Source organism: Capra hircus, chromosome 5, assembly GCF_001704415.2.
Source record: "Capra hircus breed San Clemente chromosome 5, ASM170441v1, whole genome shotgun sequence".
NCBI lineage: Eukaryota > Metazoa > Chordata > Mammalia > Artiodactyla > Bovidae > Capra > Capra hircus.
Window position 1 is genome coordinate 72,229,679 of NC_030812.1, and position 70,286 is coordinate 72,299,964.

The 70,286-nt window shown below is 53.0% G+C and overlaps 1 protein-coding gene across 2 annotated transcripts; it reads left to right on the plus strand.

Moving 5' to 3' along the window:
• TOM1 (target of myb1 membrane trafficking protein) lies at nucleotides 726-41,149 on the plus strand. 2 transcript variants are annotated; one of them, XM_018048234.1, is made up of 16 exons: nucleotides 726-965; nucleotides 18,946-19,030; nucleotides 21,613-21,691; nucleotides 22,834-22,983; nucleotides 23,265-23,399; nucleotides 23,510-23,656; nucleotides 26,761-26,877; nucleotides 29,099-29,232; nucleotides 30,989-31,022; nucleotides 31,417-31,510; nucleotides 32,163-32,283; nucleotides 34,782-34,857; nucleotides 37,857-37,910; nucleotides 39,125-39,184; nucleotides 40,119-40,158; nucleotides 40,238-41,149. In XM_018048234.1, the coding sequence occupies exons 1-16, from the start codon at nucleotides 914-916 to the stop codon at nucleotides 40,390-40,392; spliced, it is 1,533 nt and encodes a 510-aa protein (XP_017903723.1). In that variant the 5' UTR covers nucleotides 726-913; the 3' UTR covers nucleotides 40,393-41,149. The 2 variants fall into 2 exon arrangements, with proteins under 2 accessions (XP_017903723.1, XP_017903724.1); XM_018048235.1 differs by lacking the exon at nucleotides 37,857-37,910.

The window sequence follows — 70,286 nt, forward strand, 5'->3', positions numbered from 1 at the left end:
TAGGACCCACTCATAACATTTGTATGCTTTCTGCCACCTTGAGCTCTAGCCCATCACTAGCTGCAATTCATTGAGTTGTCTCTCGGTGTCAAGGTCTCGAAAAGCCTTGGCCCTTGCCTCCTATTTGAGGTAAGGGAATCTGGGCTGCAAACATGAAGCATTTTGCAGCCAGAAGACCTCAGCCTCAAACAGGAAGCGTCCTCTCTGGGTAGGGAGACAACAAGCCAGAGAGGCTATCAACCCCAGCAGCGGATGTGTAGTCATACTGAGGTCCCGGGGGACGGGACTGAGAGCTAGAGCTTTGGCCTTGGCTTGCTGGGTACCCTTATATATGTATGTTATGTATGTTAGTCGCTCAGTCGTGCCCGACTCTTTGCGACCCCATGGACTGCAGTCCACAAGGTCCCTCTGTCCATGAGATTTTCCAGACAAGGATACTGGGGTGGGTTGCCATTTCCTTCTCCAGGGGATCTTCCCAACCCAAGGATCGAACCCAGGTCTCCTGCACTGCAGGCAAATTCTTTACTGACTGAGCTACAAGGGAAGCCCACCCAAATCTTTTCCCGGGTCTAAGATTGGGTTTTCCAGGTGTTAAGAGCTCAAAGACCACGCCCCTAAATCCTTCAGGAAGCGTGGAGGGCGTGGCTTAGCGAAACCCACGCCCCCCTCGTCGCCCTACGTACTGCGTGACGTCCGCCGACGCCTAGTTAACCGCAGTGAGGTCATCGCCCTCCGCCTCAGGGAGCCGACACTCCACGTCCGAGGCGGGGCCTGCGTCTAGGCTCCAGACTGCCTCTGCCCCGCCCCAGCCGCGCCTCCTCGAGGACGGTCCAGCGCATCACGTGACGGGTCCGCGGCGCTGGCGGTTGCTGTCAGCTGATTCCCCGGCTTGGAGGCAGCGGCAGCAGTGGCGATGGACTTTCTCCTGGGGAACCCGTTCAGCTCTCCGGTGGGACAGCGCATCGGTGAGTCTCCGGGGCCCCGCGCAGGCCCAGCGCAGCACTCCGCATTCGACCCCGGCCCCCCAGGGTACCTCCAGGTCCCGAATCACACACCAGAGGGAGGCAGGGAGGGGAGTGAGGCTGGCGTGTCTCTCTCAGACCCGGCCCCGCCCTGCCTCCCGCCTGCTTTGATTGACAAAAGCCACTGTCCACTAGGAAGCTTCGGATTGTGATGGATGCCCACGGAAGCCAATAAATAAAGAGGGGAGGCGGGCCCGGGCCGCCGCGGCTCAGCCAATGTGCAGCTGCTGGGGTCGCGAATCCAGGCAGAAAGTTTTAGGGGTTAAAGGGACTGCGTGGTTTTTGCAGTGTTTGGGTCCCTCGATGGTTTCTGTCATCGCCTCCCCCGCACGGGTTGCGCCACCTGGGTTCTTGCCATTTCCTTCCTGGCTCGTCTGGAGTTGCGAACACGGATACCTGAGAAGGGCTGGAAGTCCATTCTCAAGGACCAGGAGGCTGGGGCTTTGCGGCCTGGCGGGCAGGCGGCTGGGAGCCCTTCCTCCACCAAGCCGGGGCTAGACGCTAGGGAGCCCACCCCACGAGAAGGCCAGGCCAAATCCTCAGGAACTGCCGGCAATAGCCGCCTCACCAGCCGGCACAGAATGGACCGCGTGGAGTCGCAGACTTGGAGCTGGAAAGGATCTTCGAAACCACCTGATTTCAGCCTCCCTCATTTCTCAGCAGATGGGAGGCCCAAGCCCTCTGGGTGAGACACAGGCTCACTCAAGAGCCCAGGCTCCTGACTCTCTTGGCACCTGTTGAGCGGAGGCTTAGTAATGGTGCGGCGTTGGCTGTCTGTAGAGAGGATCCCTCCCCAGTGATTAGGGGATAATAACGATCCCTGCCTCCTTGGGGTTGTTTAGGTTAAACTCGTTCATAAGTGTGAAGGATTTAGTGCCTTCCACGTGGCAGATGCTCTGTAAAAGAAGGTGGTAATATTTATTGTTACTGAGACACCACCAAGTGCGGGTTCCAAAATCCTGAGAATGGCTAGACAGTTGGTCTCACAGACACTCATTCCTGCCCACCAACTCAGAGAGGACCCACAGGCCATGGCCGGGACACTTCTCCAGAACAGTCTGGTTGTGCTTCCTCGCCTGAATAAATCGAGGGAAGTACTGTGAAAGCCTCTCTCTATCTTTTTGATGAATTTTAGCCTTAAGTCCAGACTGGGAAAACTGGATCTTTTAGACAATACATTCTTTTCATTCTTGGTGTCTTAGAAGTCAAACCTCACTTGAGTCTGTTAACCCAGCTCTGTGTTGAAATCGCCGCCTGCGGCTGTTTGTGGCTCTTTTGAGGTTTTGTAATCAAATGTATTCAAGAGGATGCTGTCAGTAGAGTATTTACACACCAGGAAGCTCCTGGACCTGAGAGGGGCAGCTGCTCTCTCAGGACCCTCACCCGCCTGCTACACAAACGGACACACACACTGATGAGTCATTGTTTGGGAGCTGAAAAGAGAAGGCAGTTCATCTCTTGTCTGTATTTCTCCAACTGCATGCTTTTATCACATGTCAAATTTGAGACTTCCTACACACCCACCCCCCAAAAAAGAAAAAAAAATTCTGGTTCACAGGCAGCCAGATATGCCTCAGTCTTTCTAGAAAAGCTCTTTGGGACTCCAGGCTTGAGGTAGTCAAACAAAAGAGCTTCTCTTCTTACCCTGAAGGGTTACCTGTCTTGGGCAAGAAATATTCAGTCCAAAGAGCATGCTACTAAACTCTTAGTCCCTTAGAGCACAGACCGTGTTTTACTGCAGGAACAGTCCTTATCCTAGGGCTCTTCTAATCCAGGGCTATCATCAGAATCCCCGGAAGACTTGTTAAAGCATCAAAGGCTGGGCCCCACCCCCAGAGTTTGTGACTGTAGACCTGAGGTGGCCACCAGATTGAAAACCTCCATTGTAGCCCATCCCCTTCATTCTACACTGGAGACTGAGGCCAAGAGAGGGAAGGTGGAAAATAGGACTCACCCAAGACCCCAGTGATGTGGTCAGAAAGCTGAGAGGAACCCCTCTGAGTCCGTGAAATCTGAACCAAAGCTGAAGAGGCTCTAAAAGTACTATTAAATGCATAATGTCTGCTATTTGAGTTAATACCCTCAGTATTCCTTTTCTTCACCCCCGGGGTGTGGGGGAGCAACAGCCCTGATCAGCTGTAATTACTAATGACCTAGTATGAGCTGCTTTCATTTCTATAAACTGCAGGATTGAAATAATCTCTTCTCAAGCCTGCCAACTTCATCCCCCGGTTGAGCATAGAGCCCTGTCCAGTTGGCAGCGCTGAGCACAGTAGGTCGTGATGGTCTAAATCAGAGCTCAGTGTCTCTCGACTCAGAAAGTTTCCAGTCACCCATTCACACCCCTTTCTGCTTGCTGCTCCCTCTGCCTGGAATGCCTGCTACCAGTGCCTCCTTAAAGCTCCAGGCATCATCACCTACTCCAGGAGGCCTTCGCTGACCCCTTCAAATCCAGCCGTTGTTTTTGTGCCCTCCCATCACCCTAGCTCCTCAGGCTCACTCCCTGTCTGCCTTTGGGCTCTGCTTCCTGGGTGGAATGGTGGTTGTGGCAGCATCCATTTCTCAGAGTGGTTGTGAGAGTGAAGTGAGATGTTCTCTGGAGAGGGCCTGGCACATTATTAGTTTGCAGAATACATCGTCATCATTTTTATTATTTTCACCGACGTCACACTAATAAAGCACCGTGGCATTCTGTTAGTAGTTGTGCGTGTGTTTCCCCTGCTGGACTAGGCTTTGTGAGAGCAGATGCTGAATCTTACTGATCCAGACCCTAGGTACTTAGCATAATGCTGACACATGACTGGAGGGAAGAAAGGAAAGTAACAGTTTGTGAGCAAACACCAGGTTCCATACTTGTATCACAGTCCTATTGTCAAGCCCAAGTTTGTGTGCTGATGTGAGGTGAGGCCAAACAAACCAAAGCGGGAGTGTGGAGCAGAGAAAAGTGTCAAGGGCCAAGGAAGGAGATTGGGCTATGCATGCTCAAAGACCCAAAACCCCATTGGTTTTCAGGGAGGAGTTTCTAAAGGCAAAATTAGGAGGAGGGTGGAACTCCAGGGTTTGTAAATATCTTCTGATTGGTTGGTGGGAGGTAACAAGGTGGGGCTCCAGGAATCTTAGGCATCAGCCTTCTGGTTCCATCCAGTCTGTGGTCTCCGTGCTTGTGCAGACCTGAAGTCATCATCATCCACCTGGGTGGGGCCCCAGCTCCTATAGTAGAACTCAGAGATGTGTATCAGATTGTCAAGTAAATCCCTCGAGAAGGAACTAGGACTCTTTTTTTATTGCTGCGCTATTGTTTCTTGATTGCTTTTCCCTTGTTTCTGGGTTCCCTCCCTCCCCTAATCATTAACTGAATCTGCCTTTTGGAACTCAGGGAAGATTTAGGAGACAGATGACTTTTCCGCAAAAACAAGAAACGGGACACTGAAAAGCTTTCGTACCCAGAAGGGCCCCGCAGGATACCAGTGGGTTTCAAAGCCCCCTTTTCTTTGATACTCTTCACTCTTGTGGGGAACAGGTGTGGGACAAGAAAGGGAATAAAGTTTTGAATAAAGAAATTAATATGAAGTTGACAGAGGAACTCAGTTTTAAGGGGAGTCTGTTTCAAGCATACAAGGTTCTGCTGTTTTTTCCAATCACCAAAAGTAAGTCTGAAGGAAGGTGTCACTTCCAAGGTTTCCCAGCTTCCTAGAGTCGGGACCCAGACCCAGGTCTCTGCCTGCAGAACTGAGGTCCTCTCTTGCACCCTCACCATCCTGCCTCTGGCTAGTCAACACCTGTTTGGAATTTGGAGCAACCCAGCTCTCCAGCAGCCACAGTTACTGTTTGACCCACAGACCAGCTTTTCCACTTGTGGCGCTTGCTGGGCCCTGAATGTTTCCAGGTCACTCGTGCTCAGTCAGTCAGTCGTGTCCCACTCTTTGTGACCTCGTGGACTGTAGCCCACCAGATTCCTCTGTCCATGAGATTTCCCAGGCAAGAATACTGGAGTGGGGTGCCATTTCCTCCTCCAGATCACTAAAGAATCCACTGTCAACTGAAGAATATGCACAACCTAAAAGCTGAGGCTTTTAGGAGCCCTCACTGAGAACTGCAGCCTGGGAGGCAGTCTCTCAGATAGCTCTGAGGGACTGTTCCAAAGAGGTCAGGGAGAAGCCAGGAGATACAGGAGTTTTTGCTGGGGGAAGGCGGATGGAGGGGGAGTGGGGGGACACACAGTCAGACATCAAAAGATGACTGCTAATCACAAAAAGCAGACACCACAAATTAATGTTTTAGTGCTTTTCTCTGTGTGGGAAGCTGCAAGAGTCTGGGCTTTTTGAAGTCATTCCTTTGGTTTGCATCTTCACTACCTAGGCCCAGTATACTCTTTTTCTCCATCCTGAACTCTGCTCAAGGTGCACTTCAGTGAAGGGAGGGTGCGCTGTAACCAAAGGCTTGATGGCCACAAGTGCGTTTGTTTACTGAAATGGTGGGTGATGCTTTATCTATCAGGAAAGCTTCCAGTGGACAGCAGCCTATGGCTGAAAGGACCCTAGATAGTGAGTACTAGCTGGTGTTGATACAGCCCTCTTCTTCCAAGGATTTTAAAACCCATCTCAGGTATTCTCTGATGACAGCCCTGGCTGGCCGTGTTTTAAAAACCCAGTTTTCCACCTCCAGCTGTCAGCTCACCCAGCACTTTGACTGGAGGCGCAGCTGACCCAGGAGAGCCAGCTGCAAACAGCAGAGACTCTAGACACAAGCAGTGCCTGGGGACCACCCCCTAGTCCTGGGGCAGGAGGAAAGCTCAGAGCCTAAGCCTGAGCCCTGGGGTGGATGGGAGAGGTGAAAGGTCAGGGAGAGCCGCTCTTAGCCCCACAAAGGCCAAGCCAAGGGGCTGCCAGAAGGCATCATAGGTGGGAGACCACAGGCATTAGCAGGAAGAGAGCCCCACAGGCCCTCAGGGCTGCCCTTTGGGGAGCAATAAGTGGAAACCAAACTGGACATTCAGGTGTGTTGTCAAGGGGACACCAGGCTAGGTGGCAGAAGACCTGGGTCCGGCTCATGTTCGCTCCTGACTGTCTCGTTCCTTCTCACCACTTTCTGTTAGGGACCATCACTCTCCCTCATTCACAGAGGACTGAACAACTGAGGGGACGGTGAGGACAGGGTAGGTTAATTCTAGAGAGAAGAAAGAAATGGATGGGTACTGGGGGAGAAGTGATGGAACCGATTCCATCACTCCAAGGAGCCCAGTGCCAGCACGGTTCACAGCAGGACTGGGTGAGCTCCCCACCACTGGAGGTATGGAGGGGAGGGAGGCTGTAAGCAGGATGTTGCGTGGCTGGCAGGATAGACTGGACCAGGATTTGCAAACTTTTTCTATAAAGGGCCAGAGAGTAAATATTTTCAATTTTGTGGGCCGTATGGCTTCTGCTGCAATCCGTTGGCCTCTGCCCTCAGAGCACAAAAGCAGACAGACAATGTCAGTGAAGGGACATGGCTGTGTTCCAATCAAACTTCATTTATGGACACTGAAATGGGAATTTCATGTAATTTTCATGTTATGAAATGATCTTTGGAATTTTTTTTTCAACCATTTGAAACTGTAGAGAGTATTCTTAGCTTGTGGGCCATGCAAATGCAGACTCCTTTTGGCACATGAGTTTATAGTTTGCTGACCTCTTGACCAGAGGCAGAATGATTGAGGGCATTGTGCTTCAAAATGGGGTCCCAAAGCATCCCTGTTAGAGATGCTTGAGAATGCTCCAATTCTGGACCCCCTGAGTCAGAATCTCTACCACTTCCTACTCTTAGCTATGGGGAGCCCTTGCAACTTGGAGCTCCGATTCCTTGATCTGTAAGTGCTGGCACCAGGTTAGAATCCAAAATTTGTGTCTTAAGGATAACAGGGACTAATATCTAGAAAGGACTTTGAGTCAGATGGCCGCACAGGGTGTGTTCCTGAGTCAGACCAGGTGGTCCAAATCCTGGTTTATCCATCATCTGCTTTGTTACCTGAAGCAAGTTACTTAACCTCTCTGTACTCCAATTTCCTGTCTTAAAAATAAAGATAATAATAGCAGGGATCAGTCAGGATTGGGAAGTTCAGCCATGTAGGGAGGTTCTCATATGGCCACGTTGTGAAGCACTTGGCCCAGTGCCCACCAGACAGAAATTGTCCATAATTGTCAGCTGTTGTGATTTTCCCCAGGTGTTACCATCATTGCTGGGGCAGAGTCTAAGGTCGCCGGGGAGCCAGGGTACCCACCTAGGGCCCTGGCCCCAGCACAGCCTCTGTCTGGTCTTGGTGTTACTGGGAATGAGCAGTGGCAGCCACAGTCACAGACAGGTCAGGTTTCAGGCTGTGGGGTGGAGCCAGTTTTCACTTGGGAATTAAAGCCTTTGCCTGACCCTACTGATGGAACTGGTGAATAGGTTTTGTTCCCTCCCTGAGCTCAAAGAAATAAGAGTCAAGTCCCAGATTTCCGCCCTTCTGGTTTCAGAAAAAAACAAAAACCCTCAGTCTTCTAATTAGCCTGGGGCCATCACTCCGTGAAAGGCAGAGGAGTCAGGACAAGTTAACTCTTTACCTCCTTATCACGGAAGTCTCTGCCTAAGCTAGCTCTCTCCAGACTTCTGCCCTTTGGGTCCCACCTTTAGTTTTATTTTCATAGTGTTTTCCTTTTATTCACTTACCTTTTTAAAGCTGGCCTTATCCAGTGTAATACATCCTGAAATCATGACTTTGACAAGCTACTCAACGTTAAATAGGCAACTCTAAAAATGTCTTTTGGAGAAGGCGATGGCATCCCACTCCAGTACTCTTGCCTGGAGAATCCCATGGACGGAGGAGCCTGGTAGGCTCCAGTCCATGGGGTCGCGAAGAGTCGGACACGACTGAGCGACCTCACTTTCACTTTTCACTTTTATGCATTGGAGAAGGAAATGGCAACCCACTCCAGTGTTCTTGCCTGGAGAATCCCAGGGACGGAGGAGCCTGGTGGGCTGCCGTCTATTGGGTCGCACAGAGTCAGACACGACTGAAGCGACTTAGCAGCAGCAGCAGCAAAAATGTCTTTATGTTTGCTCATGAGCCCGCCTGATCCCAGGTTTGCTCGTGATCCCAGATGGCACATTTCAGCCACTCGGACGTAAGTAGTCCGAATAGGCTCAGAACATAGACCCTGCATCAGAAGATTTGGGTTCAAGTACTGGCTCCTCCCCTCCCCAGGCAAGTGACAGAACCTCCAAGGGGATTGTGCCTCCACGGACAAGGAAGACTTGAGAACTGGTAGAGACCCCAGAGTGCCATGAGGAGCCAAGCAGCTCTGCAGGACCCATGGGAGGAATTGGGCTTTACACCTGTGGGGAAGGCAGAGAAGGGAGGGAGGGAATCGGGAGGGAGGAGCCAGCCAGGTCACAGAGATTGAGACCGGGAGAACTGAAGGACAGGCAGAGATGTCCTCTGTTCACCTGGAACTTGAATACACTGATGCAGGATAAACCCTGGGTTGGTTCCCTTCATGTGTCAGTTTTGGCCAGGTCATGGTACCCAGATATTTGTTGTTGTTGTTTAGTCACTAAGTTGTGTCAACTCTTTTGCAACCCCATGGACTGTAGCCCACTAGGGTCCTCTGTTCAGGTGATTCTGCAAGTAAGAATACTGGAGTGGGTTGCCATGCCCTCTTCCAGGGGATCTTCCCGACCCAGGGATCAAACCGGCATCTCCTGCACTGGCTGAGCCACCAGGAAAGCCCACACAGATATTTAGCCAAACATTAATCTAAATGTTTCTGTGAAAGTATTTTTTTAGATGCAATTAACATTTAAGTCCATCTTTGAGAAGAGCAGATTACCCTCTATGATGTGGGTGGGGCTCATCTGACCAGTTGCATAGAAGAAAGACTGGCCTCCCCAGAAGATGGGATGCTGCCAGCAGATGACCTCTGTACTTGAACTGCATCTGTCTCCTGCTAGTCTGTCCTGAAGATTTTGAAAGGTTCGATGCTGTAAAGAGCAAAATTGCATAGGAACCTGGAATGTTAGGTCCATGAATCAAGGCAAATTGGAAGTGGTCAAACAGGAGATGACAAGAGTGAACATCGACATTCTAGGAATCAGCGAACTAAGATGGACTGGAATGGATGAAGCAGAGACATTACTTTGCCAACAAAGGTCCGTCTAGTCAAGGCTATGGTATTTCCAGTAGTCATGTATGGATGTGAGAGTTGGACTATAAAGAAAGCTGAGCACTGAAAAATTGATACTTTTGAACAGTGGTGTTGGAGAAGATTCTTGAGAGTCCCTTGAGGAGATAAGTCCTGGGTGTTCATTGGAGGGACTGACGTTAAAGCTGAAACTCCAGTACTTTGGCCGCCTGATGCGAAGAGCTGACTCATTTGAAAAGACCCTGATGCTGGGAAAGATTGAGGTCAGGAGGAGAAGAGGACAACAGAGGATGAGATGGTTGGATGGCATCACCGACTCGATGGACATGGGTTTGGGTGGACTCCAGGAGTTGGTGATGGACAGGGAGGCCTGGCGTGCTGCGGTTCATGGGGTCGCAAAGAGTCAGACGCAACTGAGCTGATACTGAAGCCTCCACAATAGCACAAGCAATCCCTTAAATCTCTCTATAGACAGATAGGTACATAAATACATACATGCCTACATACGTCAGTAACATCTTTTGCATTTGAATTGGGGGAAGAAAAAAAATGTCATATATGCCTTGGCCAGCCCCTTCAAACCTCTGTTTTCATAGTTTTGCTCCTTCTGACCTGGATGGTTTTTCAAAAGCCCTCTTTCAGCAAACTGGAATTTTCTTCAGTTTAGGTACTATAGTTAGCTGTATCAACTTTAAAATTGTGGGTTGCCAAAAAGTTACGCCTTCTGTGAGGTATTTTCGTGTTCCTCTTGTGGCTTGTGGTTATAAAATGGCAGGGGAGAGGTAGCCAGGGTTTTGGGGAAGGGTGGCTCAGCAACTTAGGAGAATGATAGAACTTTCCACGTTGAATCTGGAAAGGGCTACTCACTGGAGAGTGGGCTTCAGGACAGTTTGCTGGCTGGGGGAAAAAAAGAACGGTTTCTGCATGTATGTGATTTAAAAAGCTATTTTGGGGGGATGCTTGAAATTTTCAAGCAGTGATTTGCGGATTGATATTTCCAGTTGGTAACGTTTGTTTGGGGGCTGGCTCTTGTGCTGGTTGGGACGTGGGGCACATGAAGTGCCTTCTCCCATTTCCTCCTCACATAACCCTGAGGGTTGGTGCTTTAGTTATTCTTTCCCCTTTTCTGCAGGAGGGGAACTCAGCACAGGGAGGTTAAGGAATTCACTCAGGTCACACAGTCAGCCAGTGCTCCCGTCAGGACTTGGACTGGGGTTTGTCTGTGTCCAGATCCCACTCTCCTAACTTTCCCACCTCATTGCTTCCCCGTAGAACTGACAGGGACCCGGCGGGTCTCCTTTGCAGTGGAAGTGTGTGGGTCCAGAATCCGTGTAGCTTGAGTGTGCTCATGCTTCTCCTTGCTGCATTTCTGCCCCCGCCCACCCCCAGCCTCTAGCATATTGGTGTCCTCCTCCTGCTGGACTGCATGTGGCAGAGCAAGGTTAGCCCCTGCCAGCACTGCCTCTGTTACCAGGGGAGGAAACCTTCCCTGGGAGCCGCCAGAAAGTTCCAGTAAGCTCAGAGACCAGCACTGGGCCACAGGGCCTCTTCTGACTGCAAGGGAGATTGGAACACCTAAATAGAGGACACCAGTGGAGAGTGTCTTTCACAGCAGCAGACTCTGTAGGGGTCAGGTCCATACCGCGGAGTGGGTAAACATCTCATGTAGTCCCAGGGTGAGTTAACACGGATACCGCCTCCCATGTGGACAGGTGCGTGAGTTCCCACAGTGCATTTCCAGGAGGACAGCACAGCTGGCCAGTGTCCCAAGGGGATGATGGCTGGAGGTCACATCCAGAGTGGAGTGGTCAGAGGAACTGAGGATGTAGCGCGGAGGTCAGATTAAAGAGGGACGTGGCACTTTTTAGGGCTTCCCAGGTGGCACTAGTGGTAAAGAACCTACCTGTCAAGGCAGGAGACATAAGAGACACAGGCTCGATCCCTGGGTCAGGAAGCTCCCCTGGAGGAGGGCATGGCAGCCCACTCCAGCATCCTTCCCTGGAGGATCCCATGGACAGAGGAGTCTGACGGCCTACAGTCCATGGGGTCACAAAGAGTCTGACACGACTGAGCTGACTGAGCACGCACACAAGGTAGTTTCTAAAAATATTCGTAGGACTGGGACTTCCTGGCAGTCCAGTGGTCAAGACTCCACACTTCCAATGCAGCGGGCAGAGAGAACTAAGATCCTACATGCCACGTGGCATGGGCAAAAGAGTTAAAAAAAAAATTAAAAGTTCATAGGACTGCCAAGTGGAAGGAAGATTAGGATTTCTACACAGCTGCTACTAAAGGGTCTATAAGGGCCAAGGGTGGGAGTAGTTCATTTAAATTCAAGTGCTCTAAGGGCTTATTGTCCTGGTAGATATGGCCTCATCCTTCATTCAGTCATTCATCAAACACGTCCTGCAGGTTTTTCACAGGCCTGGTCATCCGGTCTGGTGTAGAGAATTCCATGACTCACAATCTCCAGCCTGGAGCTCACAGCCTAATGAAGGAGACGGAGAAACAAAGCAGTAGATACTGCAAAGTTACCGTAACACTGAACAGAGCTTGTAGTTTTGTCTGCGCAGAGTCCCGTTGGCCCAGCATGGAGGGCAAGGCCCTCTGGGGATCCAGGCAGGCCCCATAGGAAGCAGGGCCCAGGCAGAAGCCCTGGGCAGTGGGAGGAGGAAGTGGGGAGAAGACCAGTCTCACACCACATCCCGCCACCAAGCTTTGCGGTACCCTGGCTGCAAGTGACAGATAGATACCCAGCCAACACACCCGAGCCGGCCCCACATGCTGGGCTTACCTGGCAAGAAGTCGGAAGGTGGGAGGTTTCAGGGTTGGTCTGACAGCCCACAGATGTCTTTCAACACCCAGACTCTTGGTCCTGGACGTGTCGGCTTTGTCTCCTGAGTGTGTCTGCTTCTCAGCCTGAGCTCCAGGCACCGTGCTCCCATGCTGGCTCCCAGAAGTGAAGGAAGGAATGAGCGAGACAAAACTCTCCCCTCCCCAGTTCAGCCCCGCAGACACCCCATGCTCCCCAGGGATCAGGACTAGGTGGCTTGCCCACTCCTGGACTGGGCACTGCCAATGGGTAGCGGGGTTGTTGTTTTGGGTGGGGACAAGGGAGGAGGTGCTAGGGGGCAGGCTAGGGGTGTCCGTGCCTGATTCCTTCTGTCCTGCTCTGAGGACTGGTCTTCCAGGCTGTTGGCATCACTGCCCTTCTCCTCTGGCTGCCTTGCTCCCTCCAGGACCCTCAGCCCACCTCCAGCTCCTGGATCTTTCCTAGTCTCAGAACAGCCTTTTCTCCCTCTTTTGGGCCCTTCAGACTGATCCTCAAGCCCCTTGTCACTCCTCTTCTCCTCTTCACCCCTGAGGTTTCATCTTGGAGTCTTTCATTCACCTCATGCTCTTCCTCTCCCAGGAACGTCCCTCCTTATCTCCTCCAGCCCAGCAGCTCATGCCCTGTGCTCAGCCCAGAAGGTACCTCCTCACTGGAACCTTCCCGGTTCTTCCCGCAGGTGCTGACCCCTCCCTGCGGCTCCCCAGTGCCCTGGACTGACCTCAGTCATATCACTTGTCCTTTTCCTCTAAACACATCTCTCCAGCTGTTTTCACTGACTGCTGTTGGGCCTCCCCAAGGGCAGGGATTCTGTTCATCTTTGTCCCTCTGGCACCTGGTGCAGGGCTGGATGAACAGGAGCCGCTCAGAGTGTGTCGTGGGAGGGAGAAGAGACGGGCAGGAAGAGGGCACCTGGGAGGCAGTGGGGAGGTGGGCAGAGGGGGCAAAGGGGCGCTGGGCCAGCGATGGAGGCAGACGTGGGTGGGGAGAGGGGCAGGGAGCAGAGGGAGGGGTGAGTACTACTTACAGTGAATTCCAAACAGCATATCATTTCACTCATAAATATTTCTGTGTCTTTTAAGGATATGGAAGAGGAATTGTAGTCAGAAACAAATGAGCCATAGTCACAGTACCATTACACATCTTTAAAAAAATTATGCTGATGTGTTTTTCAAACCCTGGAAACAGTGAAGACTAGAAGGGAGATCTCAAGGGTTCACCATGGCTCCTTTGAGCGATATGAGTAGGTGCCGTGAACACTGGAAAGGTGACAGTTCCTGAAGATCAGGTGGCCTGTGGGCACCCTCACAGGGGAGCTAGTCATAGGAGGAGGATCTGGAGAGAGAGCCCATGGGCGCTCTGGGTCGAGCCGACGCCTCATGTCACTGCTTGCTTGATCATGCTCAGCTATCTCACCTTCTATCCCAGGTCGGTGAGCCCTGCCCCAGGCCTGGTCACGGTCAAGGTGGGACTTGAGCTGTCGGCCTCGCCCTTTAAGACACTTCATTACTGTTTGCAAACCGTATTTCATTGAATCTAGAAAGAAAAATCTACCAACTGAATTCTGACAGGTTGTTATTTGTAAGCCACATCCCAGCAGCAGAGGGGCTCAAGAGTGGACAGGGGAGCTTAGGTCAGTGAAGCACGAGGAATCTTCCCCGGGACACAGTAGGGACGGGTGCTCAGCAGCGGGGTGGCTTGGAGCCTCGGCTGGTCCTTCCACAAACATTGGCTGAACCACTACTCTCTCTCCCACCAGAGGGTGGGCCTGGAGAGACAGAGATGTCTCCAGAGCTCGGCATCCAGCCAAGGCTGGCGGGAGCAGAGCAGAGGGGGAGCACACAGGTCCAGACCCCCCTAGACCGGCTCTGCATCCCCACCCTCCACTTCCGAGTGTGGGTGTGAGCTGTCCCCACACGTGGTGTGGGCTGTAGGGTGGTGACAGGAGAGGAGGGTCCCAGGCTGACGGGCAGGGAAGGCCGGTCATCTGGTTGCTGTTGTCCCCAGTGCCAGTGCCGAGGGGCAGGATGAGCCTGGCGCGGTTCACCTGGCTGGAGGCACACTGTGGGGCTAACACTGGGGTAGGGCCTTACAGGTCTTCCCGTTGGCACATCTGAATCGCACACTCCTGTGCTTGTCTCAGCACCTGCTCTTTTCTGTCCAGGCGTTTTCCCTTCTGTGATGCCACTGTGGCTGCCCACCAGGCTACAGACTTCTTGAAGGCAGGACCTGGCCAGCTCTGCTCACCATTGTCTCCCAGGGCCCGGATGGCACGTGTTCAGTATGTTTGAGAGGCACGCAACCTAGTAGCTAAGAAACTCTTGGGGTTCAGACCTCTGCTTTGCAACACGCACGCTGCATGACCACGGGCAAGCCACTGGCTTCTCTGCTCCTCAGTGTCTCCACCCTCTGCCTTAGGGGCTGTGGTGAGCGCAGTGGGGCTGATGAGAAGTGCAGGGCCCGGGGCTTGGTTGTGCTGAGAAGCCGACAAGTGTTGGTGGTGAGGGGTGGGTTCTCACCATCTCCTGTGACCTGGTGCCTGCCTGGAGGGGAGCCAGGTGTCCCAAGCAGAAGCCCTGCCGCGTGAAAGAACAAGGGCAGCTGAGGGAGGGAGGAAGACCACAGCAGATCGTGGCCAAGCTCGGCCTCAGATGTCCCTCTCAGCCCCTGAAGAGATCTGGTTTTCAACCCTCGGGCAGTGGGCTATCATGGAAAATATTTAGACAGAGAAGAGCACTGGTTGGATTTATGTTGGGAGAGGAGAGTGTGAAGGTGATGTTACAGGGCTGGTGGGAGACAGGCCCGGAACCAGAGCTGCGACCGTGATGGCATAGGTGGGCACCTCTGAGACACGTTGAGCAGCTGGGCCCCTGGGGACCTGGTGACGGAACGTGCAGGGTGGTGGGGAGGCAGCTCTAGGCTGCTGCCCTCGCGCTGACCTGGCAGGAGGCAGTCAGGGGGACGGGCACCCACAATGGTGACCCACAGGTCCCCTGAGTCCCACAGAAATGGCCCCCTACGAAGCAGGGCTTCCCCCATGGCGGAGAGGGTAGGCTCTCCAGAAACTCAGGGTGCCCCCGGGCCAAGCAGGCTGGCTCCAGGGGCCTGCAGCTGGAGACCGCGGTGGCCGCCGTCTGCTGCTCTCATCCCAGGCCATGGTCATGGGGCTCAGCAGTGACCTGCCGCTGCTCTTGAGCTGATGCACTGCACATTGTCAGGCCGAAAAGTCCCGTCGCCTGTAGGGGCGGCCGTCTTCTCCCAGCTTCACAGATGAGGAAACCAAGACTCTGAGGCTCAGACCCTTGCCCGGAGTCTCTGAGTTCAGAGGTGAGGCCAGGCTTGTCTCCTCCAAAGCTGTGCCAGCACTCTGGCTGTACCGGCACCAGCCCCACACAGAGAGGACAGACTGCTGAGCAGACAGACAGATGCCCCAAGATCCCAACCTCCACCTGCCCACCCACATGATAGCCGGTGATTCACAGGGCCCGGCTTCCTCGGGAGCTGGGGGACAAAGGTACGATCGCCCCAGGGCCTCCAGAGGTCACAGCCAACAGCAGAGAGCTTGAGAAGTCAGCTGTCATTCTTTTGGAACTAGTAACCATTGTCAGTGTTTTTATTCCACCTTCTTAAAATAGCCAGCTGAGTTACTTCTGCGGTTAAAACCAAGAACAAAACACACATCCCCAGATTCCTGTGGGTTTAAATTTCTGCCCTTAATAGAGCATACCCCTTGGACCTTTTTGCACCATTTTTTCTTTTTTTTCTTCTATCTTTTTCTTTTTTTTTAATCATCTGGTCAAGCTGCTCAGCTTATGGGATCTTAGCTCCCTAACCAGGAATAGAACCCACTACCCCTGCATTGGCAGCACAGAGTCTTAACCACAGGACCACCCCACCATGGAAGTCTCTGAACATCTTTATTGAGGAAGTCCTAGAACTATCCCAGCCCTGAAGGGAGGGGTCTGGGCACACCTCCCTTCTGCTAGAATTGCTCAAATGTCTCTTGTCTCCCTTCTGCCTCTTCCTCACCTCTTACCTGCTCAGACTGACTGCAGCACCCCCTTTACCCCAAAACCCTTACAAAAAGCTCCATCCTCCAAGTGGCTCCGCCCATGGCTGGCACTCAGGAACTAAAGAGCTTGGCCCTGTGCTCAAGTTGGCGTCAGACTCACGCTCCTGGGGTCCCACTGTACCCACCCTGATTCCTCAGGATGGCTTTCTCTCTCTCATAAATGTCCCATCTGCCCCCTCAACAGTCGCTTGTCTTTCCAAAATGATCATAATCCCTTCTGAGACCCAGGAGGAGGGAAGTGCCGTGGTTTTTAGCAGTCCCTGGGGGAGGTCATAGGGAGGAACCACCGAGGGCTGCTGGTGGAGCCAGGGTCCAGAAGGAGGGGGCAGATGGCCTGAGTGGTCTGGGTGCATCCTTCTGGAAAAGCAGAGTGCCTGACGCCCAATGAGAGATAAGGGCAGAGGCAGCTATAACCACCCTCCCTCACCACCGTGTGACCTCTCCATGCCTCAGCTTCCCCATTAGTTAGACAAGGGCAGTAGTGACACCTTATAGGTGCCAGGGCCCAGTCACCTTCTTTATGTAAACAGCTGGGTGTTACCTAGCAATATAACTTGGGAAGTGAAAATATCACCATTGTGGAAGAGCCTTGTAGGTCCAGCGGGGGGCTAAGGGACCTTTGAAGGATTTGGGAATGGATGGACACAATCACTTTCAAGTTCCGGAAAGTTCACTCTGGGTTAGCATGGAGGATGGGTGAAGGGAGCAAGGCGGGGAGGTGGCCTGGCTGGCAGAGAGCAGGGCGGGGAAGGGAGGGGCTGGGATGGAGAGAGCGTCCAGGGCTGGAACTGGCAGAACTCGGTGGATCATTAGAGGCAGTCAAGACTTGGGTTGATGAGTCCTTCCCGCCGTGGGACTGGGGGTCACTGAGATGTGGCTTCTGAAGGAGGTGCTGTTCTGCATGGTTGATCAGCCACTGCCTCCCAGACCCTCGAAAGTAAGACCTGGCCCTCCCCTGCCTGGGGATCACTTGTCAGCTCTTTCAGTTCTTCATATGTGGTTCAGTAGGCGTAAGTCTCAGGGGTAGGGAGTGTGGCCCAGAGAAGCCACACCCAGGACATACTTGTGGGATGAATAAGTCCCTCTTCCACCCTTTTAAAGGGAGCCCTTTGTCATCCCCTCCCACAGCCCTAACCCAGGAGCCAAGCAGCCTGCCTGCTGCCAGGTCCATACCTGGATGCCCAGCTGCCTGGCCCATGTCCTGAGCTACCCAGGCCTCCATCTAGCCTGCAGGACCCAATGGGGCCCCAGGGTGGAGCTGAAGTCAGTCTAGTTTCCAAACGAAGAGCATGGAAGCCACTGTTTTAGGGATCTGACTATGCCAGCCAGCCCAGGCTCTGCCCCACAGGATAGGACTGCCTGCCGGCTGGAGGAGAACCCTGACCAGTCTCAGAGAGCCTACTCATCTGTCCTGAGAGCTCGGCCTCTTTGAGCGCCACAAGGCAGGGACCATGTCCATCTGTCCACATTGCACCCCCGGCGCCTAGAGCAGGCCTGGCATGTCACCCCATGAGCAGGGTGGTGCGGGAACCTCCCCTGTGCCATCGTGTGTAGTAAGCTCTGGGTGCCTGGTCCACTGGGCCTCCTGGGAGATACCCCGCTGCGCAGTGCCCGGGGGCGCACCGAGGTTACAGGCAGGAGCACGCCTAGCCTGGAGCCGGGCTCTCAAGCTTGAGAACTCAGCCATGACAGGGGATCTTGACTAGTGTCCTAACCACTGATCCAACCAGTGGAAAACACTCATGTGCGTGCTTGACAGACGCGCAGGGGTAACGCGCAAAGCAGACTCTTGCCTGAGACGAGCAGGGTATATGCGCTCTGCTGGAGCTTCTTTTAAAGCTAGGTCTGTGTGGATGGAACCTAGAAGGTGCAGAGGTCAGAGAAAACAGGCAGTGTGAACGCAGGTTGGCGCTTTGCTCTTAATGTTTTTGAACGTCCTAGAATTTTCTCTTCTTGTTCATTGTCCACCCACCACCTCTCACACGAGAGCACATTGAGCAGATCTTACAGCAGAAGACCTCTAAACACGGCCTCTCCCAGCCTGGAGAATCTCGTAGCTGGCTGCCTGGAGACCTCACCCTAAGATCCAGACAGACAGAGTGGTTGCACACCTTTGTGAATATGCTAAATGCCACTGAAATGGTGAATTTTACTCTGTGCGACTTTTGCCTCAATTTTAATAAGAAAAAGACCCATCACCACTTACAAGCACCCGTTTGGCACCAAGTATCCTGTCGATGCTGGTTTGCATTACCAGATTCCCCTGGGCGGTTCTGCAGGGCGGCCCGGGGTCCACCTCTCTGTGGATGAGCTGACTCAAAGGGGAAGGCCGTGGCCAGGCCTTGTGGTAACAGAATCGGAATCTAAAACCCCGTGTTCTTGGCTCTGGAGGTAAAGAACATCACTGGGAGATTTGAGAGGAAACTGAGGAAAAGGAAGCTGAGGGCAGGGGAGGCAGGTAGATTGACTTTCCATTCGATGTCTTTTTGGAACTTTTTATACTTTGAACCTCAGAAGGGATTCCAAGTCCAAAGATGATTAAAACGGCAAGAAAGAACACTTATTTGCAGTATAAAACCAAACCCTGTCTCAATATTGTCATGTCAGAAATAAGCACACTGAGGCCAGGCCTCTGAATCCATCTGCTGCCCACGTGGTAGACTCAGCCAGGGCTTCCCTCCTGGCCTCACATGGCTACTGTAGGAATTAAGAGACGAAATGGGACGATGAAGGTGACACCATGTACATGGTGCTGGCCTACCTCGGTGCCCAGAGAGCAGGCTCTGTCCTCCCCACTCCCGCTCTCTGAGTTTGTCCATCCGGGATCCCTGCACACCTATGTGACCTGTGATTTCTTGTCCTCAGAGAAAGCCACGGATGGCTCCCTGCAGAGTGAGGACTGGGCGCTCAACATGGAGATCTGTGACATCATCAACGAGACCGAGGAAGGGTGAGGACGGCGCGGGGAGAGGGAGGCAGGTGGGGCAGCCACTGCAGCTCATCTTAAACATTTCAGAGCTGTGATCTAGTCTGACCATCTCATCAAGTGGGTGAGAGGCCCAGAGATGCCGGTTGTTCAGCCGGCCAGCTGGCCCCTGGATGCTTCCCACCCAGCAGCCACAGCACAGCCTACTGGCTCTTCCAGGGACATCACCTGGGCGGCATCTTCACAGGACAAAGCCAGCTGGAGGCTGCTAGAATCCGGAGGTGGCCCCGAGCCCCTTTTGCATGCCGTGGGAGGGACTGTGCATCAGGGATGCCTAGCTTCCCCGTGAGCAGGGACAGACTTTCATTTCCTTAAGATCTAAAAGCAGCACAGAGGGTCGGGATCACAGGGAGGCCAGTGAACATGCAGCGGAACTGAGAGAGGCTAGGCAGAGTTAGTGTTTCTGGAGCACAGGGCACGGCCTCCTGCTCGGGGTCAGGGCATCCCACTGAAACGTGGTGTGGCGGAGGCGCCGTGGTCCCAGCTCCTGGGCTCTGACTAGCATTGCTCACTGGCGTGTGACCTTGGGCAAATCACTGTACCTCCCCAGGTCTTTGTCCTCAGAGACAAAGCTCTTTTCTGTCCAAGGCCCTGAGGGGAGCAGAGAAGGGTACAAGGTCACTGTCCTTCTCATGAAAAACCAGGGATGAGGTGGGAGGGGTGTGATGATCACCGCCAGCCGGAGGAGCTACCAGAGGAGGCCTCTGTCTGGAAAATGAGGTTCAGCAGTTGGAGCAGGCTCTCAGCACTCCCCCCATTTCTCCCTGCGGTGGTCCAGTTGCCCGGCAAGGGCTCCCTCACCATGTGGAGGGAGCAGACAGGCAGCACCAACCTCAGAGCCAAGGAGGCTGTAGGCGTCTGCGGCACACGGTCAGGGCCAGTCAGGAGCGCTCAGTGGCTGCCAGAGCCTTCCAGTTCCCTGGCCGTGTGCCCTGGGCTTGCCAAGCTGCTGGGTGGGGACACAACCTCCTGTGTCTGGACTCCTGAGTGTGGCGGAGTGGTTGGGCAGGTGGTGGGGCCACTGAGAGGACTGAGGCAGAAAACCTCACAGAGCCTGGTTGTGAATGTCGAGGCTGGAGGTCACTGCGTGTCCTTAGAGAAGCAAGTCCCCATCTCGCTGTAGACGTCGGCAGAACTGGGGTCATACTTGTTCAGGTGCTGTTGATGTGAGTACCTCCTGAGTTCCAGGCTCTGCGCAAGGCCCAGGACATCCAGCAGTGAATGGGGCAGACATGACCCTTGATCTCACTGAACTTGTCATCTAAGCCTTTGTCTCTTGTTTGCTGCCGCCTTGGGTGCGGCCTCTTGTCGTCCACTTTGTGCCCTGGCAGAGAACTAGACCCGCAGGCCCGTAGACTAGAACTAGATTCATAGACCCGTAGCCACAGGACATGGGCCAGAAGTGCCGGTTCCCAGTTTGGCGCCCCTTCTCTGGTCACTCGGTAAGAAGTGGAGACTCGTCCCTTCAGAGCGCTGACGTGGCCACAGGTGAGCAGCCAAGCCAGGAACAGAAGCCAGCTTCTCCCAGGTTGGAGCCCTGAGGGCTGCTGAGGAGCTGCCCCAGGGCATTGGGTTGAAAACCGCCCTCACACCCCAGGGGCAGGGTCCCTCCCCGGCCAGGGCCCTGTGGTCCTTCACCCCTCGTGTCACCTATGTCCCTGCCGCCCTCCACGCAGGTCTGTTCCCAGGAAGCCTTGGCTGCCTCCTTCACTCCTGTCAGGGAGCCCCCGTCGGGGCTCCCGACTCTCCTACATTGCCTTTGATGGATTTGGCACTGACAGCCCAGCACATCCAGCCGACAGTAGGACAGCCCCTCCCCGCTCTCCCCAGCCTAGAAGTATTGCTTAAGCTCCTGCAATGCACCGGGCTCTGGGAAGGCAAAGTGTCAGAGGAGAAAGCCGCCCCCGGCCTCTAGGGGGTGTCCTCTCTAGCTGGGCAGCCCCCGGGGGTGAATGCAGCCAGGAGATGAGGACTGGGAAAGGGTCATGAATCAGCAGGATTTCAGCTGGGCTTTTACTCGGTAGGTGTGCAGGTTGTGGGCCACAGAGGCTTTTAGGCCGGAGCAGTCCAAGCAGTGTGGATATCCCCTGCACAGGGCTGAGGGACAAGGATGCGGGGTGAGGCGTGCGGATGGCCGTGGGGTTACAGGTGGAGTGGGGAGAGCAGCTGCCGCGCTCCCCTCCCTACCGTGCTCCCCTCCCCACCGTGACCACAGGCCTCGCCAACCCCTCCCTCACCTGCCACCACACGCATGGCCTCCTTTCATTTCCTCCCCACCTGGGCCGGGTCCAGACTCCTGCCTCTACTACCTGAACCACTTTCCCCGCTCCTTCCAGCTGAAACCATCTCAGGACCTTCACGCTCATCTGTGGGCCTTGGAGAAGGTGGAGGATTCCCTGGCTCCCACACCCACCCACCCCACTCCCCCTGGGTGGGTGAGAGCCATTCCCGTCTCCCAGCACCTCCTGATCTCAGGCACACAGCCTCCCTGTTGGATAAGGAGGTTCTGATCCTCTGCCCATCCTTCCTCTTGTCCTTCTGCCCAGTCCCAAAGATGCCTTCCGAGCCGTGAAGAAGAGAATCGTGGGGAACAAGAACTTCCACGAGGTGATGTTAGCTCTCACGGTGAGTGCCCCGTCCCTCCATCCATGGGGGACCACAGTCCACCAGGGGCCTGGCAGGACTCCCAGCCACCCTGGGGCCCGTCTTCCAGGTGGTAGCAGTTCAGTCACTAAGTTGTGCCCAACTCTTGTGACCCCATGCACTGTAGCCTGCCAGGCCCCTCTGTCCGTGGGATTCTCCAGGCAAGAATACTGGAGTGGGTTGCCATTTCCTTCTCCAGGGGATCTTCCTGACCCAGGAATTGAACCCAAGTTTCCTGCACTGCAGGTAGATTCTTTACCGGCCAAGCTACGGGGCTGTGAGCAAAGCACTGGCCTGTCTATACAGCTGGCCAACATGGAGTGACAAGAGAGGCTATTTGGAAAAGTTCTTTCCATCCTACTGGTGTGGGGAACAGATACATGGAGGCCCACAGCCCTCCAGGGCATGTCATGGGACACCTGGGCTGAGGACCTGCCTGGTGACACGGAAGCTCAGTGCACACAGGCCTCTAGGGGGCAGTACCCAAGTTGAGTTCCAATTGACACTTGGACTAATTGGCCTTGAGAAATGAACATGATGCAAATCTCAGAGGCCAAGGCCAGTCCTTGTCCACAGCAGGGCAGGACAGACATGAGCTGGCAGCCTGGTGGTCAGGATGGGTTTGGCTGGGGAGTGGGGTTGGGAGGACTCTGGCTCTGCCTCCCCCAGGCAGTACTTCTATTTGGATTAGTCCACTAAACTGAAAGCAAAGGCAGCTCCTGCCAGGAAGTGGGGACAGGGATAGGGGAGGAAGTTGAACACCTTTTTCCCAGGCCACAGGGTGACCATTTCAGTGAAAGTTCTCTGCTTTCTACCTGAAGAGCCACCTCCCTCTAGATTGTGCTCAGCTCAGAGGCAGCCTCAGGACAGGATTCTGTGGGCACCAAGGCCACTCAGCCAGGGACCTCCAGCCAGTATTCAGCCCTCTGCCCACCCCAGGCTCACCCCAAGCCACCCAGCCCCTGAATCCAGCCTCGAACCTGCTCCTCCATGTCTGGGTCTCAATTGAGAAAGCCGCGCCCTCTGTGGGGTCTCTATGCTGGGACGTGGGTTGGGGGTGAGGGTGGGGTCCTGGGTGCCCCCCGTCCTCTGCCAGGTGCTCACGGGCAGCACACGGCACCCAGGTCTTGGAAACCTGTGTCAAGAACTGTGGGCACCGCTTCCACGTGCTGGTGGCCAGCCAGGACTTTGTGGAGGGGGTACTAGTGAGGACCATCCTGCCCAAAAACAACCCACCCACCATCGTGCACGACAAGGTGCTCACCCTCATCCAGGTGAGTGCGGGCAGCCCGGGGCAGGTGGGGAAGAAGGCGCCCCCGTCAGTGCTGCTTTTTGTCTGTCCACTCCGGTTTCTCTCATTGGGACCATTTTGCTCATCTGCGGATGGGACTTCTGAATGAGGGAGCCTGGTTGGCAGAGGCCTGGCTGTCCAGGTGATGCTGCCAAAGGACCAGCGAGTCCAGGAGGGAACTTCTGCTCCCTGGGGGTGGCAGGCAGGCTTGCAGAGGAGCCACTGAGGAGTGGTTATCAGCCCTGTCCCTTTGTCCCCTCTCAGTCCTGGGCTGACGCGTTCCGCAGCTCGCCCGACTTGACAGGTGTGGTGGCCGTCTATGAGGACCTGCGGAGGAAGGGCCTGGAGTTCCCCATGACTGACCTGGACATGCTGTCGCCTATCCACACGCCCCAGAGGGTGAGGGGCAGTTGCAGGGGTGGCGGGGGTCACTCCAGAGGGGGTTCTGTGGCTGTTTCCTGGGGGGTCCTGACCTTCCAGCCTTGCTGATTCAGCCTGTTGCCTTCTAGACCGTGTTCAACTCAGAGACACAGTCAGGACAGAATTCCGTGAGCACGGATACCAGCCACCGAGGGGACTCCAACCAACACACCACACCCCTGCCCACCTCGGCCCTACTCCCCAGTGACACGCCCATAACGCCAACCCCTGAGCAGGTAATCAAACCTGGGTCACAGCCATGCAGGTCAGGCTATAGGCCCGGCACCTCCCCGCACATTAGGGAGGGGGCCCTGTCAGTGTGGAAGTACTCCAGCCAGTCCTCAGGCAGCCCCACAGGGGCTCACTATTTGGGAGATGAGGCTCAGAGAGGTCAGTTAACTTGCCCAGAGCCACACAGCCCAGTGAAGACAGGGCCAGGATTCAAGCTCAAGTCTGTGACTCCGGGCAGGCTGTGTCCTGCACCTGGGCCCTTCTCCAGACTGTCTCCTCTGGGGAGGCTTCTGGGCAAGGCCAGGAAGAGGAACGACTCAGCAGACGGCCCCTCATCCACAGCAGCTCCACTCCCTGCAAGGGTTTGCTCAGGCGCTCACGTAAGATTTCATTTGAATAGAGGTTCTTGCTAAAATAATGGTTCTCAAACATCTGCACAGAAAAAATGTTAAACCCTTGTCTCACACCATGATACTTCCCATCAAGCCCTAAGAAGAGGATTGGGGTTGTATGTAGTGTAAGATCCTGGAGGCCAGTCCTGGGCAGGGTTTTCTGGCGCCCCATGAGTAACTTTGCAGGACTTCTTCAGACCATGCCACTTGTCCCTCCTGACCCTGAGGCCAGCACCATTGCTTCTGTCTTACGAGGGACATCCACAGCCATGCCCAGCGTCTCTGGGTGTTTGGTCCGTTTACTTGTGGATGGGAGTCGTTCATGGCCTGTGCACCGGGGGTATCACTTCTGAGGTGTTTTACAAATGTCTACGTATTGTTTAGCCTCAGAAACAAATAAGCTTACCAACAGCCTTCACAGTCAAACCTATTTAATTCTGTACTTCTAGCAAGTTATGAAGTCAATCCCCAGAGTTACAAATATTACTAGAAAAGTTTTCCTAATAAATAATAGGCCCAATAATAAAAAGTGCATAAATATTGTAAAATCACCCTGTGATCCAAAACTGATCTCGGTTCAGTTCAGTCGCTCAGTTGTGTCCAGCTCTTTGCAACCCCACCCATGGACTGCAGCATGCCAGGCCTCTATCCATCACCAACTCCTGGAGCTTACTCAAACTCATGTCCATTGAGTCGGTGGTGTCATCCAACCATCTCATCCTGTCATCCCCTTCTCCTCCCGCTTTCAGTCTTTCCCAGCATCAGGGTCTTTTCAGATGAGTCAGTTCTTTGAATCAGGTGGCCAGAGTATTGGAGTTTCAGCTTCAGCATCAGTCCTTCCAGTGAATATTCAGGACTGATTTCCTTTAGGATGGACTGATTGGATCTCCTTGCTGTCCAAGGGACTCTCAGGAGTCTTCTCCAACACCACAGTTCAAAAGTGTCAATTCTTCGGTGCTCAGCTTTATTTATAGTCCAACTCTCACATCCACATATGACTTCTGGAAACACCATAGCCTTGACTAGATGGACCTTTGTTGACAAAGTAATGTCTCTGCTTTTTAATATGCTGTCTAGGTTAGTCATAACTTTCCTTCCAGGGAGTAAGCGTCTTTTAATTTCATGGCTGCAGTCACCATTTGCAGTGATTTTGGAGCCCCCCAAAATAAAGTCAGCCACTGTTTCCACCGTTTCCCTATCTATTTCCCATGAAGTGATGGGACCGGATGCCATGATCTTAGTTTTCTGAATGTTAAGCTTTAAGCCAACTTTTTCACTCTGCTCTTTCACTTTCATGAAGAGGCTTTTTAGCTCCTCTTCACTTTCTGCCATAAGGGTGATGTCATCTGCATATCAGAGATTATTGATATTTCTCCTGGCAATTTTGATTCCAGCTTGTGCTTCCTCCAGCCCAGCGTTTCTCATGATGTACTCTGCATATAAGTTAAATAAGCAGGGTGACAAAACTGATCTAACTTGGTTATAATTTTAACCAGTTTGCCTGAAGTCTGGCCTCTGTGTAGATTAAGACTGATTTTGTCCAGTGGAAGAAGGTTCTTGCTAAACAAGACTGAGTAGCCTGAGTAGTCTAATTTCAGAGGGCCCTTCTGTCTTTTGGGACACGTTGATGTAACTCCCAGACTGCTTGTAATTAGGTCCCATCTGACCCAGACATGCGGGGTTTGTGATCAGTCATTTTTCCACTCGCTTCTACCAAGAGCCTTCATTAAACAGGCCAAATGTACCAAACATTTCACAGGTCTGGAAGGTGCTGGCAGACCGCAGTAGACTGTGTCTGCAGGCCCACTTCTTCATCTGTAAGGGGTGGGGGGTAGTGATATCTGTCTCATGAGACTGTGGTCAGGGTTAACTAGCAACATACGATAAGCGCTTGTCACTTAGAGGTGATCGGAATGGCAACTGCCTTCACAGGCACTGTGAATTTATATGATAACACTTGTATTCTGAAATCAACTGGGTCACCCAATTTAGAATACATCCAGATTTCCCAAAATGTGGGCCACTAAATCTTAGACTCATGAGATAGCCCGTGATCAAAGGGTTCATCAACCAGGTCATGTCTGGCAACGTCCACAAGGGTCCCTTCCTGGACGTTCACGGTGTCCACATTGTCCATGAGGACACAAGACACCCCACAGAGCCCACGGTGTGAGATGCTACACCAGGGCACTTCCATCACCTCACCTGGGTGCTAAGACTCTGCGACTTGATGCGCAGCTATTTCCCAAGCCAGGACTGGGACCCTGGTCGTTGAGAATCTGCTCACACGCATACTCAGGTGGGGGGTGGCACTAGGACTTAACCTTGGTAGAATCTGGGACACAGAGCAGGCCAGAGCAAGACAGAACCCCGTCCTCCTAGGAGGACGGCCTCCCTCCTCTCCCCTCGGGGGAACTGCCCTTCAGGGCCTCGTTAGGCGCCGGCATCCATAAGATGCTGGAGTGCTCAGCTTCTTTCCTCCTGGCCTCTCCCTGCTCTGGGCACCCTGGCTTGGAGATGGTAACGGTTGGTAGCACCTGTGTAAGCGGGTCAGTAGGGATGGGGATAAGCCCCCCACAGGCCTCCTGGCACAAGGCTATCTATGATCCAGGAGCCTGGAGAGAGTGCTAGCAGGTTGGGCTAGTGGTGCTAGGCTCCGGGAGGGGCAGCGGCTCTGGACCCTATCCTCACTCAGCAAGACCGACTGTGTGTTCCAGATTGGGAAGCTGCGCAGCGAGCTGGAGATGGTGAGCGGGAACGTGAGGGTGATGTCAGAGATGCTGACGGAGCTGGTGCCCACCCAGACGGAGCCGGCGGACCTGGAGCTGCTACAGGTGAGTGGCCACTGCCCCTTGCTCAGCCTCCCTGCTCCCCACCACCAGGGCAGTTTCCATGGCGATTCTGGGCTCCTAGGTCACAGTGGGAGAGGTTAAAATCAGGAACTTCGGGCTCCATCAGATTGGAACTCAGCTTCTACCGCTTGACGGTGTAAACAGTAAAGCCCCTCTTATCTCAGTTTCCTCATATGTAAGATTGCTTTTATGGTTCACATTTGACATGAGAATTAAATAAGGCTTTGCATGTAAACACCCCTTCCTGTGCCTGGTTCCACATAGCTCCCAATCAGTGTCTTGAGGAAGGCTGGAAGGTGAGGTTTCCAGCCATCAGAAGAGGAAGCCTAGCAGGCAGGCATGAGCTGGGATCTACCAGCCAGGGCTCCCGTATGTCAGGTGATATCCCCAGGGTCCCCCCCCCCCGAGCTGGGCATGAAGGGGCTGTACGTGGGGAAAGGCACCCTCCCAATGGAGGTCATCCCTGGGTACCCCCGAGGCCCAGGAGCCACCTGAACCTGTGAGGGGACAGAGGGCATGATGTGATCAACTCATTTGGTGACTTTCCTGCTGGACCCTCGCATTTCTGGTGGGCGGAGCTGGGTCATTCTCATCTCTCTGTCCCCAGGCCCAGCTGAGCTATGTGGCCCTTGCCTTACTGCAAGAGCCAAGGGGAGGAGTGAAGTCAGAGTCTCAGAGTTGGGTGAACCCACAAACATGAAGCGTAAATGACAGAAGCCTGAGTGAGTTGGGAAGCAACAGGATTACTGTAGTGCAGTTAAGTTCAGGTGTGTCATGCCAGGGCCATGCGGGCATGAGTGATTCTGTGGCCTCAGGGGGCTGGCTGGCAGACGGGGTGACCCTGGGACAACTGACAGGCGCTGAGCATGTCCCATGTGCCAGGTTCTGATGTGGGCACGTGATACAGGGTTACTCACTCAATCCTCCCCTTTCCCCCCATAAGGTAGATACTCTCACTGTCTCCATGTCCCAGGCCAGCAAACTGCTGATGCAAAGGGATGGCATGGGACATGCCCAGGGTCACAGAGCTGGTCATCAGCAGAGCTGGGGTATGAACCCAGGGCCCTGGCTCCTGGGCCAGTGTCCAGTTGCTGCTTTTCCTCTCTTGAGAGGGGTAGGTGAGGAAGTGGGAACAAAGTCACAGTGTGCTTAGTCATGGGGGGAGGAGAAGGAAGGCCCATGGGAGGCTGGAAGGAGTCTGGGCTGCCCTGCCCCATGCTCAGGGGGCAGAAGAAATCCCAGAAGAGGGTCTAGGTTGGGGAGGGGCAACAGGGTCTGCAAAGAACCAAAGTCAGTGGTCTTCATGATGCCAGGAGAAAAGTCTGGCTTGTGGCTGAGTCCACAGCGCCCAACAGCTGTCTGTTGGGACCTCAAGACTCTAACCTGGACCCCTGTCCACCTGATGGCAGGCCCCGGGGAAGGAAGTGCTCAGTCCTACAAATGAAAAGCCTGTGATGCTGCAGCTTTTTTTTTTTTCTTTTTCCCAAACAAGCTTAAATACGTAATACTAACTGATTAAAAGTCAGTCAGTGACCTGGTGACTAAATGCAGTGTGGGACTCTGGAACAGAGGGGAAAAGGACATTAGTGGAAAAGCTGGTGAAACCTGAGTGAAGCTTGTAGTTCAGTTAATAGCAGTGTACCCATGTTAAGGTCTTAGTTTTGAAAATGCCAAACTAAGCTAAGGAGAGGCTGGGTGAAAGGGTTTACAGGAACCCCTGTGCTCTCTTACCTTGGGAACTTTTCTGTATATTTAAAATTATTCCAAAATAAAAGGCATTAAAAAAAGAAATTAGACTAATGAGGTAGAAATTTGGAGTGGGAGTTTGTGGATAATAGTTGGATCACCCAGTTCATTTTTATGCTTTGGTCACCAAAAAACCTGCCTGCCCCCTGATAAGTGGCAGGTGTTTCATCAGCCACCTTGCCCCAAATCGGAGATGGTGGCAGGAGCTCCATCCAGAGGTCCGCACAGAGCCAGGTAAACCCACAGCGCAGTTCCCATTTGGTTCTGTCCAGTGTGCTCCACACTTAGAAATGAGACGCCGGTGATGTCCTTAGAACCCCAAAAGCTGTTCCCTGCAACCTCAAGTCCAGTGTGGAGACCGCTGCTTCTCCATGGCGCGCCAAGGACCGGGCATCCGGAAGGGACAGCCTCGCTCCCAGTCCAGGGGCCATAGTTGAATCCCTTCCTTCCCCGACAGGAGCTCAACCGGACGTGCCGCGCCATGCAGCAGCGGGTCCTGGAGCTCATCCCCCGCATCGCCAACGAGCAGCTTACCGAGGAGCTGCTCATCGTCAATGACAATCTCAACAACGTCTTCCTGCGCCACGAACGGTAGCCCCGCCTCCGGCCCCGCCCCACCGCCTGCCCCGCTCCGGCCCCACCGGCTCCTATGTTCACACCCGCTGACCTCTCATCTCCCTCCCAACACCAGGCCACCCGCCCAGTGCTGCACTCTCAACTGTCTTCATCCAGCGCAGGCCGCAATGCCCGCCCCCCCTCCACCCCTCCTCTCCTGCCACCCGTGTGTCTGCATCCCGCCTCCGCCTCCGGGCTAGCACTGGTGGTGGCTGAGCGCGCCGGCCCACGGCCAAACAGGCCTATTCTGTCCCTGCTGCCCCCCTACCACCACCACCCCGCCCCCAACTGCCTGGCTCTGGGGCCCTGGACAAGTGACTTGACTTAATTAGGGCTCCTTGATTGCGAACTCGGTAAGCGCTTCTGGCTAACTTAAGCAGAAAAAGAAGTCATTAGGAGAACAGCTTTTACTGAATGGGTAGCTTTCAGAGCCCAAAGAAGAATAAAACAGTGAGCCGTCCCAAAGGGGCAGAAGGGCAGATGCCAGGGTGGCTCAGGGGTCTTGGGACAATAATGCCTGGACCGTGATCCCAGGGTGTCACCCTGAATACATGGGCTCCAAACACCTCCTCGCAGGGTATCATTCTGTCCAAGAGTCAGCACCCTGGGAGACACTCAGATTGGCTCAGCTTCCTTGTGCCCACAGGAGTAGGAGGGAGAGGTCTCCTTGATCCTGGCAGTCCCACCAGGGTCACAGGAAATGGGAAGCAGTTCCTCAGAGGAGCGTGTAGGTGCTGGGCCTGCAGAGACAACACACCCCTACTCTTTTCTCTTGTCTGTACAATGAAGCTGTGATCCCTTGTAGATAACCAGCAGCCTGTGCAGTTATTCCTATAAGGGCCTTGTCAGTCAGACTGTCTGCACAGGGTGCTAATTATGCCTGCTGCCTCCAGCTCCCAGTTCATTTCATATGTTTATCCATCAGCATACACTTGCTCAGTGATTCTGAATCAGGTGATGGGGATGGGGCTGCAGCAGATAACATCTGCCCAGCCTTTCCTGCTCACTGGGCCAGTGGCGTTAAGAGCCCCTGCCACTAGGGGTGTGGGCTGGGGGGTGGCCCACAGGCCCAGTCTCAAGGTGACCAGGACCCCTCTGACACCCACTCATCGGAGCTCGTGTTTGTCTGGTTGTTTCCGGTTTCTAATCACTCCTCAGTGTCTTTGCTTGATCCTCACACCTGGGAGGCAGGTTGCACTGTCACCCCCTTGTTAATTGTTCAGAGGTGATGTAATTCACCTGGGGTCACACATGGAGGGACAGAACCAGGTCCAGAGCAGATCCCAGACCGAGGTCTTCAGCCCACCCAGCAGCAGCTTGGCCTGTCTAGGGTGGTTTAAGAGTCTCCATGAAGTAGTGTAAGAGATGTGTGTCCTCCTTACACCACTTTAGACACTCACCACATGCACAAATGTTTGTTACCAAACAAGGTCCAAAAAAAAAATCCACACCTTTACTATGTGCGTGCACCCCCTTTTCCTTTTCCTCTCTAGTCTCTTCCTGTTGTTTGTTTAATGCTAGTTGTAACTAGATAATCGGTCATCTAATTGGGACACTTGCTGGTGAAAGAGGCACCCTGCTAATACTCCCCTGGGGCATACACTGGATTGTCCGGGGCAAACCTGGCCAGTCACCACCCTGTTTGTGACCCATTCTGTGGGTTTCGAGACCTGCAGTGGGCAAAGCTCAGGCCTGGTCTGTCTCCTTGACCCAGGTCTTTTCTGTCCCGTAGGTTTGAACGCCTCCGAACAGGCCAGACCACCAAGGTAAGAGGCAGCTTCTCCATATTAATGACAGGAAGGGCTGTGCCCACCTCCCTCCCCAGGTATCCTGGCCAGAATGTGTCTTCTTAGCCAGGCTCTTAGAAAAGGCTGCTTCTAAGTTTTTTTGTCATTGTCCCTTTAGGGTAAACAAGGTTCTGCCACCAGCTGATGCCCTAGGGTCTTGTGAACCTCCCAGCGGGTCCAGCCGAGCTAGAGGCCAAGGGGAGGAAGAAAGACTCCCTGACGCCCAGTCATAGCTGCTGGGGGTGAGGCGGGGAGGAGAGAGCCTAATGACACACCCTCAGGCAAAGAATGCAGGCACCAGTGCTTCAGGGTAGGAGGGAATGAGGCTGCACCTCCGGTCAGAGGGTGATGGTGGCCTCTCCCCTCCCCACAGGCCCCAAGTGAGGCCGAGGCAGCCCCTGACCTGATCGACATGGGCCCTGACCCTGTAGCCACCGGCAGTCTCTCATCCCAGCTGGCAGAAATGAGTAAGTGCAGCACTGGGGGCTCTGGCCAGGGTACGTTACCTACCATGGGTACCCCTGCAGCTCTTGGGGTGCCCTCTCATTACACAGTTGGGGCTGGAGTGCCCACAGCAGAATGTCGGCCCAGCCCCCACCTCCCCGGGGTCCCCTGCTGAATCTAGCTGTGGGGCTCACGTCTTCCTGCACAGCTGGGATAAAACACGGGAGATTCTCCCTCCCAGCCCCATAGCCCCTGAGCCCGCTTAGATCTCAGAAACCCCGCTGTTGTGTGATTGCCCCTGGATCATCTGGTGAACTTGGACACATAACGTGGACACCCTGGACCCCTCTTCTCCTGAATAAGCTTATGCACAGAGCGGGCTCAGACCAGGTCAGGCCCAGAATGGGCTCCTGGTGCACATCAGCCGTCAGCACCATTGTCACTTGATCTGTTAAGTGTTATTGGCTGCCTGCTCAGAAGTAATTGAGAGAGAGGAGGTGAGGTGCCCGGTGTCCCTCAGCCGGCAGGTGGCCTGTCCCACCCATATGCCCCACCCTGCCCCGCTCCAGGTTGCCCTGCTTCTCCAGAACCGACCTGGGCCTGGCAGGAAGCAGCCCAGCCATGACTCCAAGGACAGCCAGGCAGACCCTTCATGTGGTCTTTTTGTCCCCACAGACCTGGGCTCCAGCAGCGTGAGGGCTGGCCTGCAGTCTCTGGAGGCCTCTGGCCGACTGGAAGATGAGTTTGACATGTTTGCACTGACGCGGGGCAGCTCACTGGCTGACCAACGCAAAGAGTGAGTACTGAAACCCACCCTGGGCTCCTGCGGTTTGGGTCAACCGCTGTCAGGGGAGGGCCTCTCTCCAGGTCCCTGAGCTCGGTGTATGGGTGGGCACACCAGCCCCTACCTGCACCCCCTCAGGATGGCAGAGTTTTTCCCCCTGAGTCAGTCCTACATGGCCTGGGATGGATGAGGGAGGGACGCCCGTTGGGTGATGACCAGCTTGGTTCCAGAATCTTACACAAGCCGAGCAGATGAGGAAACAGAGACTCTGAGAGGCTGGTCATTTGCCCCACCTCAGGCAGCTAATGTTTGACAGAGTCGGGAACCCCAGACTGTCTGGTTCTAAAACGCAGTGTCTTCAACCCAGCCCAGCTCCCCACTGCACTGTACACCATGTACCAAGCCCTCAGAGACTGGTCCAGTGATTTCTGCTATTCTGCAACCAGCCTTAATTTCCACGAAAGTTGCATTATCCCACCCGAGTCTGCCTGCCCTGCCCTCGAGCTTGGGCTCTATGCTTCCTGGGACTGTCCATTTTCAGGGAGATACTTTTAGCAGTGGAGGCCACAGGGCCAAATGTCCACCAGGCCGGCTTCCCAGGACCAGCTCCATACGGCTGGTCAGGGGACAGGGTTTGCTTAGGGCTGTTATCAGCCTTTTGCTTGTAACCCCAGGGCAGGTACCAGGTACCAGGTAACCAGGATGTACAACCAAGGAAAGCACTGGACTAAGGGAACTTCTTGGCAGACTCCATTCCGGTCTCCTTGGGAGCTGTTGATAGGCCTCCAGAGGGCCCAGGGGTCCCCCATCCACTCTGGCCAGTCCCAGTGAAACCTGACAGGCTATAGCCAGCCTGGCTCATAGGGCTGCTCACAGCCCCACCCACTGGCTGGCCAGCCCTGCCCTGTGAGCCGAACCCATGAGTCTGGGGCGGAGTTTGTGCTCCCAAGCCCAGGTGCCCTGGGACCAGCGGCTCACGGTCACCTTGGAGGTAGGGGCGCAGTGAGGCTGCTGTGTGACTGGAGGCTAATGAGTCTGGTGGGACTTGCCACCAGAAGGGTGGCCCGGCTGAGGTTTGCAGCCGTGCTGTCCCTACTCTGGGGAGCCCTGAAGGCCAGAGAAAAGCACACCCCGAGCTTGCCTCCAGAGCCTGCAGTCTCTTGGGGGTGGGAGGTAGCCTGCCTGTGGGCCGCTGCTGTGCAGTGCTAGGCTGTGGATCAGCTCGTGTAAAGGGTCAGAGGCAGGGGTAGAGTGAGCCACCCAGTTTTCTGGTTGGCTGCAGCCCCTTTGCGTGGTGAGCCATGTGACAGGGTTAACTCGCCAATTCCCATGCCCTCCTGGCTACCTCTGTTCTTCAGAAAGGCTGCCTGAGAATTTGGGGGTTTATTCTAGAGGCCTCTTTAAGTTGCCAGCCTACCCAGTCCCCAGGGAGGCAGGTTGGCGCTATCAGAGCCACATGTGCTATGCTTGCACTGGTCCAGCCCAGCTCCAGCAGTGTGAGGTGCTCCCCACCCACCCCACCTGGAAGAAGACCCCTCCTCCCTAATGGCGCAGGGCTTTCCTTTGAGGCTAGAATCCCAAGATTCTCATCTTCACCTCAACAGCTGACCCAGGGACTTCCTGATGGTCCAGTGATTGACTCCATGTTTCCAATGCAGGGGGCACAGGTTCGATCCCTGTCAGGGAACTAGATCCCACATATCGTGCATGACCACCAGAAGAAAAAAGACTGACCCGGTCTCACCTCCTCTCTGCCAGCAGTTCAGGGCAAGAATGACAGCTCTTACCAAGCTGCTGGACCATGTCCCCGAGGCCTCCCTGGATGTCCCCCTCTGTAGCAGCCAGAGAGACACCAGCCCCCTTGTTAGCACGGGCTTTCCTCCCGCTCCCCCTGAACCTTCACTGGAGACACAGCAGATCCCTCCCTCCCCATCCTCCTCTGCTCGGAGGGTACAGTGTCCCCTGCGTTTCCTCCCAGTCGCCAGGGCTGGCACCCCCGAGCACATGCAGAATCCTCACCCGCCGTCTGCAGGTTTGTTTTCAGCTGCAGAGGGGGGTTCCCCCGTTCACACACAGCCTTCACAGAACCACAGATTCTGAAATTACGCTGTGGGAGCTGCTCTGGAGAGGGTCTAGATAAGAGCTCTCCATGACCACGGGGTCTGGGACGCTGTGCTCATCCCTGTAGTGTGGCCAAATCCAGGAATAGGAGGTCGGTGGACTTGGTCTCTGACCCCCAACACCTCGCTTCTCCAGCCTCGCTCTGCCTGTCATGCAGGCCACATGTCTGACCCAGGTTCCCAAAGGCAGGAAAGGAGACCTTTTGCTCCATCTCAAGGCAGGCCTGCAGATTGGTGCCCCTCTTGGGGCTCCTGCCCAGGCACATTCTGAGTCCACGCAGAATGTGGGTCTAGCCCTTGCCCACCCAACCCCTTCCCTCCTCATGTCGGCTGGCATGTCTGGTATGGTGAGGGTGGCAGGTAATGGCCACAGTGGCCTCTGTATTTCAGGGTAAAATACGAAGCCCCTCAAGCAACAGATGGCCTGGCTGGAGCCCTGGATGCCCGGCAGCAGAGCACTGGAGCGGTAAGCAGAGGGGCCTGTCCAGAGGAAGGCTGGGCAGTGCTTGCCTGGCGATGCCCCTGGTTTATGACAGGAGGTGTGAGAGTGTGGATGGGAGGGGCTCGGCACTGACTTGGAGCTGAGCTAGTATTCAGCCCCTCTGCCCCTCCAGAGCCCTGTTATCTGCAGGAATGTGGACAGCGTGGGGCTGGAGGACAGACCCTAAAACCACAGGGAGGCACCCAAAGGTGCCACTTGTATTCCATTTAACTGCTGGCATATGTGGAATGAAAGCCACTTGCCACACGGAGCACGCTGTACCAGCCACTTGCCCCCTTGGCAGGAGTTCCAAGGACAGTTCCCTTGCCTTTAAATTTGTTTCTGGGTGCCTTTTGGGCAGAGAGCGGTAGTTACAACGTGCCGGACCTGGGCGCTGGAGAGGCAAGGCCAGTGAACAGCAGGGCCAAGGAGGGGGTTGGTCACAACCCAAGGCTTCAAAGGTGCAGGTGGGACTGGGCACTGGGAGGTGAAGCCTGAGGGGCAACTGGGAGGACTGGCTTCTCCTGCCTGAGGTGGGAGCCCTGGGCAGTCTGGAGCAGAGGTTGGCAGGGGGACGTTTATCTAACTTAATTTTAAGAGGACTCAGCCTGGAAGTTGGGAGACCAGTCAGGAGGCTGTGGAAGCTGCCCTGTCCTCTGGAGTGGGGAGGGGGGCACAGGAGATGTGGGAGGGATTCCCAGCTGCATCCCCAGTGTCCCAGGAGTCATTCCCAGTCAGAACAGGGCAGGACCAGCAAAGGGCTCAGATGCCTCCTTGGGTGTGTTGTAGATCTGCCACCACGCGGAGTGCGTTTACGCCCTGAGTGTCAGAGCCTCCCACTTGGACCCTGTGTCCCCTGCTGAGTGAGCATTCTGTGTCCCCCACTTACTAAGTCATCACACAAACCCTGAAGGGGTCCCCTTTGCAGATGAGAAAGCCGGGTCCCAGAGCGGGTGAGTGAAACCACAGATCTCACGTCCTTCGCACAGTGCCTGGCACGTAGTGAAACGTTTTACCTTCATAGCACTGCAATGTGGTCATCTCACTTACAGAGGAGACACCAGGGCTTATAATTGAGGTCATTTGCCCACGATCTCACAGCCACTGGTCTGTCCAGCACGGAAACCAGTGCTGGTAACGAGAGCCCCAGATGACCTGCAGAGCTCCAAGGAGCAGAGTTGCTCCCATGCTCAACCTTCCTTTTCCGTGGGCCATCAGTCTGGCTCCAAGAATCCAAATGAGTCCAGACAGTAGGGAGCGCGTCCCTCCACCGCCACCTGGTCTCCCGTGGGCAGAGACTGGCCTCTAAGCCCTGTGCCTTCCTGCTACAGAATTGGGGTGGTGGGGGACAGATGTCACCTGCTAGGGCCGCAGAGCAGCTCAGGGACCTGACGAGCACTGGGACGAGGCCTCCTGGCTGCTGCCCCACCTGCCGTCAGCCTTGGGACGGAAGCACACACACCTGTGTCAGCAGAAAAGCAAGTTCTGCCCGTTCATCTTTGGTGACTTGAGAGATTTAAGTGAGTTCTACCAATCAGGGTACAACTTCCTCCAAAGTAGGTCATAGACATCTGCTCACGAGATGCTCAAATCTGGCCGAGGGCTAAGGTTTTCTCCCTCTCAGCTGTCAAAACATGATTCCAGGCAGCAAAGTACTGAAGGACTCAAGCGTCAACCCTGTAGGTGGCCGGCTGGTGTTTGCCCCCAGGGGTTGGTGAGTCCTGGGAGGTGAGGATGCTGGACAGCCTGTGCCAGGCCCCAGGCTGGGTCTGTCTGGCTGGGGAAGACGATCACGGGCTGATGGGCCAGGAGCCAGGACCCTAGGCTTCCTCCCCTATCCGTCTGCTCTGGGGCCCTGGGCATCTCTTGTCTGCCCAGGAACAAACATGACGGGAGACAGGCACAGCAGTGCTCCTGACACTGGGCGCCCTTCAGAACCCCTGGGAGCCAGTGGAGGGCGGCCTGCTCCATCCTAGGGCTGCTCAGCACACCCGCCGGGATCTGTGGGGTGACAGTAGTGGCGGAGGCTTTGCCCCACCCATCCAGGACTCTGGGGTCCCCACAGGGAGACCCCTTTCCTGTTCCCTTTCCCCAGCCACCACACCTATACAAACATGGGCGTGCACACACACACATATGCACACACCCCTCTGGAGGCAGTAGCAGGCCTGTGCTGGAGGAGGCTCCCAGTACACACACACACACACACACATTCCCCCACACACACACATCCCCACACACACACACACACACAACCCCTCGAGGCAGTAGCAGGCCTGTGCTGGAGGAGGCTCCCAGTACACACACACATACCGCCCCCCCCCCGCACACACACACACACACACAACCCCTCGAGGCAGTAGCAGGCCTGTGCTGGAGGAGGCTCCCAGTACACACACACACACACACTCCCCCACACACACACATCCCCACACACACACATCCCCACACACATACACACACACCCCTCTTGAGGCAGTAGCAGGCCTGTGCTGGAGGAGGCTCCCAGTACACACACACACACACACACACACACTCCCCCACACACACACATCCCCACACACACACACACACACACACACACACCCCTCTTGAGGCAGTAGCAGGCCTGTGCTGGAGGAGGCTCCCAGTACACACACACACACACACACACTCCCCCACACACACACATCCCCACACACACACACACACCCCTCTTGAGGCAGTAGCAGGCCTGTGCTAGAGGAGGCTCCCAGTACACCCACACACACACACTCCCCCACACACACACATCCCCACACACACACACACACCCCTCTTGAGGCAGTAGCAGGCCTGTGCTAGAGGAGGCTCCCAGTACACCCACACACACATATATACCACACACACACACACACACACACACACCCCTCTTGAGGCAGTAGCAGGCCTGTGCTGGAGAAGGCTCCCAGTACACCAGTGACCTGGCCTCCCCACCACCTTCAGCGTGACTCTCTCTCACCCAGATGGGAGGCGGCGGTGAGAAGAGCCTCAGTGACTGGATGGTGAGGCAAGGCATGGTGAGGACAGGCCAGGTGCACTCGCGGGGGCCTGCCCAGGTGGCGCCAGGATCACAACCAGAGGAGCGCAGGGTCGGCCAAGGGCCTGCAGGCCCCACCCAGCGCCCAGCACAGTCCCGCTCCCCCTGCTCTCGCTTCCACGGCCCCTTGGCACTGCCTCGGAGCAAGGCCTGGGCAACGCCTCTGGCAGCTGGGAGGTGCCTGGGGCACGTCTGGGTCTGGGCCACATGCCGGCAGAGGGAGCTGGAGGGTGCAGCCCAGAGAACTTGCTGCTGCTGCTGGTGCTGCTGGGAAGTCAGCTCTGCCGCTTCTCTGGGGTCCCCACCCTCTCTGGGGTCTCGGTGCTGAGGATGGGGTTTGGGGCCTGAGCTGGCTTTGGTTGGAGGAGGACTCGCTCTCCTTCTGTTTCTCAGAGTAGCTGAGTGGTAGCTCGCATTTCCCGAGCATCTGCCCTGTGCTGGGTGCAGAGCTGCGCTCTTTATCTCCCTCGTCTCTTTAATCCTCACAACGACCTGGACCTAGACGGTAGGTACTGTCATCCTCTCTAACAATGAGCAATGAGGGTGAGAGGAGCTAAGTCACCTGCTCCAGGTGCAGGAGCCCAGCCAGCTTCCGGTCTCTCTTACCCCAGAGTCTGTGGCCTATAACCTCCGGCTGGATTCTTCAGATGTCTTTCGAATGGGAAGACCCCACACCAGCCCTCAGCCCCCGCCCTGTGCAGGGCTGTGTGGCAGAGTCACAGTGACCCATCGCCTCTGGGCCCACCAGCCTGGCCGCCTCTGGTCGTCTCGGCCCCTGCCTCCTCACTGGCCCTCCTCTGCCCACTTCCACCAGAACTCTTGAGTCTGCGGAGGCTTGTCGGGACAGCCCGCGGCCGTGCCCCTGCCCCAGCCCTTCTGCCTGGCTTCCCACTTCCTGGGATTTGAATAATACCATGCCAGTTGTCAGGAGCCCCTCTCCATCCCCTGCTCAGCCTGCTGGCCCACATCCGCCTCGCCCACAGCCTGGCACAGCGAGAACTCAGGGAGACCTCAGCGTCCCAGGCAGCTGGGCCAGAGCTGTCTTGGAGGGACTGTCATGATGGGGCTGGGCAGGTCAACTGGCCCCGTCCCATGAGTGAGGGGCTCAGGTTGGGCAACTCCCCCAGGGCCGTAGCCAGTGGACTCAGGCTGGTGAAGGGCACTGCCCTGCCTCACCCCTGCCCTCCCCTCCAGATCCCCGTCACCCAGGCCTGCCTCATGGAGGACATCGAGAAGTGGCTGTCCACGGACGTGGTAAGTGGGGCCCACTCCTCACCCACCTCACCTGGGGCTCCCATGTTCCCATGAGGAAGTGGCCGGTGTCGGGGCAGGGCCAGCAGCTGGTGAGGGGCGTCAGCAGGGCCAGTGCCCCCTCCCCTGCTGCTTCCCAGTATTTCGCCTTAGAGGGGGAAGCCTCACACTCCTCGCAGCCTCTGGGGCCTCCCCTTGCCCAAGCCTGCTGCCTGCGTGAGGGCCCGCTGTGGGCAAGACGGGCCGCCCGAGGGCAGCAGGGACGTGAGAGCCCTGAGCTCGGCACCTGGGGTAGCTCGGGGAGTGGTGCCAGGAGCCCCATTGTGCAGAGCGGAGACTGATGGGCAACTGTCAGGGGTGCTGTGCCAGGAGAAGGGGGCCCAGCACCCTCCAGAGCCCCCAGTGTGCAGGAGGGGCAGTCAGTCCAGGCCCCCTTCCAGGTTTCTTCCCCAGCCTCTGCCAGCCCACCGCTCATTCTGAGCACCAAGGATCAGGTGCCTGGGCACTTCCTAGCTCCAAGGCCGCCTTCAGCAAGTGGCCAAGACCGTGTTTATGCCCACAGTCCATCCGTTTTGCCTAGTGGCTACAGGCTCACCTCCAGCCCGGCCCCTAGTTGAGCGTGTGTAGCTGGCACAGGTTTGGGTGTCAGCCTCTCCACCATGAGCGAGTCTGCCCATCCCTTTGGACACTGGAAAGGGTGGAACTAGTGCCCTCAAGGGCACCACACCCTGCCCCTGGCACTCTTTGGGAAGTCCTCCGCTTTAGCTTGCCAACAACCCCGTGAGTGTCACCAAGCAGAGAACTGAAGCTCAGAGAAGCCAAGTGACACCCAAGGCCCTGTGGCTCAGAAAGTGGTGGGGCCGAGGTCTGGGCCCTCTGGGTCAGCCGCTGAGCCCCGCCGTGCCCGCAACTAACCTGCCTCCTTCTGCCTTGTCAGGGGAATGACGTGGAGGAGCCCAAGGGCGTCACCAGTGAAGGTAGTAGACCCTGGCCCTGCCCACCCTTCCCGCACTCTAGCCTCGGAGCCCAGCCCCAGCCTCCCTCTCGTTGCTCTAGAATTCGACAAGTTCCTGGAAGAACGTGCCAAAGTGGCCGATCGTTTGCCCAACCTCTCCAGTCCCTCAACCGAGGGGCCACCAGGCCCTCCACCTGGCACTGCCCTGAGAAAGAAGACCCAGGAGAAAGACGACGACATGCTGTTTGCCTTATGAGTGTGGGGCCTGGCGCCCTGCTGCCCGAGCCCCGGTTGTTCCCACACCCCGTGGCGGGGGCCTGTCCCTCCTTTGGTGTAAAGGCTGCTTGAGGGTGGCTTGTCACATAAGTCCTTCTCTTCCCCTTGAGGTTGGGGCCATGCTGCCTGGGAGTGTGGGAGGCAGCTGGATGAGCTGGAGTGAGTGAGTTCTACTTTGGGGCCCTGGACACTCATGCCTCTCCTCCCACCCCCACCAACCACTGCGACTTTGCTGAGGACAGGAAGGCCCCAGGCTGGAGAGGCTGGTCGCCTGGTGGCCCAATGTGACTCCCCTTGTCCTGGGTGATCCCCTCCCGGGACCCGCCCCCAGAGGAGCTGTCTTCAGAGCCCACACTGCCAGTCGAAGCCTAGCCAGAGGCTGGAGACAGCAGAAGTCTCTGTCGCAGCCTCAGGCCTGTTCCCCAGTGCCTGCCATGGAGCCCGAAGGGTTGGCCAGCTGTTGAGGGCAGGGCCTGTGGCTCTCTACTGAGAGCACACTGTCCAGATAAGCTGCATGTGATGGGGGGGAGACCGCGCCAGCCCGAGGCTGCCACGGGGCTTCCGGCGATGCTTGTAGCTCCTGGGACCCCCCATGACCTCCACTGCCTTGCCCTCCTTCCTCTGTTCCTCCCTCGCAGGGCTCCACCGGGCACTGGGCCGCCCACCTGTCAGCTGATCCTCTTGACTGGGAGAGGTGCCTTTCGTATCCCCAATAAAGGTAGAAGAGCACCGTAAAAGTGGTCAGTCTCCAGGAGGAAGCTACTTGGCCTAACCAGGGCTGGGCTGGGCTGGGCTGGGCTGAGGGCCGCCCACGAGACAGACATCTGCCAATGGGGTAGGTGCAGCGGCAGGACCCAGCCACGCCACACCAGCACAGGCTCCGCCACCAGTTGCCTGCCAGGCGGCCCTGTTGCTCTCTGTGGGTGACCTGTCCGCAGCCTCAGGCCAGCCCCTGCCCAGCAGCAGGAGCTCTGTGATCACAGAGGCGGAGCAGGTGTGGGTGTGGCAGGCCACTGAGCCTGCAGGGAGGACGCAGGCATGCGGTCCAAGGCCCAGGTGCCAGGCTCTCCGTGAGCTCATGGCATCGAATCCACAACCGTGGGTGAAGCAAAGTTGCATCTCATTTTCCAGAGGCCGAGTCTCTGACTCAGTGGGTCGTGTGAGCCGCTCCAGGTGCACTAGTTTATCAGGTGCTGGGCACTTCCTCATGCGTCAGTACATCATCCCCATTTTTCAGATGGCAGCGCTGAGGCTCAGTGTGGAGGCCTTGGCACAACGGCTCAGGAGCTGGGCCACAGGTCAGGTGCTGGTGTCAGTTCTCATCTCTGTGGCAGCTCAGGTGCCCTGGTCTCAGAGCACAGCCTTTTCCGGGCTGGAATCTTCACACCAGGCTCCCCGAGAGTCACTGCTTGAGGCACATGGGAGCCCCCAACCCAGCAACCCCTCGGTGGTAGAAGGGAAGGGGGCTGGTGTGTGGCTAGAACAACTGACCTGCCTGAAAGGTCAGTCTGTGGAGGAGAGCAGAAGTCGGAATACCTGGGCCTGGGAGCTGAGTGACCGGAGTGGATCCAGGGGCCTCAGCAACCCCCATGTCCCGTGAGCAATAGGTGGGCTGTATGTTCCGAGGCGTGGCTTGGAGCCGGGCGCACAGGAGACCAGGCCCAGCCAGGCCTCCATGAGGGGCTGGGGCAAGGGGAGTAGCTGCAAAGCAGGTACATGGGACCAAAGGCGAGTCCATCCGCCAGGCAGGGAGGAGGGGGCTCACTGTCCAGGCCGCGGCTCAGAGCGTGAAGAAAAGCAAGCCTGGAGAAAGACAGCTGGATGTGACCTCTGACCTGTCTCTCCAGCCTGAACCACCTTTCTCTCCACACCACCCGCTGGGGAGCAGCTGTGTCCCTGTCCCTGGGCAACTAGTGTCAGCCTGGTCTGACAACTTTTTAGGACTCTTCAGTCACACCAAGCTTGACTGGTCTAAAGGTTACCTCCTGCATCCTGCATGAATTAGCTGTGTCTGCCCAGGTAGTGGGAAGGCTCTGGTTCTCACAAGATTAATATTACGCATCTCCCGGATGCGGTCCAGCCTTGCCTGGCTACTCGGCAGTGACCCCCGTGCCAGCCCTGCCCAAGGATGCTCAGACTCAGAACGGGGGAGAGGCCAGAGTTGGAGTACCAGGCTGGCGCACCGTCCCCAGCACCTCTCCACCTTCTCCTGCCTCAGGTCACGCAGAGGTGGCCGGGTGCAGGGGACCGCAGCCGGACTCACCAGGCTGCCACCCCCCAACAGCACTCAGGACAGCAGATGGCTTCTAGAGGCTCCTTCCTGGGCTGTTCTGGCCAGTGGTCAGCAGCAGTGCACCCGACCACCAGCCTCGGGTGGTAGCTGAATTCTGTGTGGGAGGAAGGCCCCAAAGCACCTGCATTTTGTGACCATCTTTTTCATAATACCCACCTGTATCATGAGGTTGGGAGCCTCTGGTGGTCAGATAAGAGGACTGTGGTGATAATAGGTGGGTTACCCCCCACCCCTTGGCCTGACGGGACTGCTCCCGGGCACGCTCACACACACGGTCGGGTGGGGGGGTGGGCAAGCTATGCTGCTGAGCTCCGGCAGGTGTCCCACCTACTCACTGAGCCTCCAAGCCTCTGACCTGGGTCCCCCGGAGGCTGGGGCCCTTCCCCTGCAGCCCCTCAGCTCTCACCACCCCACATTGCTGTTGTGGGCCCTCCCCCAGCCTGGGCCTTTCCACACCTCACAACGGTCCTGTGGAGTCAGTGGTTTTAACCGCTGCTCTCGAGTGGGAAATGGGGTTGGGGGAGCCGGGAGCGAAGGGTGGGACCCGGTGCTCTGGACGCCGCTGCCCCCGCTCCTCGCTGCCCCTGCTGCTCCAGGTGAGTGACAGCGAGCCAGGAAACCCTCAGTGGGAGCTCCAGGGGCTCGTGGCCTGTGCATGGCTAAAGTTGCCTGTTCTTTCCTGCGTGTGGGTACCCCAGTGGCACACCAGATGTGGTTCTGTGTACTGAGAACTCAAGAGGTGAATGTGCCAGGCCCAGTGGGCCCCATGGGAGGGCAGGGGGTAGTAGACACAGGTGTAAGTTCCACACAAACCACCTACTCTGACGTGAAGAAAGCAGAGGCTGATGCCAGGGAACAGAGCCTGAAGGTCAGACAGGGCCCAAGGCCAGTGAGGTGGGGCCTGCCCCAGAGAGCCTGGCCTCGAAGGTGTCCAGGCTTCCTCTGCAGGGGGCAGCACAGCGCAGCCCCGCCTTAGGGCCCCTCCAGAGAGAGGGCCTCTGGCGCTGCGATGGGTGAGGGAACCCTGGCAGAAGCCACCAGCGCTGGCCAGGCTGGATCTCCTGGCACCAGGCCGTGTTTGAGGCCACAAGCCCCAGGTCAATCGCAGCATCAGGAAGCTGCGGGGCCCCACTTAAAGGAGGGCCAACTGCAGGGGTGCCTTGGCCTGCGGGCGGAGGCAGGATTATCCAGGCGCCAGCGGCTCCTGCTGGGCCCAACTGCCTCGGAAATGGTACCCAGCCAGGGGTCTGGGGAGGTTGAATGGAGCCAGTTAGGTGGGTAGGGAGAGGGGAAGTACGGACCAGAGCTGCCTTCAAAGGCCCCTGGCAGAGCCTCCACCCCTTTGCTCTCTCCAGGCTTCCCTGACCCACCAAACCCAACCCTGAGCCTGGACAGTGAGCCCACTTCCCCCCTCCCAGTTGTCATACAATAGCCAGTCATGGTGCAGCCCTTCTGAGCTGTGTGGCTTTAGGCAAATTCTTAACTCCCTGTGCCTCCTGTTATCTCACTTGTAAATGAGCTGACGGCAGTTGCTCCCTCATAGGGCTGTTGAAGTGAAGTCGACTGAGCTCAGTCGTGTCCGACTCTTTGGGACCCCATGGGCTGTAGACTACCAGGCTCCTCTGTCCATGGGATTTTCCAGGCAATAGTCCTGGAGAGGATTGCCATTTCCTTCTCCAGGGGATCTTCCCAACCCAGGGATGGAACCCAGGTCTCCCGCACTGTAGACAGACGCTTTCCCGTCTGAGCCACCAGGGAAGTCCTGGTGGACTGTTACGAGGTCAATTAAGAGGCATAACACCTGTCAAGGAAATGTTCCAACATGTCCACCTCCAACCAGAGCGGCCTCTGCATCAGACACAGCCAGGCGCACTGCCCTGTAATTTCAGAGACCCCAGTTCAGCCTCCAGTATTGCTTTTCCAGTTCTCAAAGGTGCTGGCTGCCTCCCAGACAACCTGGGTTCCACAACAGCTGCTGCCCCTGAGTGGGGCTGTGGTACCTTGATCCAAGCAGTGGGAGAGAAGCAGGATCTGCCCACTGGTCTTGGATGGTCCTGCTGACTCACGGCGGGCACTTCGGAAAGCCTTCCCCCGGTCCCATCCCCGCCCTCTCCAGGGGTGACTCTGGGTCAGGGCAGTGTTCCACAGCCACCACAAGGTGGCAGCAGTACTCCACGTCCCAGGGCCAGTGGGGCCAGCGCCTCTGAGTTGAGGAAAGGAGGGACCCGCAAGAGAGCCCTGGGTGGGCAACATGGAGCCTTGGCCCTCTGAGCTCCCCAAAGCTGCGAGTACCTCCTACAAGGTTACAGGGTGCATTCATTCCTGAGGGGACGCTCAGTGGATGCAGCATGCGGATCCACGTGTAATTCTAGTTCCACCTGTATTTGCATGATAGCACAAGTTTATACAGTCACAACCCAACACCACAGATCCCCTCCAGTTTTCCGTTCCCTGTGCCCCCTCTTTAACTGCAGAGCCTGGTTCCCGCTGCCCTTCATGTACAGACCTATTTGCTCAGCCCCGTGGGTAGCCAATCACCCTCTGCCCGCACCGGCCCAACCCTGAAGGTGTACTCACCTTCCTTGGATCCCGACATCCCTGGGTGGACCACCAGAACCCCTGCTCAGACCCCACCCTGCCTGGGGCCACCGCAGCACAGCCCCACCCCAAGGCTGTTTCCTGCCTTGCCTGGTACTGTCTAATGACTTTGGACCAATTACTCAGGACGGAAGAGGAAGAGGGGATTTCACTTTAAGAAGCATGGTCAGGGACTTCCCTGGCAGTCCAGTGGTTAAGACTCCCTGCTTCCACTGTAAGGGGCTCAGGTTTGATCCTGGGTTGGGAGCTAAATCCCGCATGCCACGTAGAACAGCCAAAAAGTTGTTTTGTTTTGTTTTGTTTTGTTAAAAAAAAGGATGGTCAGAGAAAGCCTCTCCAAGGTGATGTGTGAGTCCCATTGTCCCCACAAACCATCCAAAGGTTTGCACAAATCTAGAATTTGCACCTCCAAACTACCATTGCCTGCCTCTTACATCTCAAAAAACAAAAAGCCTTAGTGGGTTCGTGTGCTAGGACTGCCATAACAAAGTTCCACAGACTGGGGGCTTAAACAGCAGAAGTGTTTTATCTCATAGTTCCAGGCCGCGGGGGTTACAGTGCCAACAGGTTGCTTGTCTGGAGGCTTCTCTCCTTGATTTGCAGACAGCCATCTTCCCTCTGTGTGCATCTGCGGCCTCATCTCCTCTACACCAGTCATACTGGGTTAGGGCCACAAGGGCCACAGTCCATGAGGTCGCCAAAAGTCAGGCATGAATCTGTCTCTCACTTCACTAGTGACCTCATTTTATTTTAATTACCTCTTTGAAGACCCTGTCTGCAAATATAGTCACATTTTCAAGTCTTAGGGGCTAGGACTTCAACAGATGAATTTGAGGGAGACACATTCAGTCCACGTGCTCAGATATACAGTGTCCCTCTGGCCATCTTCCTAGGACATGCCTGCTCTGCTTTGGCCCCTGTCCCAGAACAGAATCACCATGACCCACACCAGCTCTGCAGAGGGGTAACCATGTGTCACGCCCACCTCCACCCTCTCCATGTCCCCTCCCCTGGTAGGGGTTCGAGGGCAGTTTAATCCATCCTTGGGCCAGTCTGGCGTTGGGGGTCAAAGAAAGCAGCCCTGGGGGCCAGGGGCAGAGCAGAGCGGGAAGGAGGTGAAAGCAAGGAGACCACAGACACCCAGAGCCTAGGCCAGGGGCTGTCCTGGACCCCGTTGCCACCTGCTGTGTTTTAGAGCAGATCCAAGGGAGTGACCTGGTGGGGTTCCCTTCCACCCACCCTGGGGCACCAGGACCAGGCCCCTTCGTCTCTCTTTGCTTCTGACTCAGGACTCGTGGCCTCTCCCAGCCCCTGCCTGAGGCCAGCCTGTACCTCTTTCCCCTGTAGTCCAGCTGGCTTCATGCCGAGTTACAGCTGGCTGGGCCACTGTGTTATCACAGAGAGGGAAACAGCAGCCTAGAGAGGGGAGGGGCCCTGTCCGGGCAGGTGTACTGCCTCGCTGTCCCAGCCCACCCCAGGAGCTCAGGAAGGCCAGGGCAGGGGGCCTTATTTATCAGGCTAGAGGCTGTGCAGGCCTAGCACTGGCAGGGGGTCAGCAGACACACTGGATGGTTCACATGGCCACTGGTTTACCGTGTGGTTTGAGGCAAGCCCTTCCCTCCCGGGGCCTCAGTATCCCCAGCTGTCAACCCAAGAGATTGACTAAGTGATCCTGGGACTCCCTCCCACTCTGCTCTTCTGCTCCCTCAACTCCCAAACTCCACAATCCTCTCTCTGAAAGAAAAAAATATACATATATGAGGCTGCTGCTGCTGCTGCTGAGTCGCTTCAGTCGTGTCCGACTCTGTGCGACCCCATAGACGGCAGCCCACCAGGCTCCCCCGTCCCTGGGATTCTCCAGGCAAGAACACTGGAGTGGGTTGCCATTTCCTTCTCCAATGCATGAAAGTGAAAAGTGAAAGTGAAGTCGCTAAGTCGTGTCCAACTTTTAGCGACCCCATGGACTGCAGCCTACCAGGCTCCTCCATCCCTGGGATTTTCCAGGTGATAGTACTGGAGTGGGGTGCCATTGCCCTCTCCGAAATATATGAGGCTAGACATCCTAATAACAGAGGTAGCAACATGGGGTCTCAGGGTTCTTCTCCCACTCCAGGACACACAGGAGTGGGAAAATGGCTGCCGACCAGGACAGCAGAGCAGGTAGGGGAGGCCCTGGGCCATGTGAGCTGCCCCTCCGGTGAGCTGGCAGCCCCAGGGGCAGAAAGGAAGTGAAACCCAAGCTGCGAACCTCTTTGCACTCACCACCCCCACCCCAGCCCTAGGATAGCCCCTGAAAAGAGGAAGCTAGTGGTGCACCAGGAGAGTAACCTGCCCTTGGGCTGCACAGGGTAGGGGTGAGAGCAGCCAGTCCTGGGGCTCCTGAGATGGAAAGGAAAGGAATCACGGCTTCCCTGGCAACTCAGCGGTAAAGAATCCACCTGCTGATGCAGGAGACACAGGTTCGATCCCTGATCCAGGCAACCAAGCCCATGCACCGCAACTGTTGAGCCTGCACTCTGGAGCCTGGGAGCCACAACTACTGAGCCCACACGCCGCAAGTACTGGAGCCCTCGCACCCGAGAGCCCGTGCTCTGCGACAAGAGGAGCTACCTCAATGAGAAGCCCGCACACCGTAGTGAAGACCCAGCACAGACAAAAATAAACATTAAAAAAAAAAAAAAAGAATGTCCATCTTGTGGAGGAGAGAAGTGGGCTCAGAAAGGTCAACTACTCAATCCAAGGTTACACTGCTGGGAAGTGGACTGGCCCCTCTTCTTGGAGGAGAGAGTCCTACTGGGGGGTCAGATGAGGTGCATTTTATTCTGATACTGAGGCAATGCCTAGGGCTGCTTTGGGGCTAGAAGAGTCTTGTGTGCAAGTCTGTGTGCACACATGTGTGTGCATCATAAGTGCATGATTGCACAAACAAATGTGTGTGTGCCCCTGAAGTGGGCTGGATGCACCATTTAGTCTGCGGGAGCGTCCTGGTCACCTGCAGGAAGGGGGCTGCCAGGGTGAGGCAGAGTCTCTTGGGCCCAGAGTGATGCAGAAACTTGGCCAAAGTCACAAAACAAATCTGTGCTACAACCAGGATTAGAAATCAGGTCGCCCACAGATCCGCCCCAGCAAGAAGTGGGGAAAGGACAGCAGTTGGGAGTCCCTCTGTGGAAACACCTCCTGGCCCCTCCCTGCACCCCAGCTCCCACAGAATGTTAAACCTCAGACACTATGTTAAACCTCTCACCAAGGACTTCCTTTATCACGGCTTCTCCAGGACCTGACTTGCAAGTTGTTTTGGTCTCGGTTTTTTGCCTACAGAACACTTGGCAATGCATTGAGGAGTAAATGCCCTACCATTTGTGTGTCCTAATCAGACTGCATCACATAGTGAGGCCCTTCTCATTCCAGTCAGAAATAGCCCCACTGGGCCCATCCACTGTCTGGGGCAGCCTCACTACCCAAAGGGCAGGAGCCGAGGGCTGCTGCACCGTGCCAGGCGCCCACAGGTCTCGGCCTTCACATTTGCCACACATGACCATTCTGGACCCCTCGCTTCTGCGCTGGCCCCTCCCTCGTGGACACAGTCTGCTCCCCACTTCCCTCCTCGACTCTGTTGCTGAGTCCAAGCTCATACTGCTCACCACGCAACAGGCTGATGAATTGAGAGAGGAGTTGTCGGACAGAGAATAGTGACTTTGTTTGTAAAACCAGACTAAGAAGGTGGTGACTAGTGTCCCAAAGAACCATCTTACCTGAGCTAGAATTCAGACTTCTTTTTCAGTGAAAGAGAAGGGGGTGTGGTTGAGTGTTGCAAACTTGTTGGTACCGGAATCCTTTGTCCTAGCTTATGCATCTGGTCACGATGTTCCTATAAACCTCCAACAAAACAAATGTGCTTTTTTGTGTGTTTTGTGTGTGTTTTGTATTTTGGGAGAAGTACTCCTTCACCTGCCTCCAGACCCAGCCATCAGACACTATGTTCCTGACCCTTCTTTCTAGGCCCGTCTCTTACTAATAATTTTTTTTTAATATCTATTATCTGTTTGGCTTTGCTGGTCTTTGTTACAGCATGCAAACTCTTAGTTGTGGCATGGGGATCTAGTTCCCTGACTATGTATCAAACCCAGGCCATCTACCTACATTGGGATTGAGGAGTGTTAGGATTGGAGAAGGAAATGGCAACCCACTCCAGTGTTCTCGCCTGGAGAATCCCAGGGACGGGGGAGCCTGGTGGGCTGCTGTCTATGGGGTCGCGGACATGACTGAAGCGACTTAGCAGCAGCAGCAGCAGCAGCCACTGGATCACCAGCGAAGTCCCAAGATACATGTATTCTCCGTTCTGCAGCTTTTTATCTCTATGTGAATGGAAAAGTGTTATCCCTTTAAAGGTCAGAGTCTCGAGAATGGATTATCCCATATTTCAGGCTACAGGCAGCATTCTGTTAGTGACTAACTTGTAGCAAAAGCAGCAGAACACACAGGTTAAATTGAAGAAACAGATCCAATATGGAGTCAGATTTGTTCTTCTCTGTGACACCTCCAGGGGCTTCCCAGGTGGCGCTAGTGGTAAGGAACCCTCCTGCCAATGCAGGAGACATAAGAGACTTTGATTCAATCCCTGGGTCAGGAAGATTCCCCGGAGGAGGGCGTGGCCACTCACTCCAGTATTTTGTGCGGAGAATCCCATAAACAGGGGAGCCTGGCAGGCTACAGTCCATGGACTCACAAAGAGTCGGACAAGCAGCTTAACACACGTGCACACATGACACCTGCAACCCAGGCTATCAAAGTGTTAGAGTCTCATTTGTCCTACCCTCTGTGACCCTTGAGAACCTCAGCTTTTAGACCCGGACTTGTGGTGAGAAGCCCCACCCCTTGTGCTCCTCACCCCTCCCCAGTTACTCCCCCACCAAGAGCTCCACCCATTGCCCACCCGCTGAGGACCAAGAGTGACACTGCTAAGCCTTCTCAGACGCTGCCAAGGTGCTTGAGGACCAGTCGGGGTGGTCAGAGACCTCCAGGTGAGAACACCCAATGCCGTCCAGCCTCGCCTCCATCTCTCTAGCCATGCACCGCAGGTCCGTCCACCATCCCTCTATCAGTTCATCCAACCCAAATGCCAGTATAGCCTCCTTCCTTCCATCAACGTCTATCCAGACTGCATAGATGCCTGCCACACAGGGGACATCAAGGGCCCCCAGTGAGGGCTGCAGACACAGGGACATCACACGGTAAGGACCACGGCAGCAGCCACTGACGAGAGATGAGGACCTTTCTGTCTTTCTCACCTCCACGATAGGCCACCAGAGAAGAAAGGGATCCAGAGAAGAGAGGAAAGCAGGGGTGAAGGAGCAGGCCACCTCACCCCTTCCAAATCTCTGCAGCAAGGACCTCGGAACTGAGGGATGAGCAGGAGCGGAGTGGGAATAGGATGAGAAATTTAACTTTGAACCTTTTCATGCTTGAAAGTAACAAGAGAACTTCTCTGGGGGTCCAGTAGTTGACTCCGAGCTCCCACTGCAAGGGGGGAGGGTTCCATCCCTGGTTGGGGAACTAAGCTCCCACATGCTACAGAGGCTTGGCCAAAAAATAAACAGTAAAAAGAAAGTTAACAAAACTGCTGAAAGTGTTAAAAAGGCTGCAAATGGGAGGCTGGGCACCATCAAAGGTAGGGGTTGGAGAAAATGAGCAAAAGTCACAGTCAGGTTTGTGAACTGTGACGGGATCTGCAAGCTTGCAGGGCGGCCTGGGGAGAGCAGAACTGCTCTGTGTATCAGAGGAAGACGAATCCCGCATTCCAATGCCCACAGCCCGCTCCCCGCTCCCAGAGAAGGGGGAGCCCAGAGTGAGGGGGGGGAGCCCAGAGTGAGGGGGGGGGAGCCCAGAGTGAGGGGGGGGGAGCCCAGAGTGAGGGGGAGGGGAGCCCAGAGTGAGGGGGAGGGGAGCCCAGAGTGAGGGGAGGGAGCCCAGGGTGAGGGGGCGCCCTGGGGGAGGGGGAGCCCTGGGGGAGGGGAGGGGAGGAGGAGAGAGGAGCCAGGGTGACCAGACCAAGGGTTGAGGAAGGTCTGGAGAGGAACTACTGGGCTGGGGGAGGGGAGGGGCAGAGCTCCCCTGAAAGTTCCAGGAGAACAGACCTATCTAAGGTGCCCTGTGCAGTGCCTTCTGTGTGGCACTTCACCCCTTTCTGTGACCCCAAGATCTGTATGTTCCGCTCACAAGTGTTTGTCAAGATGGGAGTTTTATGGAAATGGAGAAGGGACCAAGTTTCACATCTGAGTCAGCACTGTACCGAGGAGAAATCATTCAGGGAGAAGCGAGAGCCACAGGGGAAGTGGTGAAAACATAAGTGTCCAAGAATCTCTGAAACTTCGGAGGATTTTGAACTTCTACTGGACATAAAGTTAGAGGATTAAACCCAGCAGCTCTGCCTTCTGCCCAGTGAATTCCTCATATGCAGCCAGAATAAATTGTAAAAGGCAAATCTGTCCATGTTTTATAACACCTGCACCCCAAAACACAAACACAAAACGCTCCACTTGCTCTCAGGTTAGGGCCCACTTCTGGCCTGACCTGCAAGGCCCCTGGGCTCTGGGCCCTGCCACACGCTCCAGATCCTCTGCCCTCTTGACACCCAGGCTGGTTTTCTCATCTCAGCAGTTTCCCATCCTACTGACCACAGGGCCTTTGTACATGCTGTCCTCTCTAGAACTGCCCCACCCCACCCCAACCACCAGTTAGCTCACTCACCCTCCAGCACTCAACTCAGACAAGCCACTCCTGACCAAGTCATCCATTCATTGTGGAATTTACCGCACCGATTACACTGGCAGAGAGGAATGGAATAATCACAAGATGGCTTGGAATCCATACCTTAGAATAATCATGATTCATGTCCTGGTGCTAGGCACGCCTCCCCTGAGTATGTTTTCATTTGAATCCCAAGGTGGAGGTCTGTAATTGAAGTGACAGCAGGGGATGGCTGTTGAATAGACAGTCAACAGTGTCTGCCTTATTACCATACACTGCACCCTCTTGCAGGGTGGAGGGGGCTAGCATCTGTTTCTGGAAGGGGAGGGAATGGGTGGGCGTCCCAGGTGGCACAGTGATAAAGAATCTGCCTGCCAATGCAGGAGACACAAGAGACTCAGGTTCGATCCCTGGGTCGGGAAGGTCCCTTGGCTTAGGAAATGGCCCACTCCAATACAAGAGCATGAATGAACTCACCATGTCTGAGGGCTGGACTCAGGCTGGCCTGAGGAGACTGTGGGCTGTGTGAGGTATAACAGAGCCTTACTGGACAGCTTGTTTTTCATATGGGTACACTGCGGGTCTTCTTGGGCTCCAAAATCACTGCAGAGGGTGACTGTGATCATGAAATTAAAAAACACTTCTAGGATGAAAGCTATGACAAACCTAGACAGTATATTAAAAAGCAGAGACATCAGTTTGCCAAAAAATGTCTGTACAGTCAAGCTATCGTTCTTCCAGTTCACTTCAGCTCAGTCGCTCAGTCCTGTCCGACTCTTCGTGACGCCATGAATCGCAGCACGCCAGGCCTCCCTGTCCATCACCAACTCCTGGAGTTCACTCAGACTCACACCCATGAGTCCGTGATGCCCTCCAGCCATCTCATCCTCTGTCGTCCCCTTCTCCTCCTGCCCCCAATCCCTCCCAGCATCAGAGTCTTTTCCAATGAGTCAGCTCTGCGTGAGGTGGCCAAAGTACTGGAGCTTCAGTTTTAGCATCATTCCTTCCAAAGAAATCCCAGGGCTGATCTCCTTCAGAGTGGACTGGGTGGATCTCCTTGCAGTAGTAGGGTGCATATGTGAGAGTTGAACTATAAACAAGGCTGAGTACCGAAGAATTGATGTTTTTGAACTGTGGTGTTGGAGAAGACTCTTGAGAGTTACTTGGACAGCAAGGAGATCAAACCAGTCAATCGTAAAGGAAATCAGTCCTGAATATTCATTGCAAATATTGACACTGAAGCTCAAGCTCCAATACTTTGGCTATCTGATGCAAAGATCTGGCTCATTGGAAAAGATCCTGATGCTGGAAAATACTGAAGACAGGAGGAGAAGGGGGCAGCAGAGGATGAGATGGTTAAATAACATCACCAACTCAGTGGACATGAAATTGAACAAATTCCAGGAGACAGTGAAGGACAGGGGAGCCTGGCATGCTGCAGTCCTTGGGGTCTCAAAGAGTCGGACACAGTTTAGCTACTGAACAACAGAACTGCAGGTGAAATCATGTCCCCTAGAGCACACAAAAACCCCACACAAGAAAACCTTCCAACTCAGCAACAAGATTTTTCGTCTCATCCTCTGACAGAATTCTGGTAAAGACCAGTATGGAGTCATAGACCACTGCCATCAACTAAGCCCTAATCTGACACCCAGTCTTTGCTTGCTCACCCTAGTAATGGCACACTTGCCACTTCCCGTAGAAGCCCATGTCACCTGGCCAGACCTCCAACACTGACCCACCATTAAGCCATAAAATCTGATTGGCTTATTGTTTAATGGGAACAAAGTTTCAGTTTAGGATGATGAAAATGTTCCGGAGATAGATGGTAGTGATGGTTGCTCTAGAATGTGAATGTACTTAATGCCACTAAAAGCTACACTTAAAACTGGTTGAAAGGGACTTCCCTGGTGGTCCAGTGGCTAAGGCTCCTCGCTCCCAATGCAGGGGGCCTGGGTTCAGTCCCTGGCCAGGGAGCTAGATCCCACACGCCCCTACGAAGATCGAAGATCCCCCCATGCTGCAACTAAGACCCAAAACAGACAAATAAGTAAATATATTTTAAAATGGTTAAAATGGTAAATTTTACGTTATGTATTTTTGTCAGAATTTTTAAAAGTGCGTTGCCTCTGGGCTTCACAATTTATAAGCTTGTGTACTTTTAAAGTAATCATTTAAAGGTTACTCTAAAAAGTCTAATTAACAGTTAAGGCAAACCCTTAGGTGCACCTCACCCTCTTTGATCCTGATTTGTTTTCGTTCAGTCTTGTCTCCCTCAGCCAGGAAATCTGGGCTTAATAATTCCAGTTTCAAGTCCTGCCTCTGCCCTGAAGGGACTACAGTCACTGTGACCCTCCCCTGCAAGGAGCTTACTACGTGCTAGGCTCTGAGGCTCTGAAGATGCCTCAAGTAATAAGTCAGAGCCCTTGTCATCCCAGACACACAGAGAACACTAGGACTTTTTTTTTCTTTTTTTTTTTTTTGGTACAAAGCTACAGGCCTCCAGTCTACGTGAAACCTGGCCCAGCCCTAAAGGCCTGCAGGGCTGGCCCACGATGATTCATCCCTGAAGACGTCACCTAGCTGAAATGATGACAGCGGCAACGGACGATTCTGGTTCCTGAACACTCCGCACCTGGAATGTTTGCGGGGTGCAGCCTGCGGCCTCCTGGAAATGTTCGCTGACACAGGACAGCCTGGGGATGTGCGGAAGGACAGGAGGCAGGAATTGCCATCTCTGAAATCTTATCTAAGTTCAACCCCACCTGACCCCCCAGGAATCACAGACCCACCAAACAATCAAAAAACCAGATGGAGACCAGAAGGAAATGAAACACCCAGCTAACCCAAGGGGTTCACACTGGCAGTTTGTGGGCCTTGTCAACTCTTATAGGGGGATTTTTTTTCAACCGGGTTTTTTGTCAATGTTACACACACACCACACACACACACACGAAAACGTCAAAATTCTCATTCGTCTTTGAAAAATTAATACATGAATGAGGATGTCTCTCATGATGAGCTGGCCGGAGCTGAGTTCCAATCTCGCTTTGGGCGAGGCAATCATCCCAAACCCTTAGATTCCCTTACTCACACAGCCTGCCGGGCCCCTGGAGGTCTCTGTGTTCAGGTTTTCTCATCTAATCCCAAATCTCTGTGTCACAGAGGAGTTCAGTGAAGCCCAGAAGGTGAGTGACATTCCCAGTAAGATCTAGAATCTCAGGGGTGCCACCCAGGGCCCATCCCAATCCTCTAAAGAACCTCCCTACAGGCTCCACTGATGCTCAGCACCATGGGGCCCCCTGTATGGGGAGGGGAGCAGGTGGTTCATTGGGAAGTCTGAGGAGATGGCCAGTCGGGCGGCTTGTCCAGCCAGAGCCGTGCCCCTCTGCAGGGGCCACAGACAAGTGTGACGCGGTCCTTGCCCCTCACCACAACCCCTGTCTCCCCTGGTCTCCTGTCTCCATCTCTTCTCACCAGCCCTGTGAGCCCTGGTTCTTCCTCTGTAAAATGGGAGCCTTGTGGCAGGCAGAACTGAGGTCCCATCCCCTGAGTGTGTGGGAAGCAGCAGGTGCGAAGGTTGAAAGGCACTTGGGGAGGAGCATGGGAGAGAAGTGGGCTGACAAGGACAAAGAGGAAGGAGAGACGAGGCGGCCGCCAGGAGGAGAGGCCCTTGGGAAAAGAGTGTCGATGGTTATGGGGTATCAGGATGGACCAGGTGATGTTGAGGTAAGAAACAATCCCTCCTCTCAGCCACTCCACTGTTTTACCTATTTTTCCCCAATTTTATTTAGATATAATTGACATAGACATTTGTATTAAAGGTGTAAAATGTGATCATTTTATATATATAGAGAGAGAATATGGATAAACAACAAGGTCCTACTGTATAACACAGAGAATTATATTCAATATCCTATGATAAACCGTAATGGAAAGCAATATTTAAAAAAGAATGTGTATTTATATATATATTAATATATATCTGAATCACTTTGATATGTAGCAGAAATTAACACAACCCTGTAAGTCAACTATATTGCAATTAAAAATATTAAAACTAAAAAAAATAGCTTAAAGGAATGGGGTGATTTTTTAATTTGTCTTAGCCAGCTCTTAGTTGCAGCACATGGGATCTAATTCCCTGATGAAGGGTCAAACTTGGGTCTTCTGCTTTGGAAGCGCAGAGTCTTAGCCACTGGACCACCAGGGAAGTCCTAGAATGAGGTGATTGAGGGAAAAAATAGTTGACCCATCATGTGGAAAAGCTTCTTTTAAAAACTTTTTTTAATGTCATTTTTTATTAAAAGGAAAATAGTTAAAAATTAAAAAAAAACACATCCAGAGAAATAATTCTTTTTTACTGAGCAATTGCAACAAGTCAGCCACAATGCTGAATATCCGACATGGGTAACTTCATTTCACACAAGCTAGGAGGTAGACACTATTAGTATCCTCATTTTATGGATTAAAAAACCCCCAGGCCGAAAGACATAAAAGACTTGCCTAGATCCTGCAGCTTATTACTAATGAAATTCATAATTGGTAATATGGTCTAGATATGTTTAACCACCAGGCTTTATAAGGAAGCAATAGCATCATTTATAGTAATAAATCCTATTTTCCTTTGCTTAGTGAGCATCTCCCACTTGACACAAAGGCACTTTTCCTGAAAGTGCTACGTAATCAATCATAGACCTAATAAAGGCAAATTAAGAATCTGATAATAAGATCTATCTAAACTCTGCCACCAACTAGCCAGGTCTCAGTTTCCTTATTTTACCTTATGGGTTTAACAACACCACATGGTATTTTTTCCAATGCCCAAAATTCTTCAGTTCAGTTCAGGTCAGTCGCTCAGTCATGTCTGACCCTTTGCAACCCCGTGAATCGCAGCACACCAGGCCCCCCTGTCCATCACCAACTCCCGGAGTTCACTCAAACTCACGTCCATCGAGTCGGTGATGCCATCCAACCATCTCATCCTCTGTCGTCCCCTTCTCCTCCTGCCCCCAGTCCCTCCCAGCATCAGAGTCTTTTCCAATGAGTCAGCTCTTCACATGAGGTGGCCAAAGTACTGGAGTTTCAGCTTTAGCATCAGTCCTTCCAAGGAACACCCAGGACTGATCTCCTTTAGGATGGACTGGTTGGATCTCCTTGCAGTCCAAGGGACTCTCAAGAGTCTTCTCCAACACCACAGTTCAAAAGCATCAATTCTTCGGCGCTTAGCTTTCTTCACAGTCCAACTCCCACATCCATACATGACTGCTGGAAAAACCGTAGCCTTGACTAGACGGACCTTTGTTGGAAAAGTAATGTCTCTGCTTTTCAATATACTATCTAGGTTGATCATAACTTTCCTTCCAAGGAGTAAGCGTCTTTTAATTTCATGGCTGCAATCGGCATCTGCAGTGATTTTGGAGCCCAAAAACATAAAGTCTGACACTGTTTCCACTGTTTTCCCATGTATTTCCCATGAAGTGATGGGACCAGATGCCATGATCTTCGTTTTCTGAATGTTGAGCATCAAGCCAACTTTTTCACTCTCCTCTTTCACTTTCATCAAGAGGCTTTTTAGTTCCTCTTCACTTCCTGCCATAAGGGTGGTGTCATCTGCATATCTGAGGTTATTGATATTTCTCCTGGCAATCTTGATTCCAGCTTGTGTTTCTTCCAGCCCAGCGTTTCCCATGATGTACTCTGCATATAAATTAAATAAGTAGGGTGACATACTGCCTTGATGTACTCCTTTTCCTATTTCGAACCAGTTTGTTGTTCCATGTCCAGTTCTAACTGTTGCTTCCTGACCTGCATACAGGTTTCTCAAGAGACAGGTCAGGTGGTCTGGTATTCCCATCTCTTTCAGAATTTTCCAGTTTATTTTGTGATCCACACAGTCAAAGGCTTTGGCATAGTCAATAAAGCAGAAGTAGATGTTTTTCTAGAACTCTCTTGCTTTTTCCATGATCCAGCAGATGTTGACAATTAGATCTCTAGTTCCTCTGCCTTTTCTAAAACCAGCTTGAACATCTCGAAGTTCACGGTTCATGTATTGCTGAAGCCTGGCTTGGAGAATTTTGAGCATTACTTTGCTAGCGTGTGAGATGAGTGCAATTGTGCAGTAGTTTGAGCATTCTTTGGCACTGCCTTTCTTTGGGATTGGAATGAAAACTGACCTTTTCCAGTCCTGTGGCCACTGCTGAGTTTTCCAAATTTGCTGGCATATTGAGTGCAACACTTTCACAGCATCATCTTTTAGGATTTGAAATAGCTCCACTGGAATTCCATCACCTCCACTAGCTTTGTTCATAGTGATGCTTTCTAAGGCCCACTTGACTTCACATTCCAGAATGTCTGGCTCTAGGTGAATGATCACACCATCGTGATTATCTGGGTCATGAAGATCTTTTTTTGTGCTGTTCTTCCGTGTATTCTTGCCACCTCTTCTTCATATCTTCTGCTTCTGTTAGGTCCATACCATTTCTGTCCTTTATTGAGCCCATCTTGGCATGAAATGTTCCCTTGGTATCTCTAATTTTCTTGCCAGAATCTAATCAGGAGAAAAAAAGACAAATCTAAAACATGGGACATACATTTTCAAGGCAACTGACCTGACTCTTCAAAACAATTCTTTGTGAGTTAATGTCACAAAAGACACTAAAAAAACAACCAAAAGGAAGACGTGGACCTTGACTGGATTAGGAGGGAGGAAGCTGTCATTTAAAGAACTGTTTTGGGGGCTTCCTGGGGAAATGGAAGGTGGACAGACGAAGGACGTCACGGAGTCAGTGGTCACTTTATTGTGATAGTGCTACTGTGAGCCCTTGCTCTCACAGATAAAGGGTCATGAGATCTTCAATTTACTTATAAACAGTGCTGGAAAAAGGTACAGGCATACCTCTTTTCACTGGGATTGCAGATACTGCATTTTTTTTTTTTTTTTTGCAAATTGAAGGTTTGTGTCAACCCTGTATTGTCAAGTGATGGTTAGCATTTTTTAGAAAGAATTTTTTTCATTGAAATATAGTTGATTTACAATATTGTGTTAATTTCTTAGCTGTACAGCAGACTGAATATATATATATATTTTATAGTATTATACATATGTTTGTAAAGCTAAGAAATTAGCATTATAAATATACATATATATACATTCCTTTTTAAATATTCTTTTCCATTATGGTTTATCACAGGATTTTTTAAATGTTTTTTATTGTGGTAAAAGTCACATAATATAAAACATACTGTTTAACCATATTTAACTGAACAGTTCAGTGGCACTAAGTACATTCACACCGTTGTGAAACTCTAGCCATCATCCATCTCCTTCCTAAACTGAAACTCTGTCCCCATTAAAAACTAACTTCCTACCCCTCCTCCCGACCCACCCCCAGCCCCCCACATCTACCAGTGTACTCTCTGACTCTACGACTATGACTATTCTAGGAGTCTTGTAGAAGTGGAATCTGCACCTAACATCTATGGGCTTCACTGGTGGCTCAGATGGTAAAGAATCTGCATGCAAGGCCAGGTCACAAAGATCCCCTGGAGAAGGAAATTCTCCAGAATTCTTGCCTGGAGAATCCGTTGGACAGAGAAGCCTGTCAGGGCATAGCCCATGGCATTACAAAGAGTCAGACACGGCTGAGCGACTGAACTGAACTGAACTGAAGCGACCAACACTTTCTTTCAATTTCAGTCTCTACTGAAGTGCAATTTTTTTGTCTTTACTGAACTTGCTATGATATTGCTTCTGTTTTATGTTTTCTGTTTTTGGCCATGTAAGATTTCAGCTCCCTGACCAGGGACTGAACCCACGCGCCCTGCAGTGGAAGGTGAAGTCTTAACCGCTAGACCACCAGGGAAGTCCTGGAGTGCATTTTTAAGGTTAACTGAATTTATGTCCTAAGGACAGATTGTACCTTCTTCTTTTTCCCCTGTGCTATACAGTAGCTTCTCATTTGTGATCTATTTTATACATAGTAGTGTACATACGTCAGTATCCTAGGATATCGGATGTAGTTCTCTGTGCTGTACAGTAGGGCCTGGCCATTTATCCACTCTTTATATACAAGCTTACATTTGTTAACACTAACCTCTCTCTCCATCTCTCCTGCACACCTTCTCCCCGCTTGGCAATAGTCCATTTTCTCTGTGAGTCTCTTTCTGTTTCATAGATAGGTTTATTTGTGTCATATTTTAGATTCCACATATAAGTGGTATCACATGGTATTTGTCTTTCTCTGACTTATTTCACTTAGTATGATAAGGAAAGAATTTTCAAATTAAGGTATATACATCTTTTTTTGTTAAGACATAATGCTATGGCATACTTAGGTTACGGTACAGTATAAATATAACCTTGATATGCACTGTGCGTGCTTGCGTGCTAAGTCACTTCAGTCGTGTCAAACTCTTTGTGATCCTATAGATTGTATCCCGCCAGGCTCCTCTGTCCATGGGACTCTCCAGGCAAGAATACTGGAGTGAGTTCCCATGCCCTCCTCCAGGGGAGCCTCCCAACACAGAGATTAAACCCATGCCTTGTATGTCTTCTGCATCGGCATGCAAGTTCTTTACCACTAGCGCCGCTGGGGAAGCCCCTGATATGCACTGAGAAAACCCGAAAAAATCATGTGACTCCCTTGATTGCAACCTTTCCCTTATGATGGTGATCCGGCTCCAAACCTGCAAAGATCTCCCAAGTTCTGCTGTAAAAGAGAAAAGGAGGGAGAGAAAGAAAAGCAGCGAAGTGTCACCAGTGTGTGACCTCAGGGAAGGGTGTGCTGTTCTGTTCAGCTTTTTCAGAGGTCTGAAATGCTTCCACAATGAAAGGGGAGAAAGCGGGCCTTCCCTGGCAGTCCAGAGGTTAAGACTTCACCTCCCAGTGCGGGGGCTGCTGGTTTGATCACCTGGTTCGGGAACTAAGGCCCCAAGGTTCCACATGCCTCTTGGCCAAAAAACCAAAACATTAAACAGAAGCAATATTATAACGACTTTTAAAACTCAATAAAGACTTTAAAAAAATAGACATAAAAAAATTTTTTTTAAGGGAGAAAGAGGGATTTTCCTGGTGGTCCAGTGGTTAAGAATCCACTTTCCAATGCTGGGAACACAAGTTCGATAACTGACCAGGGAGGAGCAGAGATCTCACACGCCACAACGCAACCAAGCCTGCACGCCACAACTAGAGAGACGCCTTCTGGCCACAACTAAAGAAGCCGGAGCACAGCAACAAAGATTTGGCGTGCTGCAACAAAGACAGAACAAAGCCAAATACATTTTTAAAAAATTTTAAGGGGGAGCGTGGGGAGAGAAGAGGTAGAGGAAGGTGGAACTGGACAAGCCTGATCTCTCAGGGTCCCTTGGGTTTTAGAGTCTGGGACCCTGTGTTCATTTGCTAAGGATGCCAGGACCATGGTTCACGGACTGGCTGGCAACACACATTCATTCTCCCAGTTCGGAAGGCTGGAAGGGCGTGTCGGCAGGGCTGGTTTCCTTTGAGGCTTCTCCCTTGGCTTGCAGGTGACCCTTCCCCTTGCGTGCCCCCAGGGCTCTGTGTAGCTCTCCTTTTCCTAGGAGGACGCCAGTCACAGTGATTACGGCTACCCTACAGGCGTCGTGTTGACTTCATCTCCAAACACAGTCATCTGCGTACTGGGGGTTAGGGCTTCAACATATGAATTCTGGAGGGACACAACATTCCCTAAGTGCTACCAAGTCTAAGATCATATTGCTCACCGCACAACAGGCCAGTGCATCAAGAAGCAAGTTGTTGGGGCAAGGAATAGTGACTTTACTTGAAAATCCAGCAGATGAGAAGATGGTGTCCCAAAGAACCTTCTTAGCCTAGTTATAATTCAGGTGTCTTTCTTTCCTTTATTTATTCTGGCTGTGCCGGGTCTTGCAGGAGCTCAGACTTTTCTCTTGATGTGGAAAGCGGGGGCTACTCTAGTTGCAGTGTGGACTTGTCCCTGAGCTTCACGGTAGGGCCTTGTCGTTTACTTATTTTATATAAGGAAACACTTTGCCTCAAGGTGTTCCTTTTGTTGATATTCACAATGCTAGGTAACCCAGCCTGTACCTCCCTGACACCCCAACTTCTTGGATTATGTGGAAGCACCCTGTTTTCTAATTTTCAAATGCAAAGCTCCCAGCCCCCTCCCCAAGGCACTGCTCGTTGGGGGAGCTCACAGTCCCCCTAGCCACCCTCCTTTCCTGCTTCTGAAACTGCTATCTCTTTTCTTCTCCTTCCTTCCTACCAAGTCCTGTACCTGAGCCTGTGCCTGAAGATCTGGGGTGGTGGTAGAGAATTTCAGGGCACACAGCACAGGCAGCACCTTAAAGTTGCATATTTGCTGCCTCTGCCCACAAGCCCAGTGGCCACTCACCACTTTCTCACCCTAAACCTCAGTGTGGCAGCAGGACTGTTTTCTGACTTTCGTGGGCTGACTTTCCAGCTGAGGCTGAAGGACTTTCTCAGAAGCCCCTCCCTCTTCACTCTTTCTCCTTCTGTTTCACCTTTTCCTTTCAGACCCTGTGGGATGGGTGTGGGGCAGGCAAAGTGTGCTCAAAAAAGACAAATCTCTGATATGAATTATGCCCCTCCTCTAGGATGTGAAATCCACTAAGGTTATTTTTGTTTGTTTTAAATACTCATCTTTCCCTTTGGACGAAAGGAAGGGAGGGAGGGACAGAGGCAGGGAGGAAGGAAGAGAAAAGAAACAGAAAGCAGCCCAAAGGTTTATTGTAGTGCTGGCTATTTTAACTACATTTTGAAGGAATGAATATGCCCACTCAGTGGATTTTTGTGTAGCCTTTGAAATGAGGCTTACAAGCCGGTTGTGATAATTTGAGAAAGCAGTTAATTAAAGGGGGCAGGCACAAAATAGACATAATCACAACATACAGAATTTGCACAGAAAAAGGCTGTAAAGAAAGACACCTACTTCTTAAACTGTGGTCACTGTTTTTTACCTTACATCATATTGTATATTTACTCCTTTGTGAGTATGCTACACTTTGCCTAGCATATTAACTCTAATTTTCTGCAAGTGTGAGATTACAAACTTCAGTGAGCCAAGTGGCCATGCAGTGCTTTCAGATGTTGCTGTAGTTGTGTCCGACTCTTTTGCGACTCAGCGGACTGTAGCTCCCCCAGCTGCCTCTGTCCATGGGATTTCCCAGCAAGAATACTGGAGACAGGTGCCGTTTCCTTCTCTAGGGGATCCTCCCCACCCAGGGATCAAACCTGCATCTCCTGCAGTGGCAGGCGGCTTTTGCAGGCACTGATCCACCAGGGAAGCCCAGTACTTTCATAAGTGATAGGTAAAAACAGATTCTTTCTTAAATGTATTTATTTAAAATTCAAAGATGATAACAGATTCATGAAATGGTATTAAGTGAAGGGAGTTTATCTTTGTTCCTCAGTTTTAAGATGGAGGAACTGAAGACCCAGAGAGACAACCAAGTGTTTACTGAACTGGGCAGAAGGAAGTCGCTGATCACTCATCTGTGCCAATTCCACCTTCCCAGGGCTCCAACAGTTCCCACGCTGCTGGAGGCAGTGAATGGCCAAGTGGCTGGCTCCAGGTCATTTGTTAAGGTACCCTGTGAACGCCTGCCATTCTGAGCTCATTTAAGCCTCCCAGTAGCCAGCCCTGTACGGTTGGCGCTGGTGTTAGCTGAGCTCAGGAAGGTGAGGCGGTAAGGAGGGGTCAGGGGGTCAAGGCCAGAACGCCGTCCCCATCCTGCGGACGGCCTGGGCGCCAGCGCACGTGACTGGGCTCCGCCTGCCCTGCTGAGCAATCCTTTCCCAGCACGTCTTGCTGAGTCACGGTCCCCAGCAGCTTTTCGCTGAGTCACGGTCCCGAGATCTGTTTTCGCTGAGTCACAGCTTCCAGCTGCTCCCGCCTTAATCCCTGCGGGCAAAGTCCCAGTTACCCGGCGGGCGGCGGCTGCGGCGGCGGCGACTCCCTGGATCACGCTGGTCCTGGCTGACGGCTGAGTCGCCCCCAGCGAGCCCTCTTCCTCTTCCCCGTCCGGCGGCTCCCCAGCCCGCCTCCCTCCCACCCCTGTTTTAGGAGACTTAACACTTCCCTGCGGCCAGGAGCAGCGCTGGGGGCTTCACACCTTAGATTGCAGAGCCCAGTGGGGTGGGCGGGATGATCCTCTTTAAGAGATGGGGATCTAATCAAAAGCAGAATCGTCTGCGAAACTGCAGGTCCGGATCATGGCCAGACAAGATCATGGAATACAAGAAGGCAGAGGGCAAAGAAACAGGACGACGAAATGCAAGGGCTGAGGGAAAGGGCAGTTAAGGACCTTTGAGGGCAATTGTTGAAATTTGAACGTACGCTTTAATATAATGAATGTGTGTGAAAGTCAAATTTCCTGATGTTTATAATTGGATTGCAGCTTACCAGAGACAGTCTTCTGGATATACTACATGTTAAATGAGCCAGGAAAAAAAAATTCATAGATGTATGTCAAAAAGAGCATATATATAATCGAAAGAGGGAGAATGAATGGTTAAACAAAAGGGACCAAATTCTAACCTAACAACTAGTGAATCTAGGTGGAAACATACAGGAATTCTCTGTAATATTTCTGCAACTTCTGTATATTTGGAATTACTTCAAAGATGATTTTTTGAGAAAAAAGTTAAGATGAGAAATCTGATGTTCGAAACTCCCAACTGAGAGCAAAGTTTGCCAGATATTAGTGAGCCTGACCCTATTCAAAACCATCCAGAAACTTCTAGATAGGAAAAAGGCTCTTGGGGGCCCTGAAAGGGGAATTAGATGCCACTCTCAGAACAAACAACAGCTAACACTCACTGCAGGCTTCCTGTGCCAGGCCCAGCTTTGAGCTTCTTACAGATCTTGAGCTGATTTAATTCTCACCACATCCCCTTGAGCTGATGCTGTTATGACTACTTGTTTTGCCAGACGAGGAAATAAAAGCTTAGTGTTGAAATATATATACATGATAAGTCATGAATCCCAGATGTGACTGCAGTCCTTTGTGGAAGTGCTGTGATCGGATTGAACCAGGTCCAACCAGGTTTTGGAGCCATAGTCAGGCTTCATATTGGCCAAGCTTTTTAGCAGTCTGAGCTCCCTAACACTGGACTGCTGCCTGGTCTGGCTGTGGTCTTTAGTCCCTGGACCTGTATTAATGGAGACTGGGCAATGTTAGAAAAAGATATTAGTCTTTCTTCATTCCTCACCACCTCAGGCCCAGGATTTCTAGACAGTTCATTGTTGTAGAACTTCAGTATGCTTTACAGCCAGACACACCTGGCCTCCCTCATGTCCCAGGTGAGCTATGTGACCACTGGCAGGAAATTTAACCCTGCTAAGCCTCCTTCATTTAATATGAAGAGATCATTTAATACAAAGGGACTGGATATAGGTAGTGTCACGATCCTTGCTATCTTCAAGGATCTTAGAGTCAGGATGGAGGCTACTGGGGGACAGGGACCTCAGCCAGGGACCCATAAGGCAAGGGGAAGAACTTCAGGAAAAGTCTGAGCTGAGTTGGTTTGTTTTACAGCTTTATTGAGATGTAACTGACATACAGTAAACTCCATATATTTAAAGGATGCAAACTGATAAATTTTGACATGAGTATACTGGGAAGCTATCTCCACAATCAATGTAATGAACTTATTCATCACTCCCAAAAGTTTCCTCATGGTTCTTTGTAATCCTCCCCCCCATCAAGAGAACTGCTGATTATAATAGTTTACACTTCCTGGAATTTTATGTATTTCTATATACACTTCATATATAATTTATATGTAAGTGTTAGTCACTCATTCATGTCGACTTTGTAACCCTATGGACATAGCCTGCCAGGCTCCTCTGTCCATGGGATTCTCCAGGCAAGAATACTGGAGTGGGTTGCCATTTTTCTTCTCCAGGGGCTCTTCCCAACCCAAGGGTTGAACCCAGGTCTCCTGCATTGCAGGCAGATTCTTTGCCATCTGAGCCACCAGGAAAGCCCTATTTATATATAATTTTGTATAAATGAAATTATACAGTAAGTAGTCTTTAGGGGAAGGTCTGACTTCTTTTCCTCAGCAGAATCCTTTTGAGATTTATTCATGTTGTATGGATCAGTGGTTCATTCTGTTTCATTGCTGATTATTCAGTGTATGTTCATACCGCAGTTTGTTTACCCATTTACCTGCAGATGGGTAGTTTTCATTTTGGGATTTTGCAGATAAAGCTACTGTGATTATTCATGTTCAGGTATGGACACATGCATTCATTTCTTGCAAATAAATACCTAGGAGTGGAATGGCTGGGTTGAGTGGCAGGTGTATGTTTAGGCGCTTAAGAAATTGCCAGACTGTTTTTCCAAGTGGTTGTACTGTAAAGGAGGAAGAAAACCTTTCCCTCTACCCTCCTAGGTTTTCCACCTGGGGCCCTGGAAATTAAACTGAGGGAAGATAAATTGACAAGAGAAGCAGAGTGTGTTAAAACGCAGAGGGTTCATTCACGTGGGAGAAACACTGTGCTGAATTAGTCAAAAGGTCCTTAGAACTGAGGCTTCTGTAGCATCTTAACAGAATAAGGGTGTAGAGAGGTGACAAGATAAAGAAAAAAGAGTTTAGGCCTTTGGGGGCAGCAAGCAGCAGGAGGGTAAGCATACCGGGGAAACTCATGGAAGATAAGGGTTAACTTGGAAAGGTTTGTTATGCCAGTTATTTTGGGTGCCATCCCTAGGCTAAGAGTCTAGAGTTGTCTAAGCCTGCTTTCAGACAAATCAGGGGGAAAGCAGAGAAGTGGTTTTCTGACATTTGTTGTTTCTCAATTGTCTTCAGCTCAAAATAACCCTTATACCAAAGAAGCATAAGCTTTATACCAGAGTGTGGTGGGGCACACTCTGGCCTTTGGCCTCTGGCAAGTACCATTTCATGTTCCCCCCAGCAGTAAACGTTCTCCTTTGTCTGCATTTTCAATAGCAGGAAGAGTCAGCCCTTAATTTTAGCTATTTGAATAGGTATATAGTGGTATGTCATACCGGTTTTAACTTGTGTTTCCCTAATGACCTGAGATGCTGGAGAGGACTCCTGAGACTCCCTAGGACTGCAAGGTGATCAAACTAGTCCATCCTAAAGGAAATCAACCCTAAATATTCACTGGAAGAACTGATGCTGAAGCTGAAGCTCCAATACTTTGGCCACCTGATGGGAAGAGCCAACTTATTGGCAAAGACCCTGATACTGGGAAAGATTGAGGGAAGGAGGAGAAGGGGACGACAGAGGAGGAGATGGCTGGTTGGCATCGTCGATTCAATGCACGTGAACTTGGGCAATCTCCGGGAAGTGGTGAGGGGCGGGGAAGCCTGTTGTGCTGCTACCTGGGGGGCTGAGAGAGTTGGACATGACTTGGCAACTGAACAACAACAACAAATGACCCGTGAACTTAAATGCCTTTCCATATGCTTAGTTAGCATCCATCTATTTTCTCTGGTAAATTACTTGCTGAAACTTTCTACCCATTTAAAAGATTCACTTATTTGCCTTATTAGTGAATCATATTGATTCTTTGCATATTGTATAGACAAGTCCTTTGTTGAATGTATTTTTGCAAATATTTCTAGTATTTTATTAAATAGAACAGGTGTCTATTAAAAGACGCCTCTTTTCTTGCATCACTGTGTCTTTTTCTTTTTTTTTTTTTAGTATTTATTTATTTACTTGGCTGTGCTGGGTCTTAGTTGTGGCATGCAGGGTCTAGTTCCTCACCAGGGATGGAACCCCAGCCCCCTACACTGGGTGTGAACACAGAGTCTTAGCCACTTAAACACCAGGCAAGTCCCAGTCACAGTGTCTTTTAAAAAGCGAAAGTTTTAATGAAGTCCTATTGGTGTTTTGGGTTTTTTTTCCTGCTTTTTTCTTTTGGTTGTATTTGAGAAATCTTTGCCAAATCTAAGGTCAGTAAGTTTTTCCTTTATGCTTTATTCTATATGCTTTATAGGTTAACTTCTTTCATGGAGGTCTGTTTCTGGGCTGAGTCTTGAAAGGTGAGTAGCCAAGCAAAGGCACAGGAGAGAACATTCTAGGCAAGAGGGACCACTTGAGCAAAGGCCCAGAGGGATGGGAGCTTCTGTAGTTCTGGAGTAGTCAGGTATTCCTGAAACTAGCACACAGGGTGTAAGGGAACGAGACAGGTGAGATCCCTCCTACTGGAGACGTGGCCTGGGCTGAGGGCAGAGGGCTAGACTGAAAAGCTTGCACTTTATCCCAAGGGTGACGTGGAGCTAATCACGAGTGTTAACCAGAGGAGTGCTGCCGGCACCTCAGTTGCCTTATCAGCCAAATCAGGAGCAGGAGGAGGAGAAGAGATAAGGAATGAACAAGTGTTTCATCTTGGGCCTGGGCAGGCCCTCTTCTCCTGCTCTTTCATTGGGGTACCCAGTTCTCCTAGAAGGGAAATGATAATCAACTCCTATGAAATGCTAACAGACTGTCTTACTGCTTCTGGGAGCTCTCCCTCCCCCTTCCTTTTCCGCTTTGTTTTTATTGGTATCAAGGTACAGTTAACTTACAATGTTGTGTTAGTTTCAAGTGGACAGCAAAGTGATTCAGTTATACATCTCTGTAAGGAGCTCTTTTATTAGCCATGTTCATCTTTTGTCTGTTACAAGAGGTCCAAACGTTCATTCTGTCGCCGGGGTGTCTGTCAATCTTGTTTATCAGGCTTCTTGCAACCTAGAAAGATTCAGTGTTTTGCAGTCCAGACTGAGGATGGTTTTCATGATTTGGGGCTCGTCTACCTTGCGGAGACCAAGGCTGGGCTCCATGTAGCCTGCACACCACCATGGCGTTCCCTGTTCCACGCCATTCCCTACCCTCCCTGGGTTAAGGACTTGCTTGTTCTCTTGGATCCGTGCGAGGCATGGATGCGGTCTGGGCTACCCCTGCTTGAGGACACCCAGGTGGGGGTCCACTGACTCGCCTGGAAAACCGGTCCAGCTGAAGCGAAAGACTTCTCATCCCCAACCCTGTGTTCCCCCAGCCTCAGCGGAGGCCTCGCCTTGGTTTTTCACTTTAGTGCCTGAGGAGCGCTGGCCCCTCCCTGCCGCCCATACCGCTTCCGTTTTCCAGGCGGGAGGAGGGGCGGCGCCTTAGGAAAGCTGAGTCTCGGTTTCCACGTTCCCCTCGTGCCGTTTCTGCTGTGTCATGGTTGGGAGGGGGGACGGGCGGAGACAGGAAAGGCAGATTTTGCTGAGTCACCCCAGCTGCTTCCTCAGCCTCCAGCTGGGTGCTTAGGTAAGGGCAGTCTTCCCTGATGGCAGGAGGAAGTGAAACTTCTAGAAAAGTGTAGACGCTTCCCATTTCACTCAAATTTTTGCACAGCGTTTGAAAAGCCCTGTCCCACACATCTCAAAAGGGATGTGTCCAAGGTTGAGCTGCTGAAGGTCTCCCATCACAGCCAACTGATCATGCCATCTTCCCAGCTGGTTGGACCCAAACTTTGGAGTTAATCCTTGACAGCTCCTCTTACTCACATCCCATTTCCTATTCTTCTCCTAACATGTAAAGCTCTGTCTTTACAATATGCATGCATGTCCTAGGTCACTTACCTCTCTGTTCTTTGCAAGCCAGCCTCATCTCTCCTTGGATTTGTGTGGTCAGTTGCCTTCTGCCAGTGTCCTGTGTCACCCAGAGCAGCCAGTGATTGATCCCAGGAAAACTCAGTGAGACCCCAGCACTCCTCCCCTCCCAGCCCTTGGGTCTCCCCTGCTTACAAAGGTCCTAGCAATGGCCTGCAGGCCTCACAGGCTACATGTCTCTCCTGCTGTCGTCTTCCACCTGTCCCCTCCTGCTCTCTGCTGCAGCCACACTGACCTCCAAGCTGCTGCCTGTCCCTGCCAGGTCTGAGCCACCTGGGGTCTCAACTCTGACTTTTTCCTGTGGCCCCAAACAATGATGCTCCCACACCTCCCAGCCTGTGGAGACCACCTGGACCTGACTGACTTAGCGTCACAATCACTGATTGCTTCCCATACTTCACATCTCTCTGACATCTCTAGCCAGGGAAAGTTCTGTGCTTGCAAGGGTTTATGTGGCTAGACTGGGCCCATCTAGACTGGGCCCTTCCAGAGACTCTGCAGTGATTTCCCTACTTTGAGATCTGCGACCTCAATTACATGTGCAAAGGGTGATTGAGGAGGAGACAGGCTGAAGGTTAGACATTTACAACTGGCCTCCTGCAAAG

What these genes read in the sequence shown, in the direction of transcription:
- TOM1 (XM_018048234.1), top strand. Translation starts at nt 914, where the DNA reads ATGGACTTTCTCCTGGGGAACCCGTTCAGCTCTCCGGTGGGACAGCGC. An exon ending in TCCGGTGGGACAGCGCATCG is followed by an intron (nt 966 to 18,945) that starts GTGAGTCTCCGG and finishes TCTTGTCCTCAG; the next exon opens with AGAAAGCCACGGATGGCTCC. An exon ending in ATCAACGAGACCGAGGAAGG is followed by an intron (nt 19,031 to 21,612) that starts GTGAGGACGGCG and finishes CCTTCTGCCCAG; the next exon opens with TCCCAAAGATGCCTTCCGAG.